Source organism: Lolium perenne, chromosome 2 (assembly GCF_019359855.2).
Source record: "Lolium perenne isolate Kyuss_39 chromosome 2, Kyuss_2.0, whole genome shotgun sequence".
NCBI lineage: Eukaryota > Viridiplantae > Streptophyta > Magnoliopsida > Poales > Poaceae > Lolium > Lolium perenne.
Window position 1 is genome coordinate 5,863,699 of NC_067245.2, and position 71,059 is coordinate 5,934,757.

General features: G+C 46.5%; 3 protein-coding genes across 6 annotated transcripts; 2 read left to right on the plus strand and 1 right to left on the minus strand.

Annotated features, from left to right (window-relative positions):
* Positions 1 to 16,764: 16,764 nt before the first annotated feature.
* On the minus strand, positions 16,765 to 23,077 carry LOC127331011 (zinc finger CCCH domain-containing protein 24). Its single transcript, XM_051357101.2, has 14 exons — positions 22,763 to 23,077; positions 21,950 to 22,042; positions 21,595 to 21,867; positions 21,425 to 21,497; positions 20,763 to 20,895; positions 20,504 to 20,657; positions 20,280 to 20,363; positions 20,066 to 20,188; positions 19,230 to 19,391; positions 19,021 to 19,155; positions 18,771 to 18,866; positions 18,132 to 18,635; positions 17,429 to 17,472; positions 16,765 to 17,140 (listed from the first exon to the last, which is right to left on the minus strand). Exons 1-14 carry the CDS (start codon positions 23,048 to 23,050, stop codon positions 16,897 to 16,899), a joined length of 2,406 nt encoding a protein of 801 aa, XP_051213061.2. The 5' UTR covers positions 23,051 to 23,077; the 3' UTR covers positions 16,765 to 16,896.
* A 1,085-nt stretch (positions 23,078 to 24,162) lies between these two features.
* On the plus strand, positions 24,163 to 46,560 carry LOC127331010 (uncharacterized). Of its 3 annotated transcripts, none has more exons than XM_051357098.1 (12): positions 24,174 to 24,273; positions 24,614 to 24,842; positions 25,061 to 25,248; positions 26,432 to 26,609; positions 26,722 to 26,968; positions 27,170 to 27,414; positions 28,980 to 29,055; positions 29,143 to 29,248; positions 33,564 to 34,334; positions 37,495 to 37,592; positions 45,077 to 45,631; positions 45,744 to 46,560. In XM_051357098.1, the coding sequence occupies exons 3-12, from the start codon at positions 25,215 to 25,217 to the stop codon at positions 46,467 to 46,469; spliced, it is 3,036 nt and encodes a 1,011-aa protein (XP_051213058.1). In that variant the 5' UTR covers positions 24,174 to 24,273; positions 24,614 to 24,842; positions 25,061 to 25,214; the 3' UTR covers positions 46,470 to 46,560. The 3 variants fall into 3 exon arrangements, with proteins under 3 accessions (XP_051213059.1, XP_051213058.1, XP_051213060.1); XM_051357100.1 differs by having other exon boundaries at positions 26,730 to 26,968; XM_051357099.2 differs by lacking the exon at positions 24,614 to 24,842 and having other exon boundaries at positions 24,163 to 24,273.
* A 2,902-nt stretch (positions 46,561 to 49,462) lies between these two features.
* LOC127331012 (uncharacterized) lies at positions 49,463 to 50,788 on the plus strand. 2 transcript variants are annotated; one of them, XM_051357103.2, is made up of 3 exons: positions 49,463 to 49,691; positions 49,879 to 50,033; positions 50,104 to 50,788. In XM_051357103.2, the coding sequence occupies exons 2-3, from the start codon at positions 49,952 to 49,954 to the stop codon at positions 50,598 to 50,600; spliced, it is 579 nt and encodes a 192-aa protein (XP_051213063.1). In that variant the 5' UTR covers positions 49,463 to 49,691; positions 49,879 to 49,951; the 3' UTR covers positions 50,601 to 50,788. The 2 variants fall into 2 exon arrangements, with proteins under 2 accessions (XP_051213063.1, XP_051213062.1); XM_051357102.2 differs by having other exon boundaries at positions 49,466 to 49,691; positions 49,890 to 50,033.
* Positions 50,789 to 71,059: the final 20,271 nt, after the last annotated feature.

Below are 71,059 nucleotides of genomic sequence, written 5' to 3' on the forward strand. Positions count from 1 at the left end.
AAGCTTGTAGACATGGTTAGGAAAGTTGAGATCCTCGAACCCCGGGGGTTGCTTAACATACACCTCTTCATGCAAAGGACCATTAAGAAAAGCACTTTTCACATCCATTTGTTGTAGCTTAAAGTTATGATGCGATGCATAAGCAAGAAGGATACGGATGGACTCAAGACGAGCCACGGGAGCATAGGTCTCTCCAAAGTCAATCCCTTCAACTTGAGAGAAACCTTGAGCCACCAATCTTGCCTTGTTCCTTACAATATTTCCAAACTCATCTTGCTTGTTCTTGAATATCCATTTAGTGCCTATAACATTGCGGCATTCCTTTGGCTTCTCTACTAAGGTCCACACTTTGTTGCGCTTGAAGTTGTTGAGTTCCTCATGCATAGCTTCCACCCAATCCGAATCTTCAAGAGCTTCAAACACTTTCTTGGGTTCCACGACGGAGATATAGGCATGATGATTGCTAAAGTTAGCCAATTGCCTTCTTGTGGAGACTTTTGCTCGAACATCACCGAGGACCTTATCATGAGTGTGTCCACGAATTTCAAGGGTCCTATCTCTTCTTGCTAAACGACGGGCCTCGATCTCCTCCTTGGTTCTTCTTGGCCTTGGAGGTGTCACTTGATCATCTTGACCATTTGGGTCCCCGTCTTGACCTTCAACTTGAGCAACTACAATCTCTTGTGGGTGCTCAACATCATGTGCTTGATCTTGGACATCATTTGGTGCGGAGCAAATATCAAATGGATACTCGTCGGAACCATCATGAATTCTTGGTTGATCATGACCTTGATCTTGTCCTTGATCTTGTCCTTGATCTTGTCCTTGATCTTGTCCTTGATCTTGCACACTAGAGGAAGGGTTTTGTTCTTGTTCTTGGGTTGGTGCATCATTTGCTTCACTTGATGGGGTTTGTTGATGTTGAGAAGATGAGGGCTCCACCGTGGTAGAGCATAGTCCTTCCCGAGACGCCACACCGTGTCCCTCAATGGGGCGGAAAAATCCCACACCCATTCTTACTATGGCATCTTGAGGTATTTCATCACCTGCACAAACATCAACTTGCCCCACTTGGGAGCCATCATTTTCTTCGAACTTCACACTACAAGATTCAATGATAATCCCGGAGGATACATCAAAGATTCTATAAGTGTGAGATTCGGCACCATAACCAACAAATATACCCTCCAAAGCTTTAGGAGCAAATTTAGACAAACGAACTCCTTTGATTTTGTAGAAACACTTACAACCGAACACCTTGAAGTATGAGATGTTGGGCTTGTTGCCGGTGAGTATTTCATATGGAGTCTTGTTCAAGCCCTTGCGGAGATAAAGCCGGTTGGAGGAGTGACATGCGGTGGAGATGGCTTCGGCCCAAAAGTTATAGCGGGATTTATACTCCGCCATCATAGACCTTGCCATATCCATAAGAGTCCGGTTCTTCCTCTCCGCAACACCATTTTGTTGAGGGGTGTAAGCAGCGGAATATTGATGACGAATCCCCTCATCACTAAGAAAATCATTGAGTGTGTAGTTCTTGAACTCGGAGCCGTTGTCACTTCTTATTGCCATAATGAGGAGGTTGTGTTGGCGTTGCACCTCGGTAGCAAAGTCAATGAATATTTGTTGAGTCTCATCTTTCGTCTTGAGAAAGTAGACCCAAGTGTATCTTGAGTAATCATCAACAATCACCAAGCAATGTTTCTTCGCACCAAGACTTGCATGAGTAACGGGACCAAAGAGATCCACATAAAGGAGCTCCAAGATCCTCTTGGAAGAGATGATGGTCTTGCTTGGATGCGGAGAGTCATGCATTTTGCCTTCAACACAAGCCCTACAAACACGATCTTTGGCAAAAGACACATTTTCCATTAGTCCCACAATATGGTTCCCCTTGTGAAGACTTTGCAAAGTTCTCATGTTGACATGGGCTAGGCGGCGATGCCACAACCAACCCACGTCCGCCTTTCCGAATAGGCACATCGCACTTGACGTGGTGGTCCCCGAAAAGTCCACCACATACAAGTTGTGTTCGCGATACCCAACGAATGCGACTTTTAGAGTCTTGCTCCACAAGAGGACCACAATATCATTATCAATAAAGACGGCGAAACCCATCTTGCCAAGGGCGGAAACGGAAAGCAAATTGTAACCAAGGGTTTTGACAAGCATGACATCCACAAGAGTAATGTTGTGTGCAACCACAACCTTGCCAAAACCCAATACCTCGGATGTAGAATTATCGCCAAAGGAGACGGTGATATCATTTACATTAGGCCTCAACTCCTTGACGAGGTTCTTGCCGCCGGTCATATGACTTGTACATCCACTATCAAGTACCCATTTTGAACCTCCGGCGGCATAGTCCTACATGAGATCAATTCTTGGATTTAGGTACCCATTTTACAATGGGTCCTCTTTTGTTAGCAACAAGGGTCTTTGGGACCCAAATAGACCAAGCAACATAACCATCATATGGACCAACATACTTAGCATAAACATCACCATAATAATCTTTAAAGAGAACATAATGAGAATTATCTATTCCCGCACCATCATCATTAATGGTGTTGCCCTTTCGGGGTTCACCATTAGCTTTCTCATGTGCGGGCTTGGTCTTTTTCTTGTTTGCCTTTTTAGCCTTGGAATTAAAACCAAGTCCCTCCTTCCCATTGTTTGATCTTTGCTTACTCAAAAGATCATCCAACGAAAGTTTACTTTGGGGAGAGGAGGTCCTAGCAAGTTCATCTTTCAACCTAGCATTTTCCTCAATAACATTTGCATGATCACATGAAGGAGTAGAGGAGCTAGGCACATCATATGAGGCTAGCCTAATTTGAAGTTGCTCATAAGACTTGGATAAGAGAGTGTATTCACTCTTCAAAGCTTTGTGAGCTTTGTCTAGTTCATCTAGATCTTTCACAAGTTTCTCATGATCAACCTCAAATTGGGCCTTTTCCTTTTTAAGCACTTTAAACTTAGCCCTAGCAAGATCTCTAGCTTTAGTGAGCTTGTTAATTTTATCTTGAGGTTCTTCAAGAGTTTCTAGCCTCTCCTCAAGAGAAGCTATAGTTTCTTGGCTTTCCTCAAGAGCATTTTTAAGAGCATGGATTTCAAGAGAGTCTTCTCTCTCTATTTGACCCTTTTTCTCAAGCATATCACTTTGTTGAGCTATACGAACCATGAGGCTAGAAACATGCTTCTTAGTGTTACCTTGTAGGTTAAGAATGAAATCATCAAACTCTAGCATTTCTTGTTTCACTTTTAGACTAGCATCATCAACCCCTAGATCACTCGATAAGTTAGGCATAGAGGGGTTAGGGGATGATACCTCGGAGGATTTAGCCATAAGGCAACTTTCTTCCTCCACATGAATGACCTCATTGGGGAATTCACTTGGTGATGAAGAGTTAGTGGAGAGGGAGGCAAGAGCGACCAATCCATTAGAGGTTGAATCTTCTTCATCATCAACATCATCGTCTCCGGAGGTATACTCTTCTTGAGTGGATAGCACAATAGATGTGTCCAAGGAGGACCTTGCCATGAAGCAATGTGCATTCTTGATAGGAGGGTTCTCATTGGGAGATTCAAAGAGAGATGAAGAGGGTATGTTGGTGGTGACGATGGCGGCCAATTCCTTTGAACTTTCTTCATCTTCATCACCACTAGAACTTTCAACTTCATCGGTTGAATATTCTTCCCTTGTTACTAGCACAACTCTTGAGGGCCTCTTGCCCTTCTTGGTCTTGTTGTTGTAGAACTTCTTGTTGGGGGCTTTTGAATACTTGCCCTTGGTGTCCTTGCTCTTGTCCTTGGGCATGAGCCTTCCATTATGAAGCTCTCTATTTTCATAGGGGCATTCGGCAATGAAGTGGCGCTTGTCATCACAATTGTAGCAAGATCTTGTCTTTGGACCAAAGCTAGTGAAACCACTTTTGTTGTTCCTCTTGATGTTGTCTTCCTTGGCCTTGGAGGGATCAACCCAAAAGGATTTTGCATGAAAGGCCATGTGATCATGGTAGTGGCATTGCAAATCTTCCGGATAGGACATACTCCAAGATGCCCTATAAGATTCTTGAGGAATCACTTCTTCACCGGAGTTGACCACCAAGGCAAGATTGGAACCTTTTGCCATTCCAAGAGCACGATTGCGAGAATCATGAGAGGTTTCTTCAAGCAACTTGAGAGCTTGCATCTCGTGCACGACTTGTTGAGAGGTGAGAGAGGAAAAGCATTCCCTTCCCACAAGAGTCTTGACATCAATGGGAGCAAATGGCATCATGCATTCAATGTACTTCTCCTTGATCCAAGAGTCATTGATGTGGGTGGCACCAATAAGCCGGAAGGCATCGGCAACCGTGACAAGTCTTCCATACATGAGTTGATGATCTTCATCCGGAAGCCTCAAGAATCCTTCGGCTTTATTCTTAAGAGCATTATACTTGTTCCTCCTTGTGCTCTCACTTCCAATGCAACTCGCAGTCAAACCATCCCAAGCTTCCTTGGCGGTGGTGTAGTTCCGAACACGATGCAATTCCTTTGTCCCCACACTTGATTGAATCATGTGCAAGGCGGTGACGTTGAGTTGACTATCAATGGCTTCCCTTCTAGTCAAATTGTCGGGGTTGTATGGCTTGAAGCCCACCTTGATGATTCTCCATAATTCATTGGAGGCACTACAAACATGAGAGCGGAACTCAAATTGCCAAGTATCGAAATCCTCAATAGAAAACTTAGGTGGGTCTCCCCTAATGTTCAAATGAGGCATGGGAACCGGTATATCGGGTGATTGGAAAGGTGGAGGTACACGATTGTAGCTCTCACTTCCACTAGTTCCCTTGGGAGATGCAATGGGGGATTTGATAGTGTTTAAGTTATCACCTTCCACGGGTTTGGTAGATGAGGGTAAGTCCGAAGCCTCTCCCTCATGTAACACACCCGTGTCTTTAACCTCTACACTAGGAGCCTTGGGAAGGGCCGGAGCCAAAAGCTCGGCAATCATCTTTTTCATGCTTTCCATTTGGGCTTCCATGGAGGACTTCAACGAATTGAAGTCTTCCACGGAGACCATCTTGGCGGCCCCTTCCGAGGACTCCTCGTCCGGCATACTCTTAGGCGGTTAAGCCCGAAATAAGAGCCGAGGCTCTGATACCAATTGAAAGGATCGTATGCCGCACCTAGAGGGGGGGGGTGAATAGGTGCTAACCAATTTTTAGTTCTTTTTCAAATTAGGCTTGACACAAATGGTAAATTCTCTAGATATGCAACTAAGTGAATTTCCCTATATGACAAGGCTACCAACTAAGCAAGATATATCTAAGCAATATAGAGAGAATAGGATAGAGGTAACCGAGAGTGGAGCACGCGATGACACGGAGATGATTCCCGTAGTTCCCTTCCTTTGCAAGAAGGTACGTCTACGTTTGGAGGAGTGTGGTTGCTACGCAAGCCAAACCAACAGCCACGAAGGCTTCACTCAGATCTCCTGTGAGCAACGCCACGAAGGCCTAGCCCACTTCCACTAAGGGATTTCCTCGAGGCGGAAACCGGGCCTTTACAAAGTTCTTGGGGCACACATCCACAACCAAATTGGAGGCTCCCAAATCTGTAACAACACAACAAATCAACAAGCATACATCAACAACAACAACTAGGGATCCAAAGAGGAACACTAGCAAGGGGGCCCTCAAGCATAAGAGGGGGAAATGAAGAACGCTTCGGTGAGGATGTAGATCGGGGTCTTCTCCTTCGATTCTCCAAAGCACAAGTGATTTGGGTGGTTGAGGGAGGAGATCTGACGATTTTGGAGTTCTTGGTGGCTCAGCAATGGAGGATGAAGTTCTTAGGGTTTGAGCAACCTTCCAAGGTAAGTGAAGGGGGGTATATATACCCCACCTACTTTTCTGCCCGTTGGAGAGAAGAAACGCCGGCAGTGCCGGCCTAGGGATGCCGGCAGTGCCGGCCACCCCGGCAGTGCCGGCCTTGAGACGCCGGCAGTGCCGGCCACTTTTCTGATACAGCTGATCGACAGATAGGCCGGCAGTGCCGGGCCAAAGATGCCGGCAGTGCCGGGGTGTGCACACCGGCAGTGCCGGCCCGGAGTTGCCGGCAGTGCCGGCCACGGCCAGGTGACAGCTTCTTCCTTCTTTTCTTTTCTTCCTTTTTGAGTGGGTCGAGATTTTCCGAGGTATCTTTTCCATAACTGTAAACCACTTAGCACACGGTTAAATTGTCACCGGTGTTGTTAACAAACACACAAAACTCAGAGATCATGAAATGTTCTTTCACTTATAAGATATGTTGTATTTTTTTCTTTCCCTTGAGCCCCCGAGCGTTTGTCGGCGACTATATTCTTTTAATTGGTTTGTGAGGTTTTTTTAGACCAAGGCAAAATATCTTTAGAATCTATATATTGTAATCTTGAATATTATATTTTGCGGGTTACAAGCCCCCGAGCCCATCGAAGAAAAAGATGTATATCACCAATATCTTTATTATATTGCAGCACCGCGAGTCCGCCTCATTAAAAACCTTCCAGCCCCACTCGGTGCCCTGAAAGGAAAAGAGTGCGTCTGAAAACTCGCGGGGGTTTCAGTACATTGTATGTTTACATAGAGGACTATATTTCGACTTTAGGCGTAAAAACGCCTAAGCTGCACCACGTTCCAAGGATTTGATTCTTCGATCCCTGTCTTCTTGTCCTTTATTCTCTATGCTCCTCCTTCAATTACTTCTGTGATGATGTACGGGTCTATCCATGGCGACTCGAGTTTTTCATGGCTGTTTTGCGTAAGCCGAAGAACTAGGTCGCCCACCTGGAAAGACCGTGGTCGCAACCGTCGACTGTGGTAGTTTTTCAGATCTTGCTGGTATTTGGTAACCCTTGACAGTACCTCATCCCGAGCTTCGTCGAGTGCATCGGCATCATCTTCCAGTGCCCTTCTCGCAGTTTCTTCATCAAATTCCGCCACTCTCGGTGAATTGTGTTCTATTTCTATCGGCGGTACTGCCTCAGCTCCGTGGACCAGGAAAAAAGGAGTTTCTTGTGTCGTTGTATTTGGTGTTGTTCATATACTCCATAGCACGCTTGGCAGCTCCTCTGGCCAAGTATGTCGAGCTTTTTCTAATGGTGTCAACAGGCGCTTCTTAATGCCATTGTAGATGATGCCGTTTGCTTTCTCGACTTGACCATTGGTTTGCGGGTGTGCCACCGAGGCAAACTGTAGTTTGATCCCTACCTCTGCGTAGTATGCCTTGAATTCCTTGGACGTGAAGTTGCTGCCGTTGTCTGTGACTATGCTATGAGGAACTCCAAACCGAAAAATGATACTCTTGATGAATTTGATTGTCGACGCTGCATCCGGTGAATTTATCGGTTTCGCCTCGATCCACTTTGTGAAATTGTCAACAGCTACGAGCATGTACTCGTATCCTCCTGGCCATGCTTTATGTAACTTTCCCACCATATCAAGACCCCATTGAGCAAAGGGCCATGACAGTGGTATTGGCATCAACTCTGCTGCCGGAGAATGAGGTTTCGCGGCAAACCTTTGATAGGCATCACATGTAGCACTATATCCTTTGCATCTTCGATTGCTGTTAACCAGTAAAATCCTGCCATGAAAACCTTGGCTGCTATGGCTCGACTACTCGTGTGGTGTCCACGCACGCCTTCGTGTACCTCCTTTAACAGCAATCGTCCTTCCCCAGGTGTGACACACCGCTGCAAGACTCCCGATATACTCCTTTTGTAAAGCTCACCCTTAACCACAGTAAAAGCTTTGGATCGTCGAATAATTCGCCTTGCTTCTACTGGATCTTCGGGTATTTCCTTCCTTGAGATATATGCAATATAAGTTTGCATCCAAGGGATTTGTACTACCATCACCTCATGTGACTCTTCCTCATCTCCCGATATTCTTGCATCTATTGCTGCTGGAGTCCCCGAGCCTTTCTCGACTTTGTCCTTCTTCTTTGGCTGTTTTTTCGCCTTGGTCGACCTTTCACTTATCTTCTCCCAGAATACTCCGGGTGGTATTTCTAAACACTGCGACCCGATGTTTGCCAGAATGTCGGCTTCATCATTGCTGAGTCTGCTGATATGATTTACTTCGCACCCGTCGAAAAGCTTCTCAAGTTCGTTGTACACCTCCTTGTATGCTATCATACTATCGTTGACTGCATCGCATTGATTCATCACCTGTTGAGCCACTAATTGGGAGTCGCCGAAATTTTTTAATCGAGTCGCACCACAAGCTTTCGCCATCTTCATCCCATGTATCAGCGCTTCATACTCTGCCTCGTTGTTAGAGGCATTAGGGAACGTGATCCGCAGTACATACCTCAACTTGTCTCCTTGGGGTGAAACTAGTATCACACCTGCTCCAGCTCCTTCTAACCTTTTGGACCCGTCGAAATTCATAGTCCACGTTCTCGACAAATCTGGGGGTCCCGTATTTTGCAGCTCCATCCACTCCGCGACGAAGTCTGGCAGTATCTGCGACTTTATTGCTTTTCTTTTTTCATATGTGATGTCCCGAGGGGAAAGCTCTATTCCCCAAAGGGAGACACGACCCGTAGCTTCCGGGTTATTCAGTATATTGGACAAAGGCGCCTCATTGACTACTATTATCGGGTGTGCCGAGAAATAGTGGCGCAACTTTCTTGCTGTTGTAAATACTCTGTACGCCAGCTCTGATAATGCCGGTATCATTGTTTTGAAGGAGATAAAACTTCACTAATGAAGTATACCGGCCTCTGTACTCCATGGAGTTTTCCTTCTTCTTCGCGCTCAACCACAAGTACTGTGCTGACCACCTGAGGTGTGGCCGCGATATACAACAGGAGAGGTTCCTTTTTCCTTTGGTGCCACCAGTATTGGTGGTGTCGAGATTGTGCGCTTGAGATTCTCAAAAGCTCTATCTGCTTCCTCATTCCACTCGAACTTTTCTCCTTGCTTAATCAAGGCGTAAAACGGCAACGCCTTTTCTCCTAGCCTGGCGATGAATCTTCTTAAAGCTGCGACTCGTCCAGTTAACTGTTGTATCTCCTTTAACTTTGTTGGCTTCCGCATCGTCACGATGGCCTGAATTTTCTCCGGGTTAGCCTCGATTCCTCTTGCTGACACTAGGAACCCGAGAAGTTCTCCCGCAGGGACGCTGAAAGAGCACTTCGTCGGATTTAGCTTGAGGCAGAACTTGTCGAGGTTGTCAAAGGTTTCCCTGAGATCATCTATCAAAGTTGACCCCTTCTTTGTTGTTATGACGACATCGTCAATGTACACCTGAACGTTCTTGCCAATCTGCGTAGCGAGGCACTTTTGCATCATCCGCTGATATGTTGCACCCGCGTTTTTCAACCCGAAGGGCATTGTTCTGTAGCAGAACACGCCATAGGGGGTAATGAAAGCTGTTTTGACTTCATCTTCTTCCTTTAGTCGAATCTGGTTATAGCCAGAATATGCATCCAAGAAGGAAAGACGTTCACAACCTGCCGTGGAGTCGATAATTTGATCGATCCTTGGAAGGGGGAAGTGATCCTTTGGACAATATTTATTGAGACACGTGAAGTCGACGCACATGCGAAGGACCTCTGTGTTTTTCTTCGGGACCAACACTGGGTTTGCTACCCACGTGGCTTCTGTGTGTATTTCTTTGATGAACCCATCTTCTCTGAGTCGATTGATTTCTGATAGCATAGCTTTGCGGTTCGATTCCGAAAAACGCCGCAAAGGTTGTCTGATTGGCCTGGCCAATGGATCCAAGTTAAGGGGATGCTCGGCAAGTTCCCTGGGTACTCCTGGCATGTCAGCTGGACACCATGCGAAGATTTCCCAGAGCTCACGGAGGAACTCGACGAGCGCGCTTTCCTATGCGAGGTCCATGTTTGTGGCGATAGCTGTCGTCTTCTTGGGATCTGTCGGGTGTATTTGTACTTCCTTCGAGTTCTTGGTGGTGTCAAAGGTTGGTTCCTTGAGGGGCCTCCCGACATCTGGCAACACGTCGTAGTCTGTTGTCAGCTTTGACGCCATGTATTCTGCCTGCATCCCGAAAGTTTCTGATAGCCGGTGAAAATCCTTGTCGCACTTGTCCGCTAGCGCAAAACTGCCTTTCACTGTAATTGGACCCTTAGGTCCAGGGAGTCGCCATAACAAATATGTGTAGTGTGGTACTGCCATGAATCTGGCATATGAGGTTCGTCCCAATAAAGCATGGTATTGTGATGGGAAATCCACGACTTCGAACTCTAGCCTTTCTATCCTGTAATTCTCTCGGGTTCCAAACTGAACGTCGAGATTGATCTTCCCCAGTGGATAACTTGGCTTGTCTGCTGTGATCCCATGAAAACACGAATCCGTTGGTTTTAAGTTTGCCAGGGATATATTCATCTTCCTCAATGTATCTGCGTACATGAGGTTTAAACTTCTGCCTCCATCTATAAACACTCGCGATACATCGAATCCTGCGATCACAGCTGGTAAGATTAAAGCTGATTGCCCAGGTCGAGGAACTTGCTGCGGGTGGTCCGCTATGGTGAAGCCAATGTCCTGTCCCGACCAATTCAGATACTCTATTGTTGGTGGAGGCATCTTCTCTGCCATGGAGACTTGTCGCGAAATTACTTTCTGAGCTCTATTAGATGGCTTGGCTTTCTGAATCATCGAGACCGCACCGTTGGTGTCGATGTAAGGCGGTGGCTGTGGAGCTGCCGCTATTCGTAACTGATGCCGATTTTCGTCCGTAATTGCGGGAGGAGGCGGAAGATGAACCTCACTTCTTGGCCCTTGAGGATATCTGTTTGCTGCCTGTGCGTTGGCATGCCCTGCAAACCTGTTCAATGCCTGAAAAGTTCGACAGTCTTTCTGCAAGTGTCCTGACTGCCTTTTTCCATTGTTTTCGAGATAAAAATGCATTTGGCATGGTCCGTTCATCATATCTTCGGGAGATATGTACGGCCTCTGGAACCTTGGGCCATTGTTTTGCCTACTTGGACGGGAGCCGTCCTAGTAATCGCTGCGCTGCTCGCCGCCGTTCTGATAATCATCGCGATTGTTTCCTCCATTATTTCCTCGAAACCCAGCCGATATTTGGCTAGGAGCATCGTAATCTGAGGACTGTCGAGGGAATCGTCGTCTATTTTGAAAGTTCCGGTTGCGGTCCTCCTCAGGCGACCTGTGCCATTTGTTGTGAATAGCATTTTCTCCGTCCGCCCATCTGTTCGCTATTTCCATGAGTGCTGATATTGTCTTTGAGTTGGCTCTTCCCAAATCCTCGACAAAGTCTCTCCTTCGAATACTAGCAACGAATGCATCTATCGCTCTCTCGTCAGATATATTTTCTGCCGAGTTCTTGATAATGTTCCACCTCTGGATATATGTTCTCATTGACTCATCGTATTTCTGCCTGCAGGCCCTCAATTGCTCTAATGATGCAGGCTTCTTGCATGTGGATCGGATATTTTTTACGAATATATCCTCGAAACTTTCCCAGCTGTCGATAGACCCAGGAGACAACTTTTTTATCCACGATCGGGCGGCACCACTCAAATGCACTTGAATGCTCTGCATGGCTATTGCTCTGGTTCCACCTACTAATTTTACCGTCTCGAGATAGTCACTTAGCCAATCCTCAGGATATTGTGATCCATCAATTTTTTTGTAATTATCGGGTAGCTTAAACCCTGACGGAACTCGAGTTTTGCGGACTCGTCTCGTAAAGCACGGGAGTCCACACGTATCTTCTTCATCAACCTCTGGTGAGTGTCGACGTTCCCTTCGTTCCTGTCTCGCTCTGTCCACTCTTGCTTGCGTTGCTGTGTCTCTTGCTCCACTTGCTCTCGCCGGGTCCTGCACCGCTGCCGCAGGTCGTGGACTATTTTGCCTTGCAGATCCTTCGGGAGGCGTGTTTGCGAACGCTGTTCCCATGGCTCCAACTCCTGCCATGGCCATGTTATACAACGCTTCTCTTGGGTCTCCGGGAGGTGGCCTGGATGCAAGGATGAAAGCTTGTGTCGCCATGTATCCCGCTTCTGGTGTTTTGGGAATAATATTCCCCCTTGTGTCGATCGACATAAAGGACATGTCGAGGTTTTGAATTAAATTCTCCCTGTCAGCCTCAGGTATATTTTGCAGCCGAGATCTTGCTCTATTTCGAGCTGCTCTGTGACTATCTCCCGAAGTACCTGATTGTCGGCTCAACTCCGCCCTTCGCCTGCTTGACGCGGAAGCCGCGGCTTGCCTCCTATCCAGCTCAATTTTCTGTTTTTCGAGCTCCCGTCTGGTACGTGCGAGTCTATATTGATATGCTTGTAACTCTTCAGCTGTCGCCATTACAGTCATTGGCTCTGTGCCATCAATAGCTCTTGCAACTCGATCCCACACTGCTTGCGGAAGTTGCACCATCTCTCGTGTTCCAGGTCCAATATTTTTGGTTCCTAAACCTCGCGTATGATCCGCGGGGTCGACGTATGGATTTCCCGCGTCGTCGAAGTTCTCCGACGTTTCCTCTTGTGGTCGACTGGTATCTCCAATTGCATAGATTTGATGATATTTTGAACTTTGATCTTTGTCGGGATTGGTGACACCGTCATATAGATCGGTGAAGACCTCTCCACCAATAGTAGATCTGTCGATGAAGTTGAAGTTGTCGATGCTATCCGAGTCGTTGCTTATATCGGAGTCCGCAGACGACCCGAATGACATGTCGCCGAAGATCTTGGTAAGCTTTCTGCTTGCCGCGGTTTTGAGAAAGTGTGGTGGCGAAAACTCTTCATCGCCTGTCTCGAACGATGAACCCGAAAAATCGGAATCGACCGCCGATAATTTCGACGGGATCGGAACCTCGAGACGATACGATACTTCTTTCTCGACGCGGAAGTGGAACCTTCCGAACGTCATCTCCATAGGCTCCTCCATATACGCATATGCATCCAAACGGGAGGGCGGGTGAGGAACAAAATCTACTAGATCAGTTTCGATCCGTTTACCTCGATCCATCGCGTTGCTTGCTACCGAGGAAGTCGACGATCTTGAACGTGCCATCGAGATCAGCTCCTTGTCGCCTCTAGTCCCCACAGACGGCGCCAATTGACAAGGTATCGACTTGTCAATGCCTACAAGTTGTAGACTAGGGTTTTGTTGGAAGTAGAGGGCAAGTAGATCTCGAGGGTTTCAGCCGGAAAAGTACTCGACTGCTTATGAAAACTAGGGTTGCATGAACAATGATTCGATCCTCTTTTTGTCCCTCGACTCCCCCTTATATAGGAGGTGGAGCCGAGGGTTTCGTATTACACAAGTTTACAGATTCCGGGAGACTCTCTGAGTCCAACCCGTAAAGTTACAAATCTCTTTATTCCTAATACAACTATATCTTTCCTTAACAACTAATTGGGCTTCCGATCTTCATATTCTTCGACTCCATGGGCCTTCAGTAAACCCCGGGTACCATCTTCGGCAGGCCCATTGGGGATGCCTATGTCACTATCCCCATCCCAAAACTCAAAACTCAAGGCTTATATTATTTTTAGAAAGTTAAATATGTCAAGTTTAACTAAGTTTATACCAAAAATCATTAACATGTGAAATACAAAATCAATATCATTAGATAAATAATGAAATATATTTTCATATGATATCTAAAAAAATATTATATTTGTTGATAGATTCTTCTAAAGGATTAGTCAAACTTTACTACTTTACTTAGTCTGACTTTTTAAAAAAATATAACACTTAAGCTTTGAGATGTATGTAGTACATATTTTATACATACCCTAGGTATGTGCGCAAAAAAAAGCATACCAAGGATATACTACCTCCATTTCAAGGAATAAGGCGCACACGTATTCCAAGACGAATTTTGACCATAAAAATTGAGCAACAAAATCTTGATTATATTATATGTATATAGTATCGTTGGATTCGTATTAAAAAGCACTTTTTAATGATACTAATTTCATACAAACAATCTTTATCTATTTGAAGTAATTCTTGGTAAAACAAAAAGCTCGTAAAACGAGGGCGCCTTATTCCTTGAAACGGAGGTAGTATTTTCCTAGGTATACGAGTATTAGGTATATATATACAAGGTCTACCTACCCTGGGTATGTACAGTCCAACCCGTATTTTACGCTTAGTGCCGAGGCACCATGGTGCCCTAGTTATCTTACCTACAAATTAGCTTATACCCTCTCCGCTAAAAAATAAGTGATTTGGTATTGTCTATATACAGACTTATTTTGACTCATTTTAGTTGTAGGCACATTTATATTACGAAAATTGAGTCACTTATTTTTAAATGGGAAGTATATAGTGTGCCGAAAAATATTGAGCTTGTGTACAGACGATTTATGTTGTCTTCACAAAGTGGATGGATGAACAAATGAGAGGACGTAGTGATGCGCACTGATTAACAAAGCCACTCAATTTCAAACAAAAAAAAAAAAGCCACTCAAGCTGCGTGGCAGCGTCAGATGATTACTCCGATTTCGTACTGAAAGGGAACAAAAAGCACTCCAATAGACTTTGTTTAGCAATTGTTGAAGATGCAAAGCGAAAGAAAGATTGCGCCTACAGTTTAATATACAGCGTTGGTTGCACGTTTTCCAGAGAGCGCCCTATGTCAAGGAGACAGGTGTCCAGCTCGACTGCCACATCTGCAAACTAATCTCTCCTGCTCTTTGTGACGTGTACGGATAATAAAGTCAAAGCGACGTTGACGAAACGACATGTATGGCTACAGGGAGCTGTGAGATCATTTCCATTTGTGGTCAACAGAGACCACACTGGGACTAATCTATAGAGATGGTGCATGACATATACAAGCTGGTAATTTGACGTCTAGACGGCTGCAACGATTGGTGCAGGATTGCCTAATTAAAAATGACCCTTCACTCCACCACACGATTTTAATCGGTAGGTTTATGTAGATAAAGAAAAGGGTATTATGGTCAGTGTCAGACTTCGTTTGACGTGCTCCGGCTCCAAAGGAAAATTCTTCCAAAATTCCATCAACCTACTAATAATCATCAGCAGCATAAATGCACAATATAAACAACCCAAAAAAAAGTCACAAATATATTTTTAAATCAGCGTCCGGAAGGCACACCATCGTCCTCGCCCCTCCACCACCGAAGCCAGGCATAGTAGAGCTTGTTCTAGTACACAAATGAGAAGTCGTGGTGCCAAAACCCTAAAAAACCAGCGCACCGGACGACCATCGCCAATAATGACAACTCTCGATTGGCTCCAATTGACTCGGTATAACATATTAACATGCCAAAATGAAGCAGTTGATATCACCCGTCCGTTTGCTGAATATTCGAAGTTCATAAGTTTATATTTTTCTCTAAAGTAACAATCAATAATTTTGTTGATTTCACATATATGCTATGATCGATGTGAGCGTCTACGTTTGTACTGTGTTTCGCAAAAAAAAATAGCAGTAGTCATATCACCTTCTTTCTAAGGAACCGAGAGTGCTTCATTCTCTCTCAAATAGATGACTTCCAAAAAATGTGAAGTCACTTTTTTTTCTTGTAAGTTGAAAGTAGTATCACTAGATTTCTCGCGATACTGATGTTTAATAACTTTTTAAAATATTTTTAGTAATAATACATGAAAAGTAAACATGTGGAAGACTACCATACCAATATCAAAATGGCATCTCTCTACCGATAGAGGGAGAGCAGCAATTTGCTGGCAGTGTGTTACGATTGATGATTGAGTCGACATTAATTTCAAGGTCTGACATCTAAAAGGTCAAGCAAGACTTGCTTAAATCAGGGCATTATTGCCCGGCAGCCGGCAAGAGATATGAGTTTGCACGTGCTGACCCGTTCGTCCCACACCTAGTTCATGGCCACCACCAGTATAGTTGTTATTAGTTGCACAGAATTTATATAGGAGCTGACCTCTTCTTAGGGTCAAGGTTAGTGTGCCTTGATGGTCGATCCATTGAAGACTCCCTTCTTAGGGTCAAGGTTAGTGTGCCTCGATGATTTTCCTCTCAGTTTTGCGAATCCTATGTCGCTTCATTGTTTTTAAGATCTTAAAGTATTGGAACCGTGCAATTTCAGAAAAATATAGCTATGATTTAGTCCTAACAGATGTTGATTTTCTGATCTTAGGTTACATATAAAGTGAGGCGAAGATAGTTGGATATTGATCCAAAGGTAAAGCAATATCAGGAAGATTTAATAATTTCTCAGTAACTTACAAGTGGAAAATCTCAAGAAAATGAAGTGGCGATCTTGTAGCACACACTCACTTTCCTAGTTGCCAACCTAGATGCTTTTGTATCTCTACACCTTTGGCATCAAGAAAGGCATGTGTTCCTCTCAGCTTCAGATTATATGATGCTGGACCTACCACACCCTCTGCTTTAATTCTCATCATCTTGGGATGATTGAGATTGCTACTGCCATCGCGAGCCATTGCTTTCCTGTGGGCGCCAGAAAACGAAATCCACACATATCCTTCACCATTGCAATAGATACTTTTGTATTTATGTAGGCCATGTGTGTTTGCCTGGTTTGGCCAATCAGCAGGAACTCAACTTTTCTCAGCACAAGATTGCAACCAGAAACTTAAAGTCTGTTCAGCAGTGTCTGCCAACACTAGGACCAGTGCCTTAATATGGGTTTCCCTGACTAGAATGCAACTGGACAATTAGATTTTAGCCTGTGGTGGATCTAGGTTACAGGTTGAGCTCCAGCATCAAGTAGAAATTAGAAGAAAAAAAAATGTACAAGAATAGCAACACACAGATCTCGATTCAACTGTTGTGCTTACGAGTCAAGTTCATTTGGTACAACAACACGACCAGAGAGAGCTCGGCATGATCCTCAACAAAGGTCAAAATCTCTAGAGTAAGAATACAATGAATAAACAGACTACTCTGTTCACCTCTCGAAAAGCATGACCATCTCGCAGTGCGAGGTGTGGGGGAACAAGTCCACTGCCATGGCTCTCTTGGGAACAAAAGGCTCCGAGCTGGGCATTGACTTTGTCCTCTGCCTTGCGAGGCCGGCACTGCTCATGTTTCGCCATGCCCGGTGGCCCTTGTTCTTTTCCCTGTTCTCTGATGTGGGGGTGCAAAGCTCGATCGCGTTGGCAACTAGCGTGTCTGGATTGCAGGAAATGTACCTGGTTGAATGGAAACATAGAGTAACTTCTTAAATTCCTCAAAATTTACCACTGGTTTTCTATAGAAGGAACACTTGATTACAGTACTGGGATTTGAATAATGCAGGAAATGCTGGGTTGCAGGAAATGCATCCCAATTGGGCAGTACATAACAAGTGATATGTGTTTCTCTTTCTACCTTTTACAGACTGGGAATATGCATGTGTGTGCAAGATGGCATGATAACTTCATAATAGGACGCTCGATTATCTATTCACCACTATAACACAGGAGGCATGAACGACTTACACTAGACGACGAATGCGTGGATGAGTCCTCAACACCTTGAGCACCTATCAAATGTTCAGAAAGTGAGTTTGATCCTCCACAAAATTTGGTAGTCCAGTCACAAGCAGAATGGCATACAGAACAACTAAACATGTTACGGGTACAAGCAATGTGCATGGGGTGCTTCAGTCAACTAATACCATGCTACCCGCAAAAAAAAAAACTAATACATGCTAGTTAGCATGGACTTCTTTTACAAATGACTAAGTTCAATACATGCTAATTAGGATCATAATGCAGTTCATAATTCAAACGTACTCCGTATATTTTTATTACTACCTCTGTCCATAAAAGGATGTCGCAAGTTTGTCTAAATTTAGATGTATCTAGACACTCTTTAGTGTATAGATACATTCGAATTTAGACAAATCTCCAACATCTTTTTATGGATGGAGGGAGTATTATTATCACTGTAACATCCCCGATATCTACAGTACCAGGCAAAGCAATTATACCAAATTACTCTAATGATCACTTAGTCTACAAAGAACTCTAAATTTCAGCATAATCTGCTTTGTTTATAGGAAAGTCTGCATTGAACCAAGGGTTGTGTGTCATTAACTCATTATGCCACTGGGATTGGGCATATGTTAAACAAAAGCATTTCCAAACATAAAAATAATAATGTTTATGCTAAGAAAACTAATGACTGAAATTTACTTACAGTAGGGTGAAGCCCAGCACGTGGAGGGTCTACAATAGCAACAAAGCTCTTAAACTGACATGCAGTAGCAGCAAGTGTGTCATTGTTAGAAACCGAAGAACCATCCCCAAGTGTTTTTGTGTGCTCCAAGCAGTCAGCTGATTTTGTGGCAATGGACTCCTCACTGATCAACAATGACGCTTCCTCACTATTTTGATTACCATTAGCCACATTGGATTGATCATGCCCACCTTCCAAATGTTTGCTCACCCTATCCCCCAAGTCCCCATTTATCTCATCACTAGAACTGGGACGATCGTCCGACTTGTCTCCCATCTGCTGTCTTTTACCATTGTCATTTTTCTCCGTTGAACTGTCCATAGTTTCACCATTATTCTTTGTACCATCAACTATATCTTCATTTTTTCCTGTAGCACCAACTTCTGAATTACTTTCAGAAACCACAAGGTCCTGCTCTGGTGAACCAAGATACTCCGTGAGAAGAGACCCCATCACATTTTCGGCCTGTTTATTCCCAGGATGGAGATTCAGATGAGAGTATTGTGGTGAGTACAGAGATATGGAAGCCAAAAGTACAATATAACATCATGATCAGCAAGCCAGAGAACAGAATTGATCATAAGGGTAAATATGTCTCACCTTCCCGCAGACAAAACGGCAATTTTTTATACCATTGATAAGAGCATTTCTCTCAGCATCCAGAACTGCTGCTTCATTCATTTCAATTCCAACAACCTAGCATATTTAGCATCGTAGATTTGAGAAATACTATTCCAAAGCAACGACTGAGCCATCTAACAGGAAACATATCCACAACTGCATTTTATATTATTATACTGGAAATAAGAACCATTATTTGCAATAAGATGAAGTGTACACAGGAAATCACCATTCCAACACGGTGTGCTAATGTCAGGCCAATTGTCCCAGTCCCACAGCATACGTCAAAAAGTAATGTGTCTGAATTGAGATTGGCCCAGTCACCAGCAAGGGTGTACAATCTTTCTGCAGCAAGAGTATTGACCTGCGTAACTGTGAGTCAATACCAAATTTAACCACAAAGCCCAAATGTCAAAGTAGTTCGCATTTCAGCCAGACCTGGAAAAATGCTGTTGGTGATAATGAGAACCGAAGATTGCTGATGTGATCGTGAATTCTTGTTTGATCCACTGCCCCCTCTTCTGATTGGCCTACTTTTCGCACCAATAGTGGGATCAGTGGACAGTCAGCTGCTGCTACATTTGATATTCCTGTGTGATCCTGCATTATTAGTGAATGATTTCATTAGCTCCAAATAAAATTTCAAGAATAACAAAGAGGCACAATTCTCGAAACAAACCAAATCTGATATGTCTAAACTCGAATGAAAATTACAGATATAGCCATAAAAAGCTCACTATCTTCCTATAGTGATGGCGTTGTGGAAACCAGCATCACAACAGATTTGACAACTTTTGTGCTAACTTTACGCCAATAACAATAGACATTACATAAAACGGAATAGTATGCTTTTGATGACAAATATACTGATATCATCTCCATGTTTTTCTAAGAATGAAGTATCGACTCCATGTGAGAATTATAAATATGTTTGTGTACATCAGTTGGCAAACTTTTATAAGTTTGATTGCACGTGTTTCAAAATGACATCTATTTCGAAATGAAGAGAATACTGTGTAAATTTCAGTTCAAACAATAAAATCTGCTAAAATTCCTCATAAGTGCAGCAAGTCAGAACTAAGCGGTGAGTGCGCCATAACTGCACGTTCTACTGGGCAGTATGCGGAGTTACAAGTTACTCCGTATAACACACATTAAGTTAACAGACTGCGACTGTGTGATCACAAGAATAACTTAATGGACATAGGCACTAAGGAGTTCCAGAAGGGAAACATGCACAGAATCATTGTTCTGGAGCAGATGTTCGAACTTACTTGGACTACTATAGTTGTAAGAGGCAATGGAGGTGAGCATGTTGCAGCCCCTTGTATCAGCGTCATGGACAACTTGGCAAACTCATCTTTCATCAGTAGCTCATCAATACCTGTGGAGCACACCTGATAGTATAGAAAGTATAGCCTGTCAGTGGTACTGCCAGCACAAACTGCATTGAACTGACAAGCACATCTCAAGTTCAGTCCAAACTACCTGAACAATAATCATGACTTCAGATATTTGTATTTCTGCATCTTGTGCAACAACAGCTTGAGCTGGACTTCTTCCCTCTCGAACCTAATATGACAATCATAGTCAATGTAAGAAGTTATCCCCACTTCGACAGACAAAACAGAAGAAATTCAGTTTGCAGAATCTCAATAGAGAAAAGAAATAGAAGTATCCGATAAAGATGTAAATGCTTAGCGAGAACACACCGTGAATTGGCGCCAAAATCCAGAATTATCAACTCTGTTCCACACAGGTAAGGTTGACGACTGCAGAAAATCTTGAAACATGAAAGCATATTTAGAGGAAATTCCTGAAACATTTGGGCAGTCCACAGGTTCCTCAACAGCAGTCACACCTTCCCTGAGATTGTGTTGTATCAATCGTTAACGGTGGAATAACATTAAGAAAGAAAGAAAGAAAGAAAGAAAGAAAGAAAGAACAGAAAGAGGAATCAAACAAACCAACCTGAAATTCCCAAGCATAAACCCTACAGTCTTTTTACCCGCCAAGGAATGTCCCACAGAGAACTCACATTTGTTACGATAACCATCAATCACTGGGGACTCCAGAATGCCTTCAAGCTTGCAAGAAAGACCACCTAGATGATCAAACAGACACTTAGCACAAGCTGAAAAGCAGAAGAACATATACTACAAGAACAGAAGAATGAAAAGACATTCTGCAGACTGCAACAAGTGTATGATGATTCTATAACTGCCCGTTACCTACAAAGAACTGCTTTTCATCCATATGTAAGTGTTAGCCAGAAAACAACCTTTTGTCAGATTTTTTTGTTAAGAGCAATGAAATAACATGTGCCAAGTACTCAAGATTACTGAAGGGCAAAGCTAACAGACTCACAGATTATACCAAAGACTCAAATATGGATATTAATAAAAGAAGTTGTAATTTTTTTCAAGAGCTTTGAGTGATGCTAACTGCGTTCACTTTCATTAGGAGAAAATCTGACACACTCTTTATACTCGAGCAAGACAATTTATAAATAGCACTTTCTGTATTTTGGTCAAGAAACTCTAAATAGCACTGAAATGGTATTGGGACGGAAGCAGTACTGAGAAGTGAGAATAGCACATCAGCAATGCAATATACTAGGAGTAGGAGGTTACCAATTTGCTTTGCTTCAGAAATCCATTCTGGAAGAGAAACACCATATGGGCAAGCTTTCTTAGCATTGCGAGTCTGCGGTATAAGACACACAAGAAGTTATTACAATTTTACGAAATATATGTGTTGATTACAAATTTTAAATGGTAGTTGGGCATGCAATTGATCTTACAAGTTTCTTCAGTAACTGTGCAACTGAATTTTTTTTGTGCTCCAGCTGATCCTTGTAAGTCATATGGGCAAGTGGGGTAACTGCGTCGCGCACAGTTCTTATACTCGCTACTACAGCTGCTTCAGGCGCAGATGTTCCGTCAGCAGCAACACCGTTTTCTGCTGCTGCCCCATTTCCAGATGCCGGTCCTTCTGTGCGTAGCTTCTGATGTGACCTACGATTGGCATCTACTATCTTCATTTCCTTTCCACCAGATCGATTCTCCTTAAGGACCTACTCGGGTTGTGAGGCAAAATTCATTTGTCAATTGTTATACAACCAAACATGCTGCCGGCACAAATCAATGAACAATTACCTCCACAGCATTTGTCAGTTGTTCAATATTTTCAAATGTCACAAAGCCAACAGTCATTCCTTTCTTCTTCTTTGCTGCTGCATATGAGATTCCCTGCACAACCATCATTGAAGTTATGGCATTAAGGTAGCAATCAAACAGACAAATGGGTATACTCCAGAAGATACTTATGTACCTTTAGCATTTTTGAAACTTTCAAGGCATTTACACAAAACATGAACATGTTGTTCTCACTTCATGTTTTCAATTTACAAACCAGTAATTTTAAGTTAACAGTTTATTTTTCACCAAGCCAAATCCGAAATGAACTCAGTGGTGGCAGTCATTATTATAGCATATGTTCCTCCATTGATTTACACAAGAAGATTTTGCGTTAATGTATTTCAGAAGCAAATAAAAAAAAAGCTCAGAAGAGGTTATTGGCCCAAAACCAAATTCTCAAATGATGCAACTTACGATGTGCAAACCTCAGTAACTGTGTTTTACAGCAGATAAAAAAGCCAGATTTTTTCTATGAACTAATTGTTAAAACATTTCAAGATGAGCAACCCTCTCCTATCTAATTTATACAGTATACGCAACCAAATCACGTAAGCTGGTATTCTGCTGTCAGCTTACACCGATTAATCACAGACTAGCTCATGTTTGGTTACATCCACGATATGCTATCTAAAGACATCTGAACTCACAGAACTCGGTCTTACAAAAATTCCTCATCCTTGAGCCACTTTGTTTTATAGCTCTTGAGTCTATAGTCAGTTCGTGATACAAAGAAAGAAGGAAGTATCAACTATCAAGAATAGCAATGCTTGCCTGCTCCTCGAGGAAAGACTTGAGCTTGTCGGTGACCCAGTGCCTGGAGAGCCCGAGGAGGCACTTGTCGAGCGACGTCTCGTCAATGGTCACCTCCTCCTCGTAAGGCTCCTCGGCGGAGACCTTCAGGAGCTTCTTGGCGCGGTCGGAGGTGGGGTCCCAGGAGCCGTCGGGCCGGGGCCGGAGCTCCTCCTCCGTGTGCGCGTACCGGCAGCCCTCCCCGTGGCTGCACCCGTCCGGGCCGGCGCCGCGGCGGCGGAAGAAGGAGCAGAGGCTCGTCTTCGACATCGGGTGCAGCTGCCTGTCGCCGGCGGCGGGGGCCTCCTCGGCAGTGGAGGCAGCGGGGGAGGCTTCATCTCCGGTAGGTTTCTTTGGGGAGTCCTCCCTCCTGCGCTTATCCCCGGCGGGGGCGGCGGCGGCCTCGACGGTGGAGGCGGCGGGGGAGGTTGCTGCCGCGTCTCCGGTGGTGGTCTCCGGAGATTCCTCCTCCCTCTTGCGCTTATCCCCGGCGAGCTCAGTCTGCTGCTGCTGCGGCGGCGGCGGCGGCGGCGTGGTGTCCTCCATGGCTGGCTGGGTGCAGGGTTGCGAAAAAGGTTGGCGAGGAGAGCTCCGGCTGCTTTTGATACGAGGCTTCCTTTTGGGCTTCTTTTACTGAGAAGCCTTTGGGCCACGTATTTCTCGTTTGGGCCTTTTCCAGTGAATGACATAGAACAATTTAATGGGCCGGGTAATGTAGCGCTGCTGTAGCTCTTTCGATAATCTTGAGACTTGGTCGCCTTCTCCGCCGTCTCCGGCGGCTGGCGAGCTCGCCGGCGGCGTGGAGGCAGAGGAACAGAAAACAACTCCCAGCAGTAGTGTTACGTGGTTCCTAATATGTGTTTGTTCCTTATTCTCTTTGTCCCCGCCTCCATCGTTGGCACCGATGGTAAGGTTTTATGGATTTGTTCGCTTCAGCTGGGTTTGGTGTTCGATCACAGTTCTTATCTTCACCATCTGTTGCAGAAGCACATCAAATCAATGTCGCTGAGGCCGACGACCAGCGTCAGCTCCGCCCTCCATGCCACCGTTGTTGAGGACAGGGGAGGCCAGCATTTTCAATGTACGGATGCTCCGATGCAGAGTGCCAAGGAGTCGCTGCCGTTCATGGCTGGCGCTGCCGACAGAACTGTGCTTGACCGACTTGGGCAGGTCAACGTCTACGCACAATTCACACATAAAGGCGTGTAATTTCTGATCTGCAAGTCCAACATGTACAACTTGGGCATTTCTCTTTGGATGATTTTTTATTGTACAGTCTTATTTTTCGGGTGAAATGCAGTCAACTCTCCTAAGTCTCCATAAGATAAATGAAGTCTCTGCCAAAAATAATAAACGAAGTCAAGTCCACCACCCTTATTGAAAGCTCCATGTTTGGTACTACTTATGTACTAGTAGTGTGTGCCTATAAAATCCGTGCCGAGGAATTCTCTTGGTCCTCACAGATACTATCTCGCTCAGCTTTCTTCTCCAAGGTATATATTCAAAGCCTACTTGCTTCCCTCATTGCCTGTAGGTAGATACTTTGTAGCCAGTACTAAGATTGATGAAACTACTCTGAAATCTCTCATTATATGTATTTTAATGGTTTCACCAATTCCAACTTACTATTTTTTTTCCATTTTTCTTTTATTGTGGATTAATTTATGATAAACATGATCAAAAACTTCACCCCTGAACCGGTGAGTGGACCAGAGGCGGAGCTAGAACATTTTTTGATTGGGTTCATTGCTTTGTAATAGTAGGTTCGGAGTATGAATGAGCACTAAATATGTAGTGATTATAAAGAGACTAATCAAATTTCATTGGGTTCAGGGATGATTTTCAGTAGGTTATCTCAATTGTGTGAATGTTTATCTGAATTCCAAGTTGCTACAAGATGGTTTAGTGCTGCCAAGCTGCATGCCATCTGAACTGAAGACTATCAGGCTTCTGAACAAGTTCCTGATACTGGGGTTTGCTTATCCAGAATATATCAAAAATGTCATTCTCAGTGAATATTATATGTATATTCAGGGGCGACTGCTTCTTCCGATGCCACTAGGTAGATACTTTGTAGCCATTACTAACATGGATGACAATACCACTATCTCTAATTATGTCTGCGTGTTTAGATGTTTTCATAATCATGTCTGGCTTACTATCTTTTTTTTTACTGTCTCCTCTAATTGTGGATTGGTTCATGATATACATGATCAAAGTTCCACCCCTGAACCTGCAAGTCTATTTTGGTAACATTGTTGTATCATTTTTCTTTTTCAGCGAAGTGATAATTTTCAGTAGTGTGAATGTTCTTCTGAATTCCAAGTTGGCACCAAATGGTTTATCGCTCCCAAGCTACATACTACCTGAATTGAAGAGTACAACTTCTGATCAAGTCGCTGACAGGGGTGTGCTTATCCAGGGTAGATAAGAAATGCCTTTCTCAGCGAGTAATCATGGAGCGCCTGGTAATAGACTCTCTTCAGAGAATTTTGGTAACAAAAACTCTACATTTTTATTTATTTCACTAATCTTAATGGTGATAGCGATGTGTAGTCAGAAGTGAGTGAAAAAATTGGTTTCTAAAGCAACCCATGGGAAAAACTCTGTTTGTGTGTGTGGGGGGTATCTGATATAATGGATCCACAACAAGCTAACTTACTGGCTGCCTTTTGTTTTTGAAAGAGAACTGTAAGTGGACTCCTACAGTATAAATAGGATGAAGACTTGAAAGCCAGGTAGTGGGGTTGTACATCCACTCTAGCTCCCTTCTTTACCATTTGAGCAGTAACTGCCTGTTTGGTTATCGGCTGGGGCACATACAAATGCTAAAAATAACAAACTAGTAGCAGATAAGGGAGTATGAACTTTTCTAGAGACGGAAAAACTACTACGTGCAAGTGAATTAACATATGCTTCTGTATTAAGTACTGCTAGTCTGTCCCGTTGGCCCGAATGTACTGTAACACGTGTACATATTTAGAACTAGATATAGATCAAAGACTAGTAACTAGTACATGTAACTGATATTACCTCTGTTCCGAAATGTAAGCCTTTTTAGAAAACTAAGTTAGCTTCAGTACTTGTTTATAGTAAGATGGATTATGTTTCAGCTCAAAAGAAAGGAGAAATATATATTCCATTTTATTTTAGCAAAGCGAGTTGAGATATCGAGTTTATACATGAAGAAAAATATGGCAAGATTACTTTAATTTGTAGTGTTGGAGTATCCATACTACATATTGAAGTATGGGGTATGTATGTACTTGTGACTGGAGACCAACACAATCTTTCAAAGACAATAGTAAGCAGTTTTCTGTAGTATGCTATATACTTATTAAACCGACACATTGTTACAAGTGTCCTGTCTAATTATCTTAAGCATTTTGGGTATCAGGTAGTCAAAGTTTGACTAAACCTGTATCCAACATCTCAAACTTTATGAACTGGAGGGAGCATCAAATAAGTAAAACATTAACTCTGGTGAGAGTTTTCTCTTCAAAGTTTAAATAAAGCATTTAAAATATCACTATCTTGTGAAAGTAATGGATTTCTGCAGCTTAAACATGCTTGCTAAAATCTTTGACTATGTATATTTGTACTAGATGGTTCCAACTAACATTGTATTTATTGTCTTATTCATTTATAAAGCAATGATAGGGGCACCCTTGTATAAGGTTGCTCCTGTGACAAAGATTTTAGTGGAGCCATCCAAGGCATTAAAGTCTCCTTTCTTGGTGAAACGGCAATCACTTTGTAGACCAGATGCAAAAATACTGGAGGATTTATATCATGCTACTACCAGTAATACATCACCTATATGGCAGCGGTGAGTTTGATAGGTGTTATTTTAATATCTATTGGTTTTTTTACTTCATCTGTTGGCTCATAATAGGGTTCCTTATTGCTCTTCCGTCTGGTATGGGTGTTATCTGTATAAGGGATGAAGATATTCAGAAATTAGTGAAGGTTAAAGAAAGCATGGACAGCACTTGGTTAAATTTTGTTGTTAGCAACATGAGGAGACAGGATGCTCACGATTTTAGGAATACCAAGTGTCTGGGTTGGAGGCACTATGTTGATTCAGAATGGACGGAACAATCATTCAGTGCATCTCCAGATCCCGTGGATCTAAAAAATCTATTTTATCGTGGATCAATTCTGTATAATGCTTCACAATCACATATGGTATGATCTTGTCCTCACTCTACCTAATAGAAAGCTAGGGTGAATAAATTAGTTGTGTTATAAAAATGTTCATATATATGCTAACAATCTGGTCTGTAAATTAGTCAAAGAATCAATGTTATGATAACCATTCGAGTTGTATGCATGTGAAACAGATTTATTGAAAATACAAGTTGAGCAGTGTTGTTTGTTTGTATCTAGGTATTCATCCCAGTCTTTCATGACCAACATAATCAATGGACTTTGTACGCTTTCAACATGTGTGATCAGAAGCTCAGTATTCTGGATTCTCTACAAGATAATATCGAAGATGTTACTGACCCTGCAGAGCGTCACCAGAAAACAAGATGCAATGTTTGCGATGCACTTACCATAACCATGAACTTTGCAATTGATTTCCGTAGCTGGGAGTACCAGTTTCCCAGAGTACCTAAACAACAGGACAAGTATGTGTTTTTCATGAATTATTTTCATGGTTAAAAAAAGTGTTGCTAAGCGTTCGCTTAAGTGCTGAGCGATGGCAAAACGCTTCGCTTAGGCCCTAAGCGGCTACTTAAGCGCCGACAAGGCCCATTAGCGTAATTAGGGCATAAGAGACTCATGCTTATGCTCACGATTTCTTTCCTCCTACAGAACTGGCCCAGGGAGGCACATTATCAAACCCTAGTCCGCTAATCCAATCTGAGCTATTTATCATTTCTAATCTGAGTCGTACATCTACATCTTTCATCTCTTTCTCCCACGTCTTCACTTTCACGCACACATGCACAGCAACAAAGATGGCACTACTGCCGTAGCCCCTTCTCTGCCTCCGCCGTCTCTCCTTCCTCGGAGCAACCACCACTCTCCTCTACTTCTCTGCTCCTGGATGCCCAGAATTGCTTCCCTGTTTTCTGTCTGTACGGTTCCATACAAAACGCTTAAGCTTAATTCCACCGCTCGCTTAGCACTTAGTGCTTTTTTAACCTTGATTATTTGGATGTTCTCAAACTTGTCCAATTTCCTAATTTGTATGCTGTGGAACTTCAATTTTAACTTTAGGCCCCACACATACATGTGTCTTACTTTGTCTAGCCGTCAATGTAGGATTCACTTGCCATTACATCCTGCTCTTTTCTGGACATGTAGCAATAACCATATGCCAGGCAGAAGGTGGGCTAGAGGCATAATGTTATGTAGTATTTTGGTTCTATCTGGGATTATGTTGATGTATGACAATTTTTGTTTTGTTAAACTGCTTTTGGTATAATAGGCATCAAATGAGTTTGAAGTCATGTGCTGGTTCATAGAAAACCATGCCAGTGGTATTCAACAATGAGATATCTTTATTGTTTCTTTGTTGTTGTTAAACATAGTTTTGGTTTGCCAAACAAGAAAATAACTTTTCCATAGCTACTTCTCAACAACAGCGTACCACTATTTAGCAACCACATCTGGACCATATTTTTACAGTTTGGCTTAGCATGAAACAAATGTGAGATGGACATATTATGTAAAGGTTAGCTAGTTTCTTGAGTATCATGCACCTAAATTACAGAACTATAGATAATTTTAGGGCTCTTGCAGTTAAGGCAAGGGTGGAAAGAAGCAGGCGGTTGCCTAGGTGCATGGAACTCGCATTGGCCTTAGGTGGTGAGCCTATTCAGCGAGAAAAAGATGTTCTCCACCGCTGATCTGAGCCTGCACAATCACCCATTGCACACCAAAATCAACTCTCTGAATGACATCGATTTTGAATCAGATGTAGGAATCTATATCATATTTTCTGAAGTATTGATTTTCAGCTATGTGTATGATTCTTATCAGCATGGAAATGATCTCAAGTAGCTAGAATCACCATCCTTACAACTTTTGCTCACCTATGAAGCCGAACATGAAGAAGTTCAATGATCTTTGATGGAAAACTGAGTTTGCGGACTTGTCATACTATGAACTATATATTTTCCTTTATATCTTGTGTAGTTGTGTGTAACATACTTTAGCTGACCCTATTTTCTCTCTGCACTGGTAGCTGTGATAGTGGATTTTTCGTATTCAATTTCATGCGTTTGTGGGACGGCTATCAACTTGTTCGATGGTTTCCGACTGTAAGTGGTCACCGACTCACAACCTTAATTTTTTTTTCCTTATTTTAGCCTACATATTGTAGATAACTGGATGTCATATGTTATTAGGAATCAAGGGAGCTGCGGAAGGATTTTCTAGCATATATACTCTCTTGCAAGGATAACAATGTATATCTGCTCAATGAAGTTTCTTTGAAGATTAAAGAACTTCCTGGTGAGATTTTCTGGAAGCTTTATATGTAAAATCGGCCGTAGGCCTTCCGCTCAAAAGATTTTCTGGAGGCTTGATATGTGTCTTTTTTCTCATACTGTGATAGACATACACATTGACACACACACTCTCAATACACTCACTATCATGACGCAGGTGAGTGTGCCCACTTGCGCACTCTGAATTCACTCGCAAATATAGGACAATATGATCGAGGACATACATTATTGTACCACTGTACTTGCCTGTGAATACTGCTGGACTGAACCCCAAACCCCTGGATTCAGTTCTGCGTATATATTAATGGTTGATATGCCATTCTCAGGATAAGTTATTTCTTACCTAGGTGGCAGGTGAAATATTTGTGCTAAATCAAGTAGTATCTTTACCAAGGAGAAGCGTTTTTTTTTTTTTGAGAATTAGAGCTATACGCGGACGCCAGCCAGCTCGGAGTCTACCGTCCCATAAGCCTAATACATTTGGTAGCTAAAATCTTCGCCAACGTACTCTCCTTACGCCTGGCGCCCAAACTCGACGATCTAGTCAGCCACAATCAATCGCGGGCCGCAGCCTCTACGACTACTTTGTCCTAGTGAAGCAATCTGCACAGATCCTGCACCAGCTGGGAGCCCCGAGAGTCTTGCTCAAGATCGACCTTTCCCGAGCTTTCGACAACATATTGTGGCCATTCCTCTTTGAGGTTCTGCGCCAATATGGCTTCAGTGACAGGTTCTTGGAATGGTTGGCCATCCTGCTCTCGTCGGCAAGTACACGCACACTCATCAATGGCGAGCCAGGACCACCAATCTGGCATTGACGAGGCCTACAGTAGGGCAACCCACTATCCTCACAGTTTTGTGCTCGCTGTGGACGTGCTTAGCCGGCTGATCAGAAGAGCCACGGAAATGGGCATCCAGCAGCAGCTCCACCCCAGGCTCTCAATTCCGGTGATATCCCTGTTAAGCTTCATGCACTAGCCAACACAGCCAAAAGTCACTTTAACACCCCCTCTCATGTGTTACGGGAAAGACAAGTCAACACGTGTTGTGACTCAGAGGTATCGCTCAAGAGGCCAATACGTCAACACCGAGGGGGTAACAACAATTTTAGGATAAATTGTGAAAGCCAGGAATCGAACTCGCGACCTTAGGTTCTGGTACCATGTTAAGCTTCATGCACTAGCCAACACAACCAAACGTTCAACCTGATGGAAAGGGCTAGTGCAATCCACTTATACACTTCAACAATCCCTATATGCTGATGACATCATGCTATTCTGCCACCCAAGTACAGACGGCGTCGCAGCGGTGAAGAGCATCTTGCAGCTTTTTGGCGTCGCATCATCCTTCGGGTAAACTTCACGAAGAGTTCTGCAACTCTAGTTCATTGCGACCTGGAAGAGACCATGCCCATCAACGCACAGCTTGGATGCCCAATTGTGGAGTTCCCCATCAGATACTTGGGCATCCCGCTCACTGTATGGCTGCACAGCTGCAGCCGGTTGTCGACAGCCGGTTGTCGACAGCATCTCCGATGATCAAGCTGGTCAAATCTATGCTGGGAGCAATCCCCGTGCACCAGCTGCTGGTATACACACCGCCAAAGAAATGTCTGAAGCAAATCGAGAAGATCCAAAGGGGATTCTTATGGGCAGCTCGTGCTGATGCCAATGGAGGCCACTGCCACATGAACTGGCGTCGTGGTTGCCGTCCCATCTCACATGGAGGCCTTGGCGTCGATGACCTGGAACGTCAAGGGCTTGCCCTTCGTTGGAGGTGGCTCTGGCTCTCTAGCACCGATGCCACCCGAGCTTGGAGTGGGCTGGACTTGCAGTTCTTTGTTCATGAACGCGACCTGTTCCGCGCCTCAACCACCATGATCATCGGAGACGGCACGAAGGCTCTGTTCTGGGATTATTCATGGATCGAGGGCCGGTCTGTGCATGAGATTGTACCACAGCTCTATGCCTGCATCCCCAAGAGGCGGCGCAAAATCAGAACAGTTTCTGGTGGCCTACATGGCAACAGCTGGGCATGTGACATTCATGGGGTTTTAGGCATACATGAGATAGGACAGCTGCAGCTTTGGCAACTGGTACATGAAGCCCACCTTCGGGAGGAGCCAGATCGCCTGCAATTGAGATGGACAGCTGACGTCACATACAAGGCCAAGTCTTGCTACCTCTCCACCTTCCATGGATCCATGACCTGCTTCTCTTGGAAGCTCATCTGGAAATGTGGGCGCCGCAGCAGGTAAAATTCTTCCATTGGCTTGCAAGTCAAGACAGATGCTGGACCGCCGACCGCTTTGCACGGCGAGGCTTGCAACATCACCCACGCTGCCCACTTTGTGACCAGGAGCCTGAGACCATGCGACACCTACTACTGGAGTGTTCATTCTTTCGGGAAACCTGGCACGAGGTCCTGGTCTGGCTCAGGATGCCGACGAGAGCGCCAAACCAGGAGGCCTCGTTGATGGCCTGGTGGCAGCAGGCAAAGTTGGACATGCAAGGGCCATCCGCTGCCCTGCTCATGCCATGGATGATCTGGAAGAAGCGGAATGAATGCATCTTCGAGGCCAGGATCAAAGACGAAGCCGCCCTTTGGCAAGATCTGGGCGCCAAAGGGCTACGAGTAATCTTACCAACGAACTGGGATGTCCACTAATTAACCCACAATTCTGATGTACCATGCCTCCTAGGAGGATTGTAAACTCTTATCTATTCAACAGAATGAAACGCAAAAGTCTTTTGCGTTTTCACGAAAAAAAAACAGCGGCAGGAGCTACTCCAAACCACGAATTACATATTTTATTCTCGCAACCTAACTTTGCTAAAACATGTGCAACTTCATTCGCTGATCTCCGCACTGCATGCACCAAAGAATCGCCAAAGCCCCTTAGTAGGTTTTTCATTTCCACGACCAATGGCCCATGAAAGGGCCTGTCCTGATCAACCTTCTGAACCTTAGCTGCCACTCCGACACTGTCCGTCTCCAGCACCAATCTCTGAACCTCTACCTCCTGCACTAACCTGAGACCCCTTCGACAAGCTAGAAGCTCTGCCCCTTACGCATCACCAACATGGGGAAAAAACTGGCGTGCTTCGCACTGGAAGTCGCCATGATGGTCTCTGATGATCACACAGCCCCCTCCATTATCATCTGCAGTTCTAAATGCCCCGTCAACGTTTACCTTGATCAAGTCCTCCGCTGGTGGTTGCCAGTGCTCCACCGGTTTTGCAGCTGGGACTGTAGCAGGTTTCTGCAGGTTACACCATTATTCAACAGCAAAAATTGTTCTAAATGCCCCTGGGTGCACCTGCATCTGATGGATGGTAAAATGAAAAACAAATTGAAAGATTTACTATGTAAACATTGAGTCTCTAGCATTTTTGTAAAGTTGCGTGAACAAAGAAACATTTCTATGTCCTACGAAAAGTAAAAAATAATGCTGTAGAAATACAAAACTTATTTTTTTTACGGGTGTCAAACCAATGTTTTACATGAAAATTTTCAAATACACTATGGACTTGAGTATTTCCATATGTATTTTAAAAAAAGAAAGAAACTGAAACTGGGAAATAGTTTGTTTTTTTGTCAGGAGCAAGGTGCTCCTGGCTGCAGCATGGAATGGCCTTATTGCCCCCCTTGTCATATTGTCAGCAAGTGCCATTCGATAAAAGCTCTAAATTTGGGGTGACATTCAAATAAAAAGGGGGATCTCAATGGTGGTAGCAATAACTAGTCCCAAGTTTCCCTAGTGGTTGTCACAAACACATGACAAGTGTTGAAGTGTAAGTGCATTGCCCACCTTTCTCCATCAGTTTAAGCTTTTGGCTCCCAAGTGAACCTACACTCAGGATGAACAGTAAAATGTGTAAAGAATAAAATGTCAAAACATTCCTATAAAATATTATGCATGTGCATATTTGAGCCTTTATCATGCAAATTTTCATGTCGAAAGAAGCAATTCCATGTTCTGGACAAAAGCACATTTTAATTTTCTTAAAAGGTAAAAAACTCTCCTTTTTTAATTATGATGTAATAAATATCTTTTTGCGTGAACTTACAAGACTCCAACGTTGACATCTGTGATATTTTTAAAAACTTGATAACTCAATTGGTTTTTACTCGGGAGCAGGTGTTCCTGGGTGCAACTTTAAATTGCTGGTTATCATGGTGCATATGTTTGTATTTCATACTTCTATGTATGCTTTCTCTGCCATTTACTATTTTCTCAAGTGAACGAGTTGTCTTTAATCCCATCCGTCGATTATTATATCGATTGACTGAACTGTGTATGTGACTCTTTTTCTCAGGAGAGATGATGGATTGCATATTGCAAGAGGTTGGGAGGGATGATGCTAGACTTAGTACTGGAAATCAGGGAGAGCATGGCGGTGTTGGTCCATCAAATAATGCACCATCTGATCATGCAATTAACATTGTCGCAGAGCCAGAGGTATCTACAGAAAACTCCATAACGCTAGATAATGCTCATTCGAGTTCCAGTAGAGAAGCGTCTGCAGTGTCGAGTGCTCCTGATCCTACATTAGCATCCTCCGATTTTCTCAGTACATGGCAGCGAGTCACCTCTGATGGGGACGGGTTGCTCCATATTGCTGCAAGGTTTGAAAATTATAAACTAGTGAATGACATCTTGTTGAACCATAAAGACCTAGCAAAGGTGCTCTTGTTAGCAGTGAATAACAGAGGAGAGACACCACTCCACTGTGCGGCTGCTGGAGGGAGTGAGAAAATGGTGACACTTTTTTTGGGGTATGAGTCTGAAAGGGATACAGATGAAGTTATTGCCAAGCTTATGAGGGCCCAAAATCTCAAAGGAGAGACATGCTTACACGAGGCAGTGCGCCATGGAAATGAAGACATTGTAAACATACTGATTTTAAAGGCCCCCCTAGTGGTGCAGATGGTGGACAATGAGAGTGTATCTCCACTATATTTGGCTACCACTTTACGAAGGACTAAGATCGTTTCTATCCTCACAGAAAGGCCATACAATGCGGCATCCTGTGCAGGCCCTGCAGGAAAAACAGCATTGCACGCTGCCGTGGTTCTCCTAGACAAAGGTATGCATGTTAATTATTGGCAATTTTACTTCCCTCCACTTTTTTCTAGTGCATTCAGTAGTGTTGTTTTCTTTTTAGTTTGCCTCGTCTCATTAATTACGAAGAAAGTTGTCCAGTTAATTGGAGAAAATATAGATGAAAACCAGAACTACAACAAGCAAATCACCCTTATCAACAAGGGATGACAGCAAATGCAAACACAAGCTCGACAATTTCCTTCTGGCATTACTCCTGTCGACAGCGTCCATAGGCGTCAGCATTGTCACCCATTGGTGCGGTGACCCTCTGACTCTGACTGCGGAGATTGTGGAAAACAGCCAACATGCAGAACAACATAGCATCCGTTTAGGCTGTCAACGAGGCATGCTTGAGCAAATAGAGCTAGGCTCGGCTCGAGCTGGACTTGCACTACTAGCCAATGGGAGAGCTCGAGCTCGGCTCACGAGCTTAGGGACATGCTTGGGTTCGACTCGTCGAATGTTTACGAGCTCATAAAAGCTCGGTAGTTATTAATCAGTATAATATTAATAATTTATTTATCCAGCGCCTGATCGGCAGTACAAGAAGCCAAAATTCTGTTGTCGTGAACAGCCCTGATGAGCCCTCTTTTATAGCAGTAGTTTCAGCTATTTTCTCCATCTGCCGTCGAGGTGGGACTAAAGCAGTGCACGCCATGTTTTGCTGCAGAGCACATATACTAGTGATGGGCCAATGGGCTGTACCAGGCTGCCTAATATTTCGTTGTCTCAAGACATGGGCTCGTTTTTTTGTTTGTGAGAAGAGAATGGGTATGTGAGTTGCCAGTGTTATGTTAGTTGGACTGCGAGAAAGGAAGAATGACAATGGCATAATATTAGGAAAATGATTAGATTCCCCCGGGGGATCGCAGCGTCCGAACCCCCGCCTTGCGTGCGTGCCGCGTGTCCATGTTGTAGGTCCCACCAAAACTAGCCTTTCTTCCTCCTCCACTCATTTTCCCGTGAGTCCTTATTTTCCTCTCCCCAACTCATCTCTGCCTACAACCACCTCGCCGGAGATTCTGTCGTCGATGCCGGCTGCCGCCGCACTTCGTGACCCACGGCAACGCTGCTGCGGGTGCTACCGACGTCGGGGCCGGCCGCCGCTGCGCGGCGAGGCGGGCGAAACCACACCGCCATGGGCATCCTTGATGGGAGATCGGGCGCCGGAGATCCTGTCGCCGCTGGCCGGCTGCCTCCGCGCTTCGTGGCTCACGACGACGCTGCTGCGGGTGCCCACTCCCGTGCTGCTCCTCCACCGACACGCCCAACCCACGAGCTTCTCCTCTGCCGGCGCGCCCCATCGCCGAGTTGGTCCTTCACCGGCGCTTCCGTCCGGGAGCTGCTCCACCCGTCAGCGCGGCCCGCTCCTGAGAAGGTCCTCCGCAAGCGCGACCGTGTGGAAGTTGCTCTCGGGCACGGCCCTGCCCCTGCATCAACGGCCGAAGTGGAGGCTCCTCCCCGGCCAGCGCTCATGCTCACATCCACCGCCTCGCTAGTGCTGTGTTTTGCGACCGCCGTGGTTGAGGGTGTCCTGATTTGGGAACTTTGCTCCACTAGCTACATAGCTATATATTTCTTTTTGCTTTTTGCTGCCTCGAAGTCTTTGCGAAGCCGCGATGCTAGAATAGTGTATTTTTCCGCTACAATTGTTATAATATTTTGCTACTTTTAGTATATATTCTGCTTCTAAGTATTTTTCGGTGCCTTATTGGGCGAAGTCTGTTTTGATACAATAGCAATGACCTTGCCATAGACATTTAAAAAATGCTGTGATGCTACTTTTTTTGCTATAATTATTTTGTTTTTTTGCTACTTCAGTATAGGAATTTTGCTACAAGATCTCCGGCGAGATCTTCGTCAATTTTTTCGATGATGTTGGGTTTTGCTACATTAGCATTTTTTTGCTACAATAGTATTTTTTTTGCTACGAGGTCTCCGGCGAGGTCTCCGGCGAGCTAGCCTTTTTATTTGATTCCTTGACTGAACCGTTTTTTGCTACAATGTAGCAAAAGCGGGTTATTTTTTTGCTGCCGGGAGGTGATTTTTTGCTACATTTGGTAAAACCAGATCTGGCCGTCCAAGATAGTCGATCCGACGGCTGGCGACCCGGGGGCTGGGAAATCAGATCCCCCGGGGGACGCCCAGCAGTTTCCATAATATTACGCAAATAAATATCGGCCACCTAGTAAATTTGTTCGTAACGGGCTTTTACCTGATCTAAGAAAAACTAACAAGCTTTGACGAAATGTTCGAGCTCATCCAGCTCGCGAGCCTGAGATAGGGTTTGAGCTCGGCTTGTCTAGCCCTTGAGCCGAACTCGAGTCGAGCCAATAGAGAATCAAACTCTCTAACAGTTTGTCGAGCTCAAATATTTTTGACAGCCCTACATCCGTTCTAAGCCTATGCAACCAAAACCTCCACAACCGCTTGCATCTGTAGCACTTTCCAAACAAAACGATGTCCATAACGCATGCAACCTGCAGCTCTGACCTCGAAACCTTAGGACATGCCGCCGCAAGCCTCTGAAGAATAGCCGATGGATGTCGCTCACCAATAATGAAGGTGGAAGTGGAATTACGTCCCCGGTGCCCTAGGAGATCAGACTTCACAGCAACTTGCTTCTCCAAAGCACATAAAAAATTGCCTGCCACGCCAAGCTCAGAACCATGGCTAGTGCAGATCCACACATTCAAAGTAATAAAACATCCTTTATCGAAAAAAAGTGCAGATCCACACCGACGTCAAAGCCGACCAACACGAAGCGTCACCACTCTTGCGGAAACCTGCGGAGGCTGCCTAGCCAAGCAAAAGGCAGCCCATGGCCTGTAGCCACGCCTGCGGTAAATGCGCAGCCGGGATCAACAATTTCCTGCTTGTGGCCTCGTTGCAGAGGTCATGGCTTTTTGTTTTTTTTTGTTCAAAATTTTCAAGTTTAAAAAACTCAGGATGGACTGTTCATGTTCATGGACATAGGTTTATATTAAACTTTCACCACATCACCGATCAATAAAGTTGAGAGAATTGTATGGACCCCAATATTTGTAAAAGGTTTTCTCTGCTTTTCTTATTTGCAATTTAAAATTCGATGACCGAATTCTAATCAACCAAAAGATGCTTAATCTTGTTAATGATAATTGCAGGGCTGATTAAGACTCTCTTGGATTGGAATGCAAGTCTTACATCACAGAGAGATGAATCTGGGAGCACCCCTCTGCATTTTTTGGCATCACTCTACTTGAAACGTAGGGAAAGGAGAGTGGTGTGTGAAACAATAATGGGTGTACGGACAGGGGTAGGCGTTTTGAATGGCGATGGCGGGGCGACGGCGGCCCGCTCGCCCCCGCCGGCGACCAGGGCCGGGTCTTTCTGCTCTGTTCCGTCCCCCGGCGAGGGCATGGGGCGGAGCTTTGGCCGCTTCTGGGTGCTGTCGGAGGTCGGCGATGAGGACGATGGGGTTGGCCAGATCCTCGAGGACTTGGAGGTGGGATCTGGGGACTCCTCCTCGTCGGAGGGGCGTCGGGGGACGACGACCCCGGTCACCTTAGCTGGTTTTATCCAGCGGGCGGAGGAGCTCGGGGGCTCCCTCCGCCACCGTCGACGGCGGGCCTTTGCGCCCGGCGGCAAGGGTTCGCGTTTCGCGTCGGTCCAGGGCTCCAGATTCGGTAGACTGGGCGACGTCTCCTGGCGGCGGGGCCGTAGGTTCTTGCGGCCGCTGTCTTCTCCGTCGAGCTCCGCGGCGATCTTGGGGACGATCGGCGAGGCGGGCGGATGTTGCGGCGGCGGCGGGCGCCGTCGGGGGACGCGCCGGTGGTGCGGGTGGTGAACGCGCGAGGGACGGTGCCCCGCGCCCGTCTGGTGGGCTGGACGTGGGCCGGCTGCTTTGGGAGGCCGTCTTTGGGCTCGGAAGACTTTCTGCTCGCCGGGATCGTACGTGGGCCGTGGGCCGTCGACGGCCTCTGGGCCTCTTCGCTCTCTTGCCCTACGGGCCCGGAAGGGGCTTCCATCGGGCTTAAACGCGGGTGTGGATGCCAAAGGGCGTTTCGATCCGAGTTTAGGGTTTCTAGCCAGAGGAGAAGAGGTGCGGCGGCGCTTCTCTCGACAATCCAAGTTCGTCATCCGCCCATCTAATCCACCTGCACTTCTCCGTTCCTTTGCGGAGGTGACGGCGATGGGCGAGGACGGCCGCAACAAACGCCGGCTCGACGCCGAGGGTGGTGAGGCGGCGTCGGGAGGGGGTGGCGGCGGATTTGGTGGCGGAAGCGATCGCGGGGAAGGTGGGAGCTCCGGCGGTGGCGGGAGCTACGGGAAGGAGCAGAGCGGCGGGCGTTGGGGCGCGGAGCAGCGGCAAGGTCACGGCCATGGCAGAGGCGGGGCCGAAGGGTCGGCGGCGGGGAAGGCGGCGGCGGCCCCTTTCGCCGGGGAGAGCGGCAACAACTTCGGCCCCTACCGCCGGGAGGGTGGCAACGGCGGCGGCGGCTCCTTCCGTCGGGGAAGGGCAGCGGCGGCGGTGGTGGCCTTCCGGCGAGAGGGCGGCGGTGGTGGCCCCTTCCGCCGGGGAGGGCGGCGGCGGCGGTGGCTCTTACCGTCGGGAGGGCTTCGGTGGCGGCGGCGGTGGTGCCTATCGGCGAGATGGCGGAGGCGGTGGCTCGGGTCGATCCGGGCGGATGGCTCGGGCGGCTCGGGTGGCTACTTCCGGGGAGGAAGCGGCCATTCGGCGCAGCGCTTCGATGGCCGGGGTTTCGGTTTCGGTGGCGGAGGCGGTGGAGGCTCTCGGCGGCGGGAGGGCTGGGTCCGGCCCCGGCACAGTGGCAAGCTCAGCGGCGACGTGAGGAGAGGGCGCGGCGACGTCCGACGGACGACGGCGGGAGCCAAGAATCTGCCGAGCAGGGGCCGGCAGCTGGGAAGGTTGGCACTAGCAAGCTCAAGGGGAAGGCAGGGACGGCCTTACCGGCGGGAGCCGCGTCGGGTCCGAATGTTTCAAATGTGGGCGCCGGGGCACTTTCAATCTACGTGCACATTCGAGCCAATTTGCGTGATGCGTGGCGGGGAGGGGCATGCGTCGGCGAACCGCACGTCCGCGGCAAGTTCCTACGCTTGCGGACCATGGGGCATGCCATTGCCGGGGCTGGTTTCTTTGCGATTGAGGTGGATCCGATCAAGGGGAAGAGCAATGGGGAGACTTTCTCCGCAGTCATCAAGTTCAAGGGCACCCCTCTCTCGCCGGTTCAGCTCTCGGATGAGCTCAAGGACTTGGTGGACGAGTTGTGGGACTGGCAGGTCTGCCGCCTCTCGGAGACGGAGTTCTCCGTGTGCTTCCGTCTCAGGCCACGCCGTATGGGAACGAGGCATGGCAAGCTGTTCCTACCTATCAACAAGGTGGAGGTGGCCATAAGGGAGGCTTTCCTTAGCCCCAAACCATCGCCGAGCCTGCCATCCGTTTGGGTACACTGTCCGGCGTTCGGAGGACTTGATGGAGGTGGACCGTACGATGGCGGCGATGGTGCCGATCGGCCGCCCCTTGGAGGTGGACGAGCTGTCACTCCGCAAGTTCCGCACGGAGCCCATCCGCATGCGGTTCCGGTGCGAGTTCCCGAGAGAGGGTCAAGGGCAGCTGTGCGGCTCGTGGTGAATGGGGAAGGCTACGACATCTCGGTGCGGGCTGAGCTGGGCGGTCGGAGTGGAGGCAACTCTTCGGGGCCGGCCCCGCTCCGTCGCCACCGGGGACGATGACCAAGACGATGAGGACTATGACGACCTCTCTCTCCCTCCGAGGAAGAATGGAATGATCTTGGGAAGAAGGATACGGAGAAGAGGAACAAGGCGGTGGCGAGAGAAGTCGCAGGATGCTTCCAAGGGAAAGGAGCACGCGCAGAAGTGCGCGGAGGTGGGCAGTGGTCTTTGGGGGTACCACGGCGCTCCTCCGGCCCGGGAGGGACGGAGTCACGCCTCGGGTTCCTTGATGAGTATGGGTCGAACTTGGGGACCGGCGATGTCTTGGCGTCCTTCCGCCGGCCTCGCTCGCTCTTGGTGCCCGCTGCGTCCCCCCCGGCCTGCGGAGGCTGTCGACGGACTCCCAAGTCTCGGACCCGGCTCCGGAAGGAAGTGTGGACATGGGGCTGGACCTGGGCCGGCTGCGGCCCGGTGGGGGAGCCGGGGCAGCTCTCGGGTGACGGTGTTGGCGACGATGACTTGTCCGTGGGTGCGGGTGGCGGTGACGGGGAGCTGCCGGCCTCGCCGAACCACATGGTCTGTCGCCACTGTCGGCGGCGTGGTGCCGGCGGGGGCAGCGGAGTCGGAGAAGGCGATGGGGAAGGCTGGCGGCGACGTACTCCAGGGCGCTCAAGAAGAAGAAGGACAACCCGCTGTCCGTGAGGAAGAGCTCAAGACACTCCAAGGCGGCGGCCAACCTTTCGGTGCTCGAGAAGGCCAAGAAGCTCGCCGCCGACAAGAACCTGGACTCAGGTACGCCTCCTCCCACCTCTCTGGTCTCTCTCCCCAATGATAAGCTTGCTCATGTCTTAGTGGATAGCTGCATTATTTTCAACCCGAGCCGGGGCTCGCCGAGTGAGATTTTGGACTTGGTGCGAGCTAGGGAGCTGGCCCAGGCCTCTATTGCGGAAGAGTTTGCTCTTAAGAGGGAGAAGGAAGTACAGCTTGCGGCTGCCAGGGGAGGCAGCGGCGCAAGAGGCGCCATTGTTGGTTGAGGATCTGGGCTGGGGAGCCCGTGCGGAGTAGCTCCGGTGTTCGAAGCAAGCCCAAGCATGCGGCGCGAAGCGGCCAATGCTGTCGACCCGAAAGGGACGGGGGAAACGGGCAGGTTTGCAATGAAAGGCCTCATATATAACATCCGCGGTTTTGGGGCTAGCGGCCGCCGGACCCAAATGTTAGATTATCTGCGATCTGAAAAGGTAGATGTCGTGGGTCTCCAAGAGACTATTCGTCAGGATTTCTCGGCTTCTGAGCTCAGGAGGCTAGAAGTCGGCGGCCAATTCAACTGGAATTGGTTGCCAGCGATAGGACACTCGGGAGGCCTATTGCTGGGTTTCCGGGATGAGACTTTTGAGGTTGGGGTTTGGAGGAAGGGCACCTTCTACCTTAGTGCCCATCTTCTTCAAAGAAGAACCAATCAGAAGTGGTGGTTTATGCTGGTCTATGGACCTGCAGATCATCGGCGTCTTGAGGAGTTTCTGAATGAGCTGGTTAGGGAGGTCAGCTCGTATCAGGACCCGGTGGTGTTGGGTGGGGATTTCAATTTGATCCGGCGGGCCGGGGATAAGAATAATGCCAATATCAATTGGCCTCGGGTTCATAGGTTTAATGACGCGATAGCCAACCTGTCTCTAAGGGAGGTGGCAAGGGCTGGGGCGCGCTATACTTGGACTAACAAACAGTTGTCTCCGGTGAGATGTGTGTTGGATAGAGTTTTTGTGTCCCCGGCACAGGAGGCCTGGTTCCCGCTCTGCTCACTCACCGCGATCACTCGGATTGGCTCGGATCACACTCATTGCTACTTAAGAGCGGAGAGGATGAGCGGTGTCGACCCTCCAGGTTCATCTTTCAAACTTGGTGGTTCGGTGTTCCGGGTTTTTGGACCTAGTTCGGGGAAACTAGGCTCTTTCTGTCGGACTTTGGGCCGCATAGGGGTTCGATTGAACTCTGGATGTGTGTGGCCAGACTGACGCGTCAATTCCTCAAGGGATGGGGAACGAACCTAGGGAAGGAAAAGAGAGACCGCAAAGCTGGGCTGCTGGCTCAGGTTGCGGCGCTCGATGTTGTCGCGGACTCATCAGGTTTAGATGAGGAAGGATGGGCCTTTCGCTACCATCTTGAAGATCGGGTGGTTTCTTTGGACTCTTTAGAGGAAGAGTATGCGCGGCAATGCGATCGCGTGCGGTGGCTCCTTAAAGGGGACGCTTGCACGGCCTATTTCCACGCGATTGCCAACGGGCGTCGGCGGAAATGTGGGATTCCTCGTGCTGATTTCGGACCGGGGGAACTTACGGATCAGACGGCTATTATGGGACATGTCTACGACTTCTACCGCCAACCGATGGGGTCGGTGGTGAAGCTAGGGCCTTCACCCTAGCGCAAAATTTGTGGCCGGATGACAAACGTATTTCCGACGAGGAGAACTATGACCTAGAAAGGTCGTTTACGCTCGAGGAGCTTGATGGGATTCTTCATGACATGAAAGTGGACTCGGCACCGGGGCCGGACGGCCTGCCAGTTGCGTTTTTTCAAAGGTTTTGGGGAACCTTGAGACCCCTTGTTTTTCAGATTCTTAACGATTTCGCCCTAGGGAGGGTGGATATTTCTCGGCTGAATTTCGGGATCCTTACTTTGATTCCTAAAGTTAAAGGTGCAGATTCTATCAAGCAGTACCGTCCTATTGCTCTTATCAATGTGATTTTTAAATTTGTGTCGAAGGCGTACACGACTCGTCTTGCACCGTTAGCTCATAGAACGATAGATCGCTCCCAAACGGCTTTTATTAAAGGTAGGGCCCTTCACGAGGGCGTGTTGGCCTTACATGAGATTGCACATGAGCTCCGTGCTAAAAGGCTAGGGGGCCTCTTTCTCAAACTGGATTTTGAAAAGGCCTATGATCGGGTCGACTGGGATTTTCTGCGTGAAGTCCTTCTTCGGAAAGGCTTTTCGTCCACTATGGTTCATCGCCTTATGCAATTGGTCTCGGGTGGCCAAACGGCGGTAAATGTTAACGGGAGATCGGCCCCTTCTTCCGGAACGCGAGGGGGTCAGACAGGGAGACCCGTTGTCTCCCATTCTCTTTGACTTCATGGTCGACGCCTTGGCGGCCATGCTGGCAAGAGCTAAGGAGGCTGGGCATATCCGGGGTTTAGTGAGCCACCTGATTCCAGGGGGAGTCACTCACTTGCAGTATGCGGATGATACTATGGTGATGATCGAGCCGACAGACGAAGGGATTGCCAACCTGAAGCTCGTTCTACTTAGCTTCGAGCTGATGTCCGGTCTGAAGCTTAATCTAGCCAAAAGTGAGGTTGTGGTGGTTGGGACCACCTCCTTGGAGCAGAGCGGGTAGCTCGGCTCCTTAACGCGGTTGGGAAAATTCCCATTAAGTACCCGGGTCTGCCTCGAGTGATAAGACGCTTCGAGCCTCGGACCGGGAGTTTCTTACAACCAAAGTTGCCAAACGGGTCGACCCATGGCAGGGGACCTTTTTGGCTTCAGCAGGCGCTTGGAGTTGACTAACTCCGCCCGTCGAGTCTACCGCTGTTTGCTATGAGCTTGTTTATGCTCTTCGATTCAACGCATGCGGTTTTCGACAAGGTCCGCTCCCGCTTCTTTTGGGAAGGAGTGGGAGAGAAACGTAAGTACCACATGGTTGACTGGGCAACGGTATGTCGTCCTAAGGCTGTTGGGGTGCAGGGATCCTCAATACTGTGCATATGAACATCGCTCTTATGCTTAGATGGGTGTGGAAGCTTTATCATAATGCCGAAGGTCTCTCGGGCGGACTTGATTAGGGCGAAATACCTCCGGGACCATGATCTCTTCTCACCTCTAGTACCGACTAAGGGATCGCAATTACGGAACTCTATCCAGAAAGTCAAATGGTACTTCAAGCTTGGTGCGGCTACGGTGTCCGTAATGGGAGACGGACTTTCTTTTGGCTGGATTGGTGGTGGGCACCTCTCCCCGAGGGATAGATACCCGGTGCTTTTCAGCTGCTTTGTGATTCTCCTTTTATTACATTATCCGGGGCCAGGGATGGTTTGGGGTGGCGCTTGAGGTTTCGCCGACCCTTTTCTCTAGCAGAGGCGGTTGAATGGGAGAACCTGACTAGGGAGCTGGACTTTACTCAGGCAAGTGAAGGGGACGATTTGATATCTTGGCACTTGGAACCATCAGCGGAGTTCTCCACCAAGTCCATCTACTGTAGGCTGTCGCAGGGAGCTGCAGTCACACATTTTAGGGAAGTCTGGAGGACGAGGGTGCCTCCCAGGATTAGAGTGTTCCTGTGGCAGCTCCTCTGGGGCAAACTACCGTGCTCGCTGCAGGTGGCCAAACGGAGAGGTCCGTCCAATGGGCTTTGCTCCTTATGTGGCGAGCCTGAGGACTGTGATCATATTGTTTTCAAGTGTTCCTTGGCGCGTTTTCTGTGGGCGGGAGTTAGGGAACTCCTGCATTGCTCGTGGAACCCTGCCGGGGTAGGGGATTTCCTTGCTATATCGCATGGCTTATCCGGGGCGTATAGGAGGATCGTTTGGTTTTCCTTCGCGGCGTTAGCTTGGACGTTATGGAATATTCGTAATAAGCTTACTATGGAGGGTGTTCTTATTGGCAAACCGGCTGATGCCTTGTACAAAATGATCATTTACATGCAGCAATGGCGGATGCTGGTGAAGTGGAAGGATAGAGGGCTGCTGGACGCGGCGATGGAGACCCTGCGGAGGCTTCATGCGGAGTTGGCGGCGCCGGCGGTGATATGACATCGCCATGTACCTGGGCAGAGTGTGTGTGTTCGTGTGCTCTCTGGATATGTTATGTTGTACTCTATCCTGTGGTGTGTGGCTCGGTCTGGGGACCTGGTAGGCTTTGTGTCGTGGTTGAGCGGGTACTCGCTGTTCTGGTCGATGGTGTGGTTTTGGGAGCGGTGGCTCAGTGTGTTGCATAACTCATAACTCTGTATGTGTCGTTGCTTTATTAATTTAAAGCAGGGCTAAGGCCTTAAGTTTAAAAAAACGTAGGGAAAATAACATTTTGGAATTCTTCTGCATGTTTCTGGGTAAAGACCCACTTTTTTTGGCAGACTCAGGTATCGTAGAACTTATTATGGATAAAGACCCACTTTCTCCCCTGTACGCGGACTCTACAGGATCACTCCCCATACACATCGCTGCTGCACATGGTAGACTCCTTACAGTAATAAAGTTGCTTAAAGAGTGTCCGTACTGCGACTCATCACGCAATGCTTCCGGCCAGACATTTCTTCATGTTGCAGTCGAGAAGAAAAAGCCTGAGATAGTACGTTATGTTTGTAAACAAAAGAAAATTAAAAGAATTCTAAACGCGATGGATCAAAATGGGAATACAGCCCTTCATCTGGCCGTACTTAATGCAAGTGAGGATGTGGTAAATAATTCTCATGAGGCTGCCGTAAATAATGCAAGTGAGAAAATTTTCTGCACTTTAATGCGGAACAGTGATGTTGACCTCAATTTTGCTAACAAGGAGGGGCACACACCTCTTGATCTGGCATTCTTGAGCCTTCACCCAAAAGTGATCTCCATGAAGGTATGTTATTATCACTAGGCTGTTTGGCTGGTCGCTAGTATACTGAAGTAGAGTAGTATTCATTAATACTGGCCCTCTCTTTTTTCTTTAACCTGTACACACATTTGACCAGGGGCTTCGGGAATGGATATTTTTTGACTTGTTACACGGAAAAGGTGATTTTGGTGTCTGTAGTTGGGACCGCCTGGCTGGAAATGTCGTTGAACCAGACTGGGAGAAGGAATCGGAAAGAGTGGGAAAGTCAGCGTCTATGCTGGCCGTGTGCGCCGTACTTATTCTGAATGCAGCACTCTTGGCGCCCTTCAACGTGCTCAAGCAGATGGACACAAGCACGACCTTTAATGTGTTTGCTTTCCAGACATTTGTGGTTTCCGACTCCATCGCGTTTGTTTGCTCTGTAGCGGCCACGTTTTTCTGTGCGCGTGCTGGTTTTGCCATGTCAAATGGGTGGGCGCGCCTGAAAAACCTGATTACTGGGACATTTGCCCTTGGTATTGCAGCCCTGGCGTTGATCATCACTGTGGCTCTAGCACTCTTCCTTGTGTTACCTGGGGGTACTGGGTTTACGCCCATTATTATTGCAGGCGCGGTTTTTTTTCTCCACATGTTCTTGAGCTTCGTGGGATCCTGGATGAAATCCACCTATGGTCATCTGAGAGCTATATGGGCCCGAGCTGGTACTCTACGACTGATCTGCATCCTGCTGTTTCAGCGCAGTGCTATACTGCCAGTGTGGGTAGTTCCTTCGGGATCGACTAGTTTGATATGGTCAGTAGCATTTGTTGTCGCTACATTTGGCATAACAATCTCGGTTAACAAATTTGGTGGTGGGCCGTAATTATGTGTTAAGATTTCCCCCTCATTGTTGGTATAATCTCTTTCCCAGTCAACTTATCAATAATGAATACTGAAACGTTGGTACATCTTGATCTCTTGCTCCTCTCAACCGAGGCTGTGAGCAAGCCGGAAAGAGCTAAGTATGGCAAATGTTGTACGAGCTCTCGCTGTCTTGACTTTTGGCCCCATTGCATTTGCCTTCCTCCTGCACTTGCTGTACCTTCTGCAGCACATTTATGCTTGTTCTCTGAAAGAAAATGTAATTATTCTGGCCTGCTGTTCGACAGCATGGAAGACTGGTTATCTCCGTCAGATCAATGTTATGTTGCTGACACCAAGGTATAGACTGGCTGTGACCAAAGGTGCACCTCCCCAAACAGTTGCATCGCTGTTTTCATATGGGACAACAACGGGCTATGGGCAGCAAGAAAATACAAAATAGTGCCAGAGCTTCTCGGTGCCTCGGAACCTTCGACAGCACTAGCTGATGTCCGGCTATATTCTCTCCATCTCCATTGGATGTCGTCAAACAGGAGCAATGCTATTCCTCTCGTCATGTTGCCTATAGATTTTGTTTCATTTATGCACTTGCTGAATAAATGGCAATGCAGCTTGCACATGTTCATGCGACAATCGATGATTCAGTCTGCATAAGTAGGCAGCTACTTGTTAGAGCATGCATATTGGTTTAGATAGCCGGTGTCTGTAATACTACTTCGTGTCATATATAGATAATCAATTAGACCGTGTATACAATGATCTGTTTGTAAGTTGTCTATTTTAGCCATAGCTATATGTAAGTATAAATTACATACACCCTTCATACAATAATAAAAAATGTTATCTGTAAATTGTCTACTGTACTTTATAACTGCCCCTTACAGACAGATGAGTCATCACTATTGTACATACCCTTAGTAAGCTTGTGCACATATTAGTTTCGTCATGTGTTTTCAGTTTCAGAGTCGTACACTGAGTCTCGTCTGCGTACGAGTAGGGTACAGGATCCATGGCTTATCCCTTTAGTTTCGTAGCTAGGTGGGACTGTGACGCGCCACGAACTGGTTCGTGGGATGGCACAATCGAAGCGGATCGTGGGGCACTCAGCTGTCCATCGTTTCCGTTGCTTTCGGTTGTAAGAGCATCTCTAGCAGAGCCCGTAAAAACTCGAACTGAAAAAGGCGAGTTCAGTTCACCGAACTCGCGTATTTGGGTTGTAAAATGGCTGGCGCATTCTGTTTTACAGTTTTGGTTTACGGGCTCTGTTCTGCGCCAGCGGCATCCGAACCCGTAAGAGCACGTCCTGGACGACGTTGGTGGTTGCTTCCGGTGGCGGCGTTGGCGTTGGCGTTGGCGTTGGCGTGGAGGGGTCCGGACGCGGGGCACCACGATTCGTCGCCGCCTTCACTTTCGTCCTTTTCGGACCCGTGCTCTTCGGTCTCGCGCGGGGTGCCTTCGGCTTCGTTGCCACCGCCGAGACATCACCGGTGGACGCGGCGGCACCGGATTGCGGGACCACATGAGTTCCCGCACGCCGCCGCTTCACCCCGCTCGTCGCCCCGACCGTCGTTGCTTCCTCCGCGGGGGTCGCAGGGGTGGCAGGGGTCGCCGGGGTGGTGGGTGGAACGACGGAAGCTCCGGCGACCACGGGAGAGGGTGGCGGCGCTTGCGAGGTAGCAACGGCGGCCGGCAGGGTCGATTCGAGACTCATCGGGGAGAAATCGGAGGGTGACGGCGCAGAGGAAGGTGAGGGCGCACAGATCGGCGGCGGCGGTTGGGGGGGCGCTGAAAGTTCCCTCGCGCGCAAACTAGGGATTGTGTTCGGGCTGCGTTCGGTTCGCTCCCTAGGCCCCTACAAATACAGGCTGACGGAGCGAACCGAACGCAGCCCGTATTTTTTTTTCAGTTTTCACTCGTTTACGGTCACTGATCGGCGCCCTTTTTCGGCCCGAATCCGTAAACTGGCGGTTATTTTTCGGTTTTGGGCCTTTTACGGGCTCTGCTAGAGATGCTCTAAGGAGACTAAAAGGGAAGACAAAACTGAAAGCCCTAAGGTTTTACACGGCACAAAACCTCGCGATCATCTCTCTGCTCCTCCGTGTTTTCTGCTTTGAGTTTCGGAGAGAAGAGTGGCAATTGGTATCAGAGCTCCATGTTCAGGACCTGAGGATCATGGTGGGAGAGAGCGGCTCGCGCACGCTAGGAGGCACATCACGCGCGGCGGAGGACGCGGGCTCAGTAACTCCGGTGAGGACACGTCGCCAAAGTCGCGGCAGGAGTCGCTCACGACGGAACGGCAACGAGATCATCGTTCTTTATTTTTGCGGGTAACGAGATCGGCGTTCACGAGCGAACCGTGTGTAGGAGCGGCACATCGAGTGGGTTCTCCTCCTGCATATCAACATGGAGGCCTGCATCTTGTGGGATGCGGTGGAGGGAAATCTGCCAAACGTGCCGACGGACAAGGCAACGCTCGAGGTGATACTGCGAATAGTGCCGCCAGAGACGGTGGGCACGCTCGTGGTGAAGAAGACGGCCAAGGAAGCCTTGGACGCCGTCAAGGTCATTCGGGTTGGAGTTGACCGCGTCCGTGAAGCCACTATGCAACGCTTACGCAAGGAATTCAAGGTCATCACGTTTCGCGACAGCGAGACGCTGTCGAATTTTTATTTTGCGTACCGATCTTGACATTCAGAGCTGGAGTGATCTCCTCATTTTTTTGCGCATACGAACTTTTATGTTTACTTCCAGTTCTATCAACCTCCTTATTAGTATTCTTGTCGTACGGTTTTGTATCCGCATCATCTCTGTTATCCCCATCATCTCCAAAATGAATAGAGCCGACCGAATGGGGGATGCTGCTGGTGCAGCCGCCACCATGTGTCTAAACATGTGTCCGAACGCCTCCATAGTGGCCTCTATTTGGGACTAGCCGGGCACTTTTTCTGTGGGTGCAGCTTAAAGTGAAAATGCTCTTATTAACAAATATTCTGGTCTTCTAATATTGATCGACAGCTCTGGGAAAAAAAAATCTGCCTTGGTTACCTGTAGAAAATAGGCTTGAGTGCTTTGCTGGTCCTGTGGGGTGGCGGTGTATGGTGAGTGGTGACCATCCTCTAGAGGAAAGCCAAATAACGAGCAGCTGCATCCTTTTTAATACGCAGACTTCCTCTTCCTGGCTTCCTCTTCCATTTTCTGGTTAGCAAGTCTCCTGCGGATGAGGGTAAGATGATGATGCATACTAGTATGTAGCTGCATAATTCATTTATTCTTTTGGGTTGTGATTTGCGCTGTAAACTAGTCGATTTCTTCTTGTTTATTCATCTACTTCATTTTTCTGTTCTCTCTGCTCTCTTCTCTCTACGCTTGAAATTGACATGTCAGGTTTCTGTTCTTCTAACTCTGCTCAGGCGCCTTGCAGAGGAAGATAAGGTGACAAGATTCAGCCAGAGTTGTGGTTAGCCAGGGAGCTGTGCAGTGCAGATGCCGACCATCATCGTCAAGGTAGACCTGGGATGCCGCCGCTGCCACGCCAAGATCAAGAAAGTGCTCGACAGGATCAGAGGTACTCGCGAGCTGTTCATGTCTCTTAATTGCAACGAGCAGGCTGACGAAAATCTTGGGTGCTGGTGCAGAAAAGGGTGAGTTCGTCATCGACGACATCGAGTACGACGAGAAGAAGAGCCGGGTGATAGTGTCGGGTCCCTTCGACGCCGACAAGCTCGCCGACAAGCTCTGTTGCAAGGCCTGCAACATCATCAAGGAGATCGAGATCGTGGAGCCGGACAAGAAAGAGGAGCTCAAGCCTCCGGGGCCGGAGGACAAGGTGAAGGAACCGCCGCCGTCGCCAACAAAAACGAAGAAGCACAAGCCGCCGCCACCTCCACCGCCGCCTCCACCGACCAAGGTCGTAGAGGTGCCATACCCGTGTCCGTACCCCTACCCGCTCCCAGCGTGGCCGTCCGGCTGCTGCTGCCACCACGGACACGGCGGCTGCCACTGCTGCTCGTGCGCCAGGCCGGACCCTCCGCCGGCGCCAGCGCCACAGTACATCATGCTGCCGTCGTATCCGTGCGGCGGCTACATGATGGTCTGCGATGAGGACCCGTCCGGCCCATGCACCATCATGTGAGTATTGTGTGAAAATTGTACAACCATAATATTTTGGTCCATGCACCACCATGTGAGTATATATGCTGTGAAAATTGTAGAACCTTAATATTTTATTTTTGTATTACCATAACCCTTAAGGGATATGTAAAGATGTACAAGGGGAGAGAGATTTGGAGTATAAGAAGATCCATACAAACCTAGTCTATCTCTAACTCGTACAATATATACATTGTAGCATCCCATTAGTCGTAGCGGGAGTGAATCGGATGATTGCAACTGGATTTGAAATCTCCTGCTTCCGTCATCATCGGCGTCCCCTTCTGGTGCCTTCTCTCCCCCAACGGGAGTGTTATGGATGCAAGTAACGACGCGGGCGCTGTTGACTGGAGTTTTTAAGTTGCCATACATGTTTTCTTGATGTCGATGTCAACGTAGCCAATCGTAATGTAGCCATAGTCGAGGTAGTCGTGATCGATGATGTAGTCATCGTAGCTCGTGTAGCCTCATTCGCCAGAGACGAAAAAAATTGCCGGGTTTCTCCTTTTTTCAGACGATGCTACTATCATGGACGATGTTTTGCATCTTGAAAGGTACCGTCGGAAGTGTCTTGCAGATGTCAGAAAACGCGGTCATAAGTGAGATCACCAATTTTATTAGGATTAGAAGATTTTGCCTGTATGTACGGTTGTAGAGGCATCACAATTGTAACCTAGTGATGGAACACTTACATGATCTATGCTGACCCATTAGGCTTTACCTCCACGGCAATCATGCTGGTGCAATTAATTATGGAGTGTCAGTGTCAGCACTCCCGCTTTATTTATGTTGCATTCTGTCACTTGGTTATCTCCACCAACTTTACTTTGTACGTTCGGATGTTTACATTTGTCATGTGGAGCGATAATGCGGCATTCTGCTTTTTCGTACAGTGCATTATTATAATTTGTCATGTAAAGATTGGGCGAAAGAGACGCTTGATCAGATTGGAGGGAGGAAGTGCACACGCACGTAACGCTGAGGTAGTGATCCGTGATCGAAGAGCATGAGACGAGAGAATATGAAGGAGCAGAGAGCGAAAAGGACAAGAAACCAGTCGCGCAGGATGTGTGTGGCCACCCAGCCCAACCGGTTTCGATCCTTGGGATCGGCCGGGTGTTAACAAAACTTGCAGGTCTCTCCCACACGTATACTACATGCCAAAGGAGAGTACGACGTGCCCGTTGTTCCGGAGTGTGAGGCTTCAGAAGGACATGTCCTATGGGGAAACTATCATTTTGCAACTAGTTGCATCCGCAACTTATTTTTGTTGTGACACTTTCAAATTTTAAAAAATGCAAACTAAAATTTTAGACATACATTATGTTGTATCTTGTGTATTTGTGAAAAAAAAAGTATCTTGTGTATTTGTGAAATTTCATTCAAAAATATATCAATATATGACCTGTGTACAAAAAAAAGACATAAGTAAATAGTGTAACGTATTATTTACACATCATTTGTTCTTTTTTATGTAAGTTACATATTGACATATTTTAGGATGAAACTTGACATATGCATACGACACTACACATGTATGTCTAAAATTTTAGTTTGCATTTTTTTTTGAAAACTTAGAAGTGTCATAACAAAAATAGGTGCGGACGCAACTACCTCTACGGGAAAAACTGCCGTTGCCGTGCACTATATCTTGCCGTGTGTCCCCGCACGGCAATTTGCCGTGCGCACGTTGAAAAACACACGGCAAAGATTTTGGCCACGGCAAACACAGACACGAGCGCACGGTAAAGATATGATTCACGGCAACGACGGAATAGAGCGCACAGTAAAGAAAGTTGCACTGCAAAGGATCAATAGAGCGCACGACAAAGATAGGCTGCACGGCAAAGGCGCTGGCACACGACAAAGCACAAAAGGCATCGCCGTGCACGCCTTTGCCTAGTGTTTTTAACAAACGCACGGCAAAGCAAGTCTTTGCCTAGTGGCCTTAACAAACGCACGGCAAAGCAATTTGCCGTGTGTAAGCGCACAGCAAAGATGTAAAAAACTAGATTTGTTCTCAGCTCAAAAGGTATGGCGTGGCATAGTTATCAACAAACAAACACTTACCCTAGTGTCAAGGTTGCATGCTTTCCCTACTCTGCATCCTAAGTTCGAATCTTAGACCACCTAGTTTGTAGCTTTTTTTAGATAAAACATGTTTAGCACACGGTAAAGAAGCGACCTTTGCCGCGCGGCGTCACACGGCAAAGCCTTTGCCGTGCAACGTTGGCGAGGCGCACGGCAAAGAAACCTTTGCCGTTAATCGCATTGCCGTGCGACATCTCACGGCAAAGCCTTTGCCATGCATATAGGTCCTTTTGCCGTGCAAATAGTTGCAGGAGTTTTTTCCTAGTATAGTTGCGGAATAGCCGTGTGAGTTGTGGTGTGTGTGGCTCTGTGTCTGAACAGATACCACAACTTGTATCCTTAGTTGAGGCTAAGAAAAACCCGATGTGATAGTAGTGGACGTGCCATACACACCCTTTGCGTCCATGTCTGATTTGGACTTGCCACCATCCTCTTTTTGCTTGACTTCTGTTCTCGTGGGTCTTTGGGGCTTCTTTTCTATACTAGATTGTCAGACAATAAGTAGGTACGTTTCCATGTAAAATACCTAGGCGTTTCTAAAAAGAGAGTAAATTACCTAGTCCCTTTTAGAGATCGATGCGTGCTTACGAGTTAGTTTGTAGCAGTTTAAAACGTCATAGCAATTTTACTTCTCTTTACGCAGGCCTTAGAATTTTCCCTGTTTCATTTCAGTTCTTCTTCCCTTCTTCCTTGTTGTAAGTGCGTGTTTAAGTCATACGCAACACCTGGTCCACGGACAAGGAACGGATGATCTTAGCTGTGACTGTTTGGCACTTGTGGACTTCACGGAATGGTTTGAAAAATGGTGAAACTATGAAGAGTCCACACTCTGTTGCTGATCAGATAAAGGCCTATGCGAAGATGATTGAGCTGCATCTATTTAAACCGGGTCCATCTACTAGGTGTGAGACTAATTCCTCTACAACACGTTGGTTTCCGCCGCATGAAGGTACGGTATTCATTAATGTTGATGCAACAATTTTCCCGTCTTCACGTCAAATAGGGATGGGCGTCGTGATTCAGAACCACAACGGTGAGTGCCTCTTGCATGCAGCGAGGTCCGACAGGAAGTCACGGTGCCAGAGTAGCTGAAGCGTTGGCAGTGCGCCACACTCTCTCCCTAGCTGTTGATGAAGGTTTCCGCAAGTTGCTGGTGGTCTCGGACTGCCTCTTAGTGATCCAACGTATCAATTCTTCGGAGTTGGATCGAAGCCCTGTTGATGTCGTGATCCAGGATGTGAAGGATCTCACAAATAATTTTTCTGATATGTAGTTTAGTCATGTCCATTGTCATTGTAACCAGTCGGCACACATTTTAACCCACTCCGTGTTTTCTAATATGTACCACTAATGGATCGAGCCTTCACTTGGTCCAACAACAAGAATAATCCGAGTCTCGGAAAAATTGATAGAGCATTTATGAACCTAGACTGGGCGTAAGCTTTCCCCTCATACATTTCATCACTCACTTGCGTCATATCATACCACGTCCCTATTATCGCCTCCATCTCAACCTCCGTAAAGGACATGCCTCACGGCGGTCGTGTCGCCGATGCCTACGAATGAAAAACCTGCCCGATTCTGTCCTCCAGACGCCACTGGCTCTATGGTGGGTGCCAACTGTCGTTGCCTAATCGACAATACCCCGGAGGAGGTACTCTCATAGAAGGGGGAAGAAGATGGGGCCATAGGGCAGAGAGCTATCGGGACGGTGATACACGATTTACCCAGCATCGGAACACGCTGCACGACGGCAAGGCCCACTGCTGTTTGTATTGAATTATATGAACCCTTTCGCGTAGTTACAATGAGTTGTGATTGTGGCTCTAGGGATCCCGAGGTCCGGCTTATAAAGGTGCCTAGATCCTAGGGTTTCTATGGAGAGTCCTACCCGAATACAAGTTGTCTAACTACGGAAAGTTACATTGTCGTACACGTCAAGAATCCACATATTCCTAACTTGTCGTCATGGATCCAGCTTCCTTCATGGGCCTTCATCGATCCGACTCCTGGCACAAGTCAGGTTGGATTTGGGTCCTTATTACTGGGCTGGATATCTTCTATCTTCAATCAACATCAACCGGGCTGCCCGGTGGGCTATATGCTTCCACCACCATATGTGGGCCACCCGATCTTGCTGGATAATTGACCCTGCTATGGGATACATGTTAATCACACTAGTAGGAAAAGCTTTATAGGTGAGATCTTAGTTTTGTGGCGCACCATCCAACAATGCGCCACAGAAAGTTGTTTTGTGGCGCACATGGCACGGTGCGCCATAAAAATAGCTTAATTTTGTGGCGCACCAAGAATCCATGCGCCAGAGAAACTAGGTGGGGCCCACACCCTACCACCCCCAATCATTGGTTTCACTATTTCTATGGCGCACTACGCTTGGCGCGCCACAAAAATAAGTTATTATGTGGCGCACTAGCCGTGGTGTGCCACAAAAATAAGGTATTCTGTGGCGCACTGGATCCGGTGCGCCACAGAAATAAGGTATTATGTGGCGCACTGTGTCCGGTGCACCGCAGAATTAGCGAACCAGAAATACAAAAGTAGAGCCAACCTCCCACCTACCACACTACTCAAGCCATTCTTCTTCCTCCATCTAGCTCGTCCCCCCTTCTCTCTCATCCCATTTTGTCCATACTTTTCACTTGCTTGGGTACTTATTGCACTTACTTTGGTTGATACATAATTGGTGTTGAGGAGAAGGCTCTCCATACTCTCTCCTCCTCTCCAACTCATCGATCGCGGTCTTGTCTCAGTATGCATGGATGTTTGGCGAAATGTTGATTCATTTCCGTTTCGGAATTTTTTTGCACTACCCATATGTCCTACCTTGAGGAGAGGTCATGCCGAATTTTTCCGCTCAGTGTATACCTTGAGGAGAGGTACGGCCCATGCATTGTGTGCATGTGTTGCGGTTCTAATTTCCTGTTCTATGTATACCATTGGCAGGCAAGCATGGTCCTCTCGATGAGTTCCGCTCGAATCTCTAGATACAAGATAGAAGCGAAGGAGGACATGATTCGGAACAATAGGCACCAGATAAGATGTCCGTGTCGGTCATGCAAACTCGAGCGCTGGATCAACCCTGATTCCAGACAATTGGAGGAGCACCTACTGAGGCGCGGTTTCATGCAAGACAACCAGGCACGGCCGGCCCCATCAAATGGTGCGCATGAAGACCATGGCGAGCGAGACGATGAAGACTTATCATCATGAAGAAGAAGTCGGTGGAGAAGATCGTCATGAAGAAGAAGATGTCGGCGGAGAAGATCATCATGATGAAGAAGAAGATCCCGGCGCGACTGACATAGGCATCCCCAATGGGCCTGCCGAAGATGGTACCCGGGGTTTACTGAAGGCCCACGACCCGAAGGATAAGAAGAATCGGAAGCCCAAGTTGCTAGTTAAGGAAAGCTAGAGTTGTATTAGGAGAGAACACTTGTAATATTGCGGGATGAGTTGGAAACCCTCCCGGACTCTGTAACTTGTGTATCACGAATTCCTCGGCTCCACCTCCTATATAAGGGGGAGCCGAGGGACAAAGAAAGCATCGATTCATTGTCTCACAAACCCTAGTTTTCATATCGTCGAGTACTTTTCGGCTGAAACCTTCGAGATCTACTTGCCCTCTACTTCTAGCTAAAACCCTAGTCTACAACCCGTAGGCATTGACAAGTTAATCATTTGTCAATTGGCGCCGTATGTGGGAATTAGAGGTGTCAAGGATCTGATCTCGATGGCACGTTCAAGATCGTCGACTTCGTCAACAACAAGCAACGCGATGGATCGAGGTAAACAGATCGAAACTGGTCCTATCGATTTTGTTCCTCACCCGCCCTCCCGTTTGGATGCATATGCGTATCTGGAGGAGCCTATGGAGATGACGTTCGGAAAGTTCCACTTTCGCGTCGAGAAAGAGGGAGCGTATCGTCTCGAAATTCCGATCTCGTCGGGATTATCGCGCGGTCGATTCCGATTTTTCGAGCTCAACATCGTCAACCGAGTCAGGCGACGAGGAGACTTCATCGCCACGCTTCATCAGCACCAGGGCAAGCGAAAAACTCGCCAAGATCTTCAGCGACATGTCCTTCGAGTCATCTGCGGACTCAGATATAAGCGATGACTCGAATAGCTTCGACAGCTTCAACTTCATCGATAGATCCACTACCGTTGGCAAGGTCTTCACCAATCTCTATGATGGTGTCACCAAACCCAGCAAAGATCTGAATTCAAAATATCATCAGATTTATGCTATCGGAGAGACAAGCCGCGATCAGGAGGAGACGTCAGAGGCTTTCGACGATTTGGGAAATCCATACGTCGATCCCTCCGACCTAAGACGAGGTTTAGGCAATAAATACGTCGGGCCTACACCACGTGTTAGGGTTCAACTTCCACAAGCAGCATGGGATAGAGCCGCAAGAGCTATGGATGGTTCAGAACCAATGTCCACAACCGCTACGACAGAAGAGTTGCAAGCATATCAATATAGGCTCGCTCGAGCCGCAAGGGAATTGGAAAAACAGACAACTGCTCTGAACAGGAGAAGGGAGGCAGCTTCCACATCAAGCAGACGAAGGGCAGAATTAAGTCGACATTCAGGAACTTCGGGAGATAGCCACAGAGAATCTCGGAACAGAGCAAGATCTAGGCTGCAAAACATACCTGAAGCTGATAGAGAGAACTTGGTTCAAAACCTCGATATGTCCTTTATGTCGATAGACACGAGAGGGAACATTATCCCTAAGACACCGGAAGCTGGGTATATGGCGACGCAAGCCTTTATCCTCGCATCCAGGCCACCTCCCGGCGATCCAAGAGAGACATTGTACAATATGGCCATGGCAGGAGTTGGGGCCATGGGAACGGCGTTTGCAGAGACGCCTCCCGAAGGAACAGCAAGGCAAAATAGTCCAAGACCTGCGGCAGTAGCACCAGTTCTCGCGAGAACAAGTGGAGCAAGAGACACAACAGCGCAAGCAAGGGTGGACAGAACACGACAGAATAGAAGGGAACATCGACATTCCCCAGAGATAGAGGACGAGGATATGTGCGGGCTGCCGTGCTTTACAAGGAGGGTCCGAAAAACTCGAGTTCCCTCAGGGTTTAAATTACCCGATAACTTCAAAAAATTTGACGGCCTGCAAGATCCAGAGGACTGGCTAGTTGATTATCTCGAGACGGTGAAGCTGATAGGAGGAACCAGAGCAACATCCATGCAGAGTATCCAAGTACACTTGAGTGGAGCTGCGTGATCTTGGATAAAGAAGCTTCCTCCAGGTTCTATCGATAGTTGGGATAGCTTCGAGGATGTGTTCGTCAAGAATTTCCGGTCCACTTGCAAAAAACCCGCATCGCTAGAGGAGCTGAGAGCGTGTCGACAAAAGCCGGACGAATCAATGAGAAAGTACATCCAAAGGTGGAATATCATTAAAAACTCGGCAGAGAACATATCTGACGAGAGAGCAATAGATGCGTTTGTAGCTGGAATTCGACGAGGAGATTTTGTCGAAGACTTGGGGAGAACCAACCCAAAGATAGTGTCAGCACTGATGGAGATAGCAAACAGGTGGGCGGATGGAGAAGATGCTGTCCACAATAAAAGGCACAGGTCGCCAGAAGAGGACCGCGGTCGAAATTATCAAAATAGGCGACGATTTCCTCGGCAGTACTCGAGCTATGATGCTCCTGGACAAATTTCGGCTGGCTTCCGAGGAAGTGCTGGAGGAAGCAATAGAGATGATTATCAGAGGAGCAACGAGCAGCGAGGCGACAATAGAGATGACTCTCGCAATAACGGACAAAATAGTGGGCCAAGGTTTCAGAGACCTTTCGTGTCCCCCGAGGATATGATGAACGGGCCATGTCAGATGCATTTCTATCTCGACAGCAATGGGAAGCGACAGTCAGGTCAGCTGCAAAAGGATTGTCGAAATTTTCAGGCAATGCTAAGGTGGGCAGGGCACGCCAATGCCCAGATGACAAATAGAAACCCGCAAGGGCCCAGGAGTGAGATCCACTTGCCACCTCCTCCCGCAATTACGGACGAAAATCGATATCAGCTCAGAATAGCGGCAGCACCAGCACGACCACCTTACGTTGATCCCAATTCCAACGGAGCGGTCTCGATGATTCAGAAAGGCAGGCCATCCAATAGAGATCAGAAAGTAATCTCGCGACAGGTGTTCATGGCAGAGAAGATGCCTCCACCAACGGTTGAGTACCTCATATGGTCAGGGCAAGACATTGGCTTCACAATAGAGGATCACCCGCAGCAAGTTCCTCGACCAGGGCAGTCAACACTTATCTTACCAGCAGTAATCGCGGGATTCGACATATCTCGAGTATTCATAGATGGAGGCAGCAGTTTAAACCTTATGTATGCAGATACACTAAGTAAGATGAACATATCTCTAGCAAATCTGAAGTCAACCGATACACGCTTCCATGGAATCACGCCAGAGAAGCCGAGTTATCCGTTGGGGAAGATTAATCTCGATGTTCAGTTTGGGACCCGAGAAAACTACAGGATAGAAAGGCTGGAGTTTGAAGTCGTGGATTTCCCGTCGCAGTACCACGCCTTGCTGGGGCGACCAGCATATGCCAGGTTTATGGTGGTACCACATTACACATACTTGTTATGGAGGATGCGTGGACCTAAGGGACCAATCACAGTCAAAGGAAGCTTCACGTTAGCCGATAAATGTGACAAGGATTTTCATCGACTGTCAGAAACCTTCGGGATGCAAGCAGAGTACATGGCGTCAAGGCTCATGACTGATTATGATGTGCTGCCAGATGTAGGAAGGCCTAACAAAGAATCAACCTTTAATACTGCGAAAAACTCCGAGGAGGTGCAGATTCACCCGACAGATCCAAAGAAGACGACGTCCATCGCGACATACATGGACCTCGCATAGGAAAGCGCGCTCGTCGAGTTCCTCCGTGAGCACTGGAAAATCTTCGCATGGTGTCTAGCCGACATGCCAGGAGTACCCAGGGAACTTGCTGAGCAACACCTAAACTTGGATCCAATAGCGAGACCAATCAAACAACCTTTGCGGCGTTTTTCGGAGCCAAACCGCAAAGCTATGCTGTCAGAGATTGATCGACTAAGAGAAGCTGGTTTCATCAAGGAGCTGCATACAGAGGCCACGTGGGTAGCAAACCCAGTGTTGGTTTCGAAGAAAAGCACTAAAGTCCTTCGCATGTGTGTCGACTTTACGTGTCTCAACAAACATTGTCCAAAGGATCACTTTCCCCTCCCGAGGATCGATCAAATTATCGACTCCACGGCATGATGTGAACGTCTTTCCTTCTTGGATGCATACTCTGGTTATAACCAGATCAGATTGAAAGAAGAGGACAAAGTCAAAACAGCGTTCATTACACCGTACGGCGTGTTTTGTTATAGAACAATGCCTTTCGGTCTAAAAAACGCGGGAGCAACATATCAGCGGATGATGCAGAAGTGCTTAGCAACACAGATTGGAAAAAACGTATAAGTGTACATTGATGATGTCGTCATAACGTCAAAAAAGGGGGCAACGCTAATCGAGGACCTGAAGGAAACTTTCGACAACCTCGACAAGTTTTGCCTCAAGCTGAACCCAACGAAGTGTTCTTTCGGCGTCCCTACAGGAGAACTTCTCGGGTTCCTAGTCTCAGCAAGAGGGATTGAAGCTAAACCCAAAAAAATCCAAGCTATCGTAACAATGAGAAAGCCAACAAAGTTGAAAGAAATACAGCAGTTAACTGGGCGAGTCGCAGCTTTAAGCAGATTCGTGGCCAGGCTGGGAGAAAAGGTGTTACCGTTCTACGCTTTAATCAAGCAAGGAGAAAAGTTCCAGTGTAACGAAGAGGCAGATAGAGCCTTCGAGGATCTTAAACGTACAATTTCGACACCACCAATCTTGGTGGCGCCAAAAGAGAAGGAACCCCTCCTGTTATATATTGCGGCTACACCCCAAGTGGTCAACACGGCGCTAGTTGTCGAAAGAGAAGAAGAAGGAAAACTCCATGGAGTACAGAGGCCGGTATATTTTATCAGTGAAGTTCTATCGCCTTCAAAACAACGGTACCCGCAGTACCAGAAGTTAGCATATGGAGTGATCACAACCGCAAGAAAATTGCGGCACTATTTTTCTGCACACCCGACAATAGTGGTCAATGAGGCGCCTCTATCCAATATACTAAACAACCCAGAAGCTACAGGTTGTGTCTCCCTTTGGGGAATAGAACTTTCTCCTCGGGACATCACGTATGAAAAAAGAAAGGCAATAAAGTCGCAAATTCTGCCAGATTTCATCGCAGAGTGGATGGAGCTGCAAAACACAGGACCCCCGGATTTATCGAGAACTTGGACTATGAACTTTGACAGGTCCAAGAGGGTAGAAGGAGCTGGTGCAGGCGTGATACTTATATCACCTGAAGGCGACAAACTGAAGTATGTCCTACGGATGACGTTCCCAAACGCATCTAACAATGAAGCAGAATATGAAGCTCTTATACACTGGACGAAGATGGCGAAAGCTTGTGGTGCAACTCGATTAAAAATCTTTGGCGACTCACAATTGGTGGCTCAGCAAGTCATGAACCAATGTGATGCAGTCAATGATAGCATGGTAGCATACAAGGAAGTGTACAATGAGCTCGAGAAGTTATTTGATGGATGCGAAGTAAATCACATCAGCAGGCTGAGCAATGATGAAGCCGATGTTCTTGCAAACATCGGGTCGCAGTGCCTCGCAATTCCACCAGGTGTGTTTTGGGAAGAGATAACCGAGAGATCCACAAAGCCAAAAAAGGCGCAGAAGAAGCAGAAGGAAGAGAAAACCTCGACGACTCCCAAGGAAGCACCAGAAGAAGAAGAGGACCAGGAGCTAGTGATGATGGTGCAGGTCCCATGGATGCAAGCATACATATCATACATCTTAAGGAAAGAAATACCCGATGACCCAGTTGAAGCAAGGCGATTTATTCGACGATCCAAAGCCTTTACAGTGGTCAAAGGGGAGTTGTACAAGCGCAGTATTTCGGGTGTGTTACAAAGGTGCGTCACACCCGAAGAAGGAATGATAATCTTGAAGGATGTACACGAGGGAATATGTGGTCATCACGCGAGCAGTCGAGCTATCTGATACGTCTCCGACGTATCGATAATTTCTTATGTTCCATGCCACATTATTGATGATATCTACATGTTTTATGCACACTTTATGTCATATTCGTGCATTTTCTGGAACTAACCTATTAACAAGATGCCGAAGTGCCGATTCTTTTTCTGCTGTTTTTGGTTTCAGAAATCCTAGTAAGGAAATATTCTCGGAATTGGACGAAATCAACGCCCAGGGTCCTATTTTGCCACGAAGCTTCCAGAAGACCGAAGAGTCAACGAAGTGGGGCCACGAGGTGTCCAAACCACAGGGCGGCGCGGCCCAAGCCCTGGCCGCACCGACCTATGGTGTGGGCCCCTCGTGACACCCCTTGACCTGCCCTTCCGCCTACAAATAGCCTTCGTCGCGAAACCCCCAGTACCGAGAGCCACGATACGGAAAACCTTCCAGAGACACCGCCGCCGCCAATCTCATCTCGGGGGATTCAGGAGATCGCCTCCGGCACCCTGCCAGAGAGGGGAATCATCTCCCGGAGGACTCTACGCCGCCATGGTCGCCTCCGGAGTGATGTGTGAGTAGTCTACCCCTAGACTATGGGTCCATAGCAGTAGCTAGATGGTTGTCTTCTCCTCATTGTGCTTAATTGTCGGATCTTGTGAGCTGCCGAACATGATCAAGATCATCTATCTGTAATTCTATATGTTGTGTTTGTTGGGATCCGATGAATAGAGAATACTATGTTATGTTGATTATCAATTTGTATCTATGTGTTGTTTATGATCTTGCATGCTCTCCGTTACTAGTAGATGCTCTGGCCAAGTAGATGCTTGTAACTCCAAGAGGGAGTATTTATGCTCGATAGTGGGTTCATGTCTCCGTGAATCTGGGGGAGTGACAGAAACCTCTAAGATTATGGATGTGCTGTTGCCACTAGGGATAGAACATTGGTGCTATGTTCGAGGATGTAGTTACTGATTACATTACGCGCAATACTTAATGCAATTGTCTATTGTTGGTAACTTAATACTGGAGGGGGTTCGGATGATAACCTGAAGGTGGAATTTTTAGGCATAGATGCATGCTGGATAGCGGTCTATGTACTTTGTCGTAATGCCCAATTAAATCTCACTATACTCATCATAATATGTATGTGCATGGTCATGCCCTCTCTATTTGTCAATTGCCCAACTGTAATTTGTTCACCCAACATGCTGTTTATCTTATGGGAGAGACACCTCTAGTGAACTGTGGACCCCGGTCCAATTCTCTATACTGAAATACAATCTACTGCAATATTGTTCTACTGTTTTCTGCAAACAATCATCATCCACACTATACATCTAATCCTTTGTTACAGCAAGCCGGTGAGATTGACAACCTCGCTGTTTCGTTGGGGCAAAGTACTTGGTTTGTGTTGTGCAGGTTCCACGTTGGCGCCGGAATCCCTGGTGTTGCGCCACACTACATCTCGCCGCCGTCAACCTTCAACGTGCTTCTTGACTCCTACTGGTTCGATAAACCTTGGTTTCATACTGAGGGAAAACTTGTCGCTGTACGCATCACACCTTCCTCTTGGGGTTCCCAACGGACGTGTGCTTTACACGCCATCAAGCAATTTTTCTGGCGCCGTTGCCGGGGAGATCAAGACACGCTGCAAGGGGAGTCTTCACATCCCAATCTCTTTACTTTGTTTTTGTCTTGCTTAGTCTTATTTACTACTTTGTTTGCTGCACTAAATCAAAATACAAAAAAATTAGTTGCTAGTTTTACTTTATTTACTATCTTGTTTGCTATATCAAAAACACAAAAAAAATAGTTACTTACATTTACTTTATCTAGTTTGTTTTATTTACTACTGCTAAAATGAGTAATCCTGAAGTTGAAGTTCGTACGTTTAAGCAATGAGGGGGAGAATGTTTAAGAGATGGTTGGTATAGAATTAGTAATGCCCATAATAGGTGCACTAAGAAACACTCCACCACTATTTTACTCAGGAATTTTTATGTTGGTATCTCTAGCTGGAATAGGTATGTTCTTGATTGTCTCGCGGGAGGTAACTTCCTAAGTACTCCTGCATTAGAAGCTAGCTGCATTATTGAGAGTCTATTTGGAATACCCCCTGTTGATGAAGTTAAAACTGAAATCTCTCTTGAAGATGTTATGAAAAAATTGGAAACCATAGAGAAAAAATTTCCAAGTATTGAAACTAAATTGGAAATATTACTTGATAAAACTGATGAACTTGATAAATCCTTAGGAGGAATTGATGAAAGAATTAGTGTCCTAGGAACTTGTGTTGTCCATGATAATCAAACCAATAGGATTGACGAACTTGAAAAAGCTATGGGAACCTTGAGTTCAACTTTTTCTTCTCTTAAATATAAGGAGAAAGCTTATGTGGGTAAGGAGCAAAAGTTTATGTATATCTCTAAAGTGCCTAAACCAAAGAAGTTTTATTATAGGCCTAAAATTGACAAAGCCCTTAGTACCACTACGGAGGGAGGAGCTTATGATAACGATGCTCCATCTCTTGATAACACTTGATACACACTTTCTGCGCCTAGCTGAAAGGCGTTAAAGAAAAGCGCTTATGGGAGACAACCCATGTTTTTACTACAGTACTTTGTTTTTATTTTGAGTCTTGGAAGTTGTTTACTACTGTAGCAACCTCTCCTTATCTTAGTTTAGTGTTTTGTTGTGCCAAGTAAAGTCGTTGATAGTAAATTCATACTAGATTTGGATTACTGCGCAGAAACAGATTTCTTTGCTGTCACGAATCTGGGAAAAATTCTCTGTAGGTAACTCAGAAAATTATGCCAATTTACGTGAGTGATTCTCAGATATGTACGCAACTTTCATTAAATTTGAGCATTTTCATTTGAGCAAGTCTGGTGCCTCAATAAAATTCGTCAATACGAACTGTTCTGTTTTGACAGATTCTGCCTTTTATTTCGCATTGCCTGTTTTGTTATGTTCGATGGATATTTCGATTCCATTGACTTTCAGTAGCTTTGTGCAATGTCCAGAAGTGTTAAGAATGATTATGTCACCTCTGAACATGTATATTTTGATTGTGCACTAACCCTCTAATGAGTTGTTCTAAGTTTGGTGTGGAGGAAGTTTTCAAGGATCAAGAGAGGGAGATGATACAACATGATCAAGGAGAGTGAAAGCTCTAAGCTTGGGGATGCCCCGGTGGTTCACCCCTGCATATATCAAGAAGACTCAAGCGTCTAAGCTTGGGGATGCCCAAGGCATCCCCTTCTTCATCGACAATATTATCAGGTTCCTCCCCTGAAACTATATTTTTATTCCATCACAGCTTATGTGCTTTGCTTGGAGCGTCGGTTTGTTTTTGTTTTTGTTTTGTTTGAATAAAATGGATCCTAGCATTCATTGTGTGGGATAGAGACACGCTCCGCTGTTGCATATGGACAAGTATGTCCTTAGGCTTTACTCATAATATTCATGGCGAAGTTTCTTCTTCGTTAAATTGTTATATGGTTGGAATTGGAAAATGATACATGTAGTAATTGCTATAATGTCTTGGGTAATGTGATACTTGGCAATTGTTGTGCTCATGTTTAAGCTCTTGCATCATATACTTTGCACCCATTAATGAAGAAATACATAGAGCATGCTAAAATTTGGTTTGCATATTTGGTCTCTCTAAAGTCTAGATAATTTCTAGTATTGAGTTTGAACAACAAGGAAGACGGTGTAGAGTCTTATAATGTTTTCAATATGTCTTTTATGTGAGTTTGCTGCACCGGTTCATCCTTGTGTTTGTTTCAAATAGCCTTGCTAGCCTAAACCTTGTATCGAGAGGGAATACTTCTCATGCATCCAAAATACTTGAGCCAACCACTATGCCATTTGTGTCCACCATACCTACCTACTACATGGTATTTCTCCGCCATTCCAAAGTAAATTGCTTGAGTGCTACCTTTAAATTTCCATTCTTCACCTTTACAATATATAGCTCATGGGACAGATAGCCTAAAAACTATTGTGGTATTGAATATGTACTTATGCACTTTATCTCTTATTAAGTTGCTTGTTGTGCGATAACCATGTTCCTGGGGACGCCATCAACTACTCTTTGTTGAATATCATGTGAGTTGCTATGCATGTTCGTCTTGTCTGAAGTAAGGGCGATCTACCACCTTATGGTTAGAGCGTGCATATTGTTAGAGAAGAACATTGGGCCGCTAACTAAAGCCATGATCCATGGTGGAAGTTTCAGTTTTGGACATATATCCTCAATCTCAAATGAGAAAATTAATTGTTGCTACATGCTTATGCATAAAAGAGGAGTCCATTATCTGTTGTCTATGTTGTCCCGGTATGGATGTCTAAGTTGAGAATAATCAATAGCGAGAAATCCAATGCGAGCTTTCTCCTTAGACCTTTGTACAGGTGGCATAGAGGTACCCCTTTGTGACACTTGGTTAAAACATGTGCATTGCGATAATCCCGGTAGTCCAAGCTAATTAGGACAAGGTGCGGGCACTATTAGTATACTATGCATGAGGCTTGCAACTTGTAAGATATAATCTACATAACACATATGCTTTATTACTACCGTTGACAAAATTGTTTCTTGTTTTCAAAATCAAAGCTCTAGCACAAATATAGCAATCGATGCTTTCCTCTTTGAAGGACCATTCTTTTACTTTTATTGTTGAGTCAGTTCACCTATTTCTCTCCATCTCAAGAAGCAAACACTTGTGTGAACTGTGCATTGATTACTACATACTTGCATATTGCATTTGTTATATTACTCTATGTTGACAATATCCATGAGATATACATGTTACAAGTTGAAAGCAACCGCTGAAACTTAATCTTCCTTTGTGTTGCTTCAATGCTTCTACTTTGAATTATTGCTTTATGAGTTAACTCTTATGCAAGACTTATTGATGCTTGTCTTGAAGTACTATTCATGAAAAGTCTTTGCTATATGATTCAGTTGTTTACTCATGTCATTTACATTGTTTTGATCGCTGCATTCACTACATATGCTTTACAATAGTATGATCAAGGTTATGATGGCATGTCACTCCAGAAATTATCTTTGTTTATCGTTTACCTGCTCGGGACGAGCAGAAACTAAGCTTGGGGATGCTGATACGTCTCCGATGTATCGATAATTTCTTATGTTCCATGCCACATTATTGATGATATCTACATGTTTTATGCACACTTTATGTCATATTCGTGCATTTTCTGGAACTAACATATTAACAAGATGCCGAAGTGCCAGTTGCTGTTTTCTGCTGTTTTTGATTACAGAAATCCTAGTAAGGAAATATTCTCGGAATTGGACGAAATCAACGCCCAGGGTCCTATTTTGCCACGAAGCTTCCAGAAGACCGAAGAGTCAACGAAGTGGGGCCACGAGGTGGCCAAACCACAGGGCGGCGCGGCCCAAGCCCTGGCCGCGCCGACCTATGGTGTGGGCCCCTCGTGACGCCCCTTGACCTGCCCTTCCGCCTACAAATAGCCTTCGTCGCGAAACCCCCAGTACCGAGAGCCACGATACGGAAAACCTTCCAGAGACGCCGCCGCCGCCAATCCCATCTCGGGGGATTCAGGAGATCGCCTCCGGCACCCTGCCGGAGAGGGGAATCATCTCCCGGAGGACTCTACGCCGCCATGGTCGCCTCCGGAGTGATGTGTGAGTAGTCTACCCCTGGACTATGGGTCCATAGCAGTAGCTAGATGGTTGTCTTCTCCTCATTGTGCTTAATTGTCGGATCTTGTGAGCTGCCGAACATGATCAAGATCATCTATCTGTAATTCTATATGTTGTGTTTGTTGGGATCCGATGAATAGAGAATACTATGTTATGTTGATTATCAATTTATATCTATGTGTTGTTTATGATCTTGCATGCTCTCCGTTACTAGTAGATGCTCTGGCCAAGTAGATGCTTGTAACTCCAAGAGGGAGTATTTATGCTCGATAGTGGGTTCATGTCTCCGTGAATGCAGGGAGTGACAGAAACCTCTAAGATTATGGATGTCTGTTGCCACTAGGGATAAAACATTGGTGCTATGTTCGAGGATGTAGTTACTGATTACATTACGCACAATACTTAATGCAATTGTCTGTTGTTAGCAACTTAATACTGGAGGGGTTCGGATGATAACTTTGAAGGTGGACTTTTTAGGCATAGATGCATGCTGGATAGCGGTCTATGTACTTTGTCGTAATGCCCAATTAAATCTCACTATACTCATCATAATATGTATGTGCATGGTCATGCCCTCTCTATTTGTCAATTGCCCAACTGTAATTTGTTCACCCAACATGCTGTTTATCTTATGGGAGAGACACCTCTAGTGAACTGTGGACCCCGGTCCAATTCTCTATACTGAAATACAATCTACTGCAATATTGTTCTACTGTTTTCTGCAAACAATCATCATCCACACTATACATCTAATCCTTTGTTACAGCAAGCCGGTGAGATTGACAACCTCGCTGTTTCGTTGGGGCAAAGTACTTGGTTTGTGTTGTGCAGGTTCCACGTTGGCGCCGGAATCCCTGGTGTTGCGCCGCACTACATCTCGCCGCCATCAACCTTCAACGTGCTTCTTGACTCCTACTGGTTCGATAAACCTTGGTTTCATACTGAGGGAAAACTTGCCGCTGTACGCATCACACCTTCCTCTTGGGGTTCCCAATGGACGTGTGCTGTACACGCCATCACTATCGCGGCCAAGGTTTTTCGGGCTGGATTTTACTGGTTGACAGCAATCGAGGATGCGAAGGAGATAGTACGAACTTGTGACGCGTGCCAGAGATTTGCCACAAAACCTCACTCTCCGGCAGCAGAACTGATGCCAATACCGTTGTCTTGGCCCTTTGCTCAATGGGGCCTCGATATGGTGGGAAAGTTACACAAACCCTCGCCAGGAGGATACGAGTATATGCTCGTCGCTGTTGACAAATTCACCAAGTGGATAGAAGCAAAGCCAATAAATTCACCAGATGCAGCGTCATCAATAAAGTTCGTGAAAAGCATTGTTTTTCGGTTTGGAGTACCTCATAGCATCATCACGGACAATGGCAGTAACTTCACATCCAAGGAATTCAAGGCATACTGCGCAGAAGTGGGCATCAAATTGCACTTCGCGTCAGTTGGGCACCCGCAAACCAACGGTCAAGTCAAGAAAGCCAATGGTATCATCTGCAACGGCATCAAGAAGCGTTTGTTGGGACCGTTGGAAAAAGCTCGACATACTTGGCCAGAAGAGTTGCCAAGTGTATTGTGGAGTATTCGAACAACGCCAAATACAGCGACACAGGAAACTCCGTTTTTTCTGGTCCATGGAACGGAGGCAGTATTACCGATAGAAATAGAGCATGATTCCCCAAGATTCAGAGAGTATGATGAAGAAACTTCCAGAAGAGCATTAGAGGACGATGTCGATGCACTTGACGAAGCTCGAGATGAAGTACTATCACGGGTCACCAAGTACCAGCAAGACTTGAAAAACTACCACAGTCGACGATTGCGGCCAAGGTCTTTTCAGGTCGGAGATTTAGTTCTACGGCTCAATCAACAGAGTACTGAAAAACTCGAGTCGCCATGGCTTGGCCCTTACATCGTCACAGAAGTAATCGAAGGAGGAGCGTACAGGATCAAGGACAAGAAGACGGGGGTTCCCGAGAAAAACCCCTGGAACGTGGCACAACTCAGGCGGTTCTACGCTTAGAGTCGAAATATAGTCCTCCTTTGTAAAAATACAATGTACTGAAACGCCCGCGTGTTTTCAGACGCACTCTTTTCCTTTTCAGGGCACCGAGTGGGGCTGGAAAGGTTTTTAATGAGGCGGGCTCGCGGTGCTGCAATATAGTAAAAGATATTGGTGATATACATCTTTTTTCGTCGACAGGCTCGGGGGCTCATAACCCACGACAACAAAATATATATACTCTCGCAAAATAGTAAATTCATCGAGACACAAAAAATAGTATGAGCTCCGGCCAAAGGCTCGGGGGCTTCGTAATATAGATTACACTTCACAATATAGACAACTTCATTATCACGAAGAATTCGACAAAAAATACAGACATGATTTCTCGCAATATAGTACAACTCAGTTAATGCCTAATATACTATCTATGGATAGACCTTTGTTATTTGCAGCAGTTGTCGTATGTTTAGCATAGCTCCCTTTGACAAAGAATTCAGAGTCCATCCGAAGAAGTTCGTCCATCATTTCTTCGGCTACAGGAGTTACAACATCATTGATTTTATCGATGTTCCTTTTTCGCTTCGACTGCTTGGCCAGGCACTTGGAGACAATCTTCGTGAGGTCTAATTTTCGGTAGCAGATCTGTATCATAATCATGGCGAACCTTGCTCCCGCAGATAGTTGAGCTCGCACAAAGTTATGGATACGAGGGGCATCCCGAAATTTTTCCATCAGACCAAGAAGAGTGTCCGGTGTTTCGTTCCGAGGAAACATTGTGCTATAAACCAAGGACAAGGTTCTGGTACAGAAATCAAGGAACTCACGAACCTGACAGGCGCGGTCCTGAAACCTGACAATCTGTCGGGTACGTTCTGGAGTGGCCCAGAACAGAGAACCATGGTCAAGGGAGAGGTTAACCAGGAGATTTGTCCTTGCATCTACCCTTTGGTCTTCAGCAGCAGCGTCGAGAAAGGAACCTATTTTGCGACAGCACAAGAATCTCAAAGGAGGAAACAACGGGAAAATAGAAGAAGTTTTGATTTGCAAAAGAACACCTGACATATCCAGACTGGCTTCGTTCATCAACTCGAGCATAAATTCTCTCGAGTGGTAGCTTTTGCAGCTTCAGAAACGGCGGCTTCCTTGGCAGCTATGGCTTCTTGAGCTTGCTGCAATGCGATCTTCTATTTTTCGGATGACTTTCGAGATTGCTCCATCATCACAAGTGTTTGTTTCTTCGCATACTGAAGCTACTGACGAAGTTCTTCCAAGTCTTGCGCTAAACCCTTACTCGAGGAATCTTCACCAAGCTCACTATTAATAGGCATTTTCTTCGAGCGAGACGAAGTAGGAAAAACATCGGAAGGACGAGGAGTTGGAGTGTAGTTATCAAATGTCAACTGAAACAAAAGGTTCGACATCAATCATCAAGCAAAATAGAATTCCATTGATTTTCAGAATATTTACAAGGCATTACAATGGAGGTCGCCCTAACAAACTAGTGGGGTAAG

Excerpts from the sequence above, each read along its gene's own strand:
- LOC127331011 (XM_051357101.2), bottom strand. The coding sequence starts at position 23,050 with ATGTCGAAGACGAGCCTCTGCTCCTTCTTCCGCCGCCGCGGCGCCGGC. Across the intron at positions 20,658-20,762 it reads TTTATGCTTGGGAATTTCAG|GGAAGGTGTGACTGCTGTTG; the intron begins GTTGGTTTGTTT and ends ACACAATCTCAG. Across the intron at positions 18,636-18,770 it reads GCCGTTTTGTCTGCGGGAAG|GCCGAAAATGTGATGGGGTC; the intron begins GTGAGACATATT and ends GGGAATAAACAG.
- LOC127331012 (XM_051357103.2), top strand. The coding sequence starts at position 49,952 with ATGCCGACCATCATCGTCAAGGTAGACCTGGGATGCCGCCGCTGCCAC. Across the intron at positions 50,034-50,103 it reads AGTGCTCGACAGGATCAGAG|AAAAGGGTGAGTTCGTCATC; the intron begins GTACTCGCGAGC and ends GTGCTGGTGCAG.
- LOC127331010 (XM_051357099.2), top strand. The coding sequence starts at position 25,215 with ATGCCTTTCTCAGCGAGTAATCATGGAGCGCCTG. Across the intron at positions 26,610-26,721 it reads ACATCACCTATATGGCAGCG|GGATGAAGATATTCAGAAAT; the intron begins GTGAGTTTGATA and ends TATCTGTATAAG. Across the intron at positions 45,632-45,743 it reads CAAAAGTGATCTCCATGAAG|GGGCTTCGGGAATGGATATT; the intron begins GTATGTTATTAT and ends ACATTTGACCAG.